The sequence below is a fragment of the Brachionichthys hirsutus genome, chromosome 7 (genome assembly GCF_040956055.1).
Source record: "Brachionichthys hirsutus isolate HB-005 chromosome 7, CSIRO-AGI_Bhir_v1, whole genome shotgun sequence".
NCBI classification, from domain to species: domain Eukaryota; kingdom Metazoa; phylum Chordata; class Actinopteri; order Lophiiformes; family Brachionichthyidae; genus Brachionichthys; species Brachionichthys hirsutus.
In genome coordinates, this window is record NC_090903.1 from 418,062 (window position 1) to 469,331 (window position 51,270).

At 47.4% G+C, this 51,270-nt stretch overlaps 1 protein-coding gene across 4 annotated transcripts; it reads left to right on the forward strand.

Moving 5' to 3' along the window:
* The first annotated feature begins 29,562 nt into the window (after positions 1-29,562).
* tmem254 (transmembrane protein 254) lies at positions 29,563-51,039 on the forward strand. 4 transcript variants are annotated; one of them, XM_068741270.1, is made up of 6 exons: positions 29,563-29,673; positions 33,019-33,122; positions 38,114-38,173; positions 42,665-42,764; positions 46,632-46,671; positions 48,525-48,579. In XM_068741270.1, exons 1-6 carry the CDS (start codon positions 29,587-29,589, stop codon positions 48,542-48,544), a joined length of 411 nt encoding a protein of 136 aa, XP_068597371.1. In that variant the 5' UTR covers positions 29,563-29,586; the 3' UTR covers positions 48,545-48,579. The 4 variants fall into 4 exon arrangements, with proteins under 4 accessions (XP_068597371.1, XP_068597374.1, XP_068597373.1 ...); XM_068741273.1 differs by lacking the exon at positions 46,632-46,671 and having other exon boundaries at positions 42,665-42,714; positions 48,525-48,570; XM_068741272.1 differs by lacking the exon at positions 46,632-46,671 and having other exon boundaries at positions 48,525-48,564.
* The last annotated feature ends 231 nt before the right edge of the window (positions 51,040-51,270 follow it).

Consider the following 51,270-nt stretch of genomic DNA (forward strand, 5'->3'; position numbering starts at 1 on the left):
GAGAGTCAACCCCGCACACAGATCTCTGAGTTAGTGGAGGTTGCTGGGTCAGTGCTTGTGGCTCTCACTATGCTCTCTCTCTTTTTCCTCAGATCTGAGAACTTGGTGATCCATACTTTCCTCTAGAGACGAATGTGAACCTGGTCTATTGGGACAACTCTTGGTGATGATTGGATGGAAGGGGTAGAATTAAGGGGCACAAATAAATCCATTGCACTTTCTTCTCAGAACACTGTGTTTTTGTCACTTTTTGTTTGTTCATGTTGTATGTTCACTGCGGTGTGCACAGCCCTCTACGGTGGTAAGCAGGTAATAAAATCAATAAAATAGGAATAGGCTAGGCTGCCAAGAGGGCAGGTGACGGTCACAATCACTATAAGAATAAAAATTGCATAGAACTCCTGCAGTGACTGACGTTATGTCCGTCACTGTGGAGCACGAATGCAGACAAGGTAAAAAAAAAAAACAACAAAAAAAAAAAAAAACATGTACTGTAATACATGCTACTGTGTGACTGTACTTGTACTCTAACATTCTATCTAATAAATATATTCATCATCATCATCAGCTGTTCCTGAGCCTTTACAACACTTTCTAACCTTTTGATGATGATCCAGATCACCATGGATGTATGTGTAAATCTAATGAGGGGAAGTCTGCACTCATTAAGTGTTTTAAAGAGTCTTGGAAGTTTTGGGGAAGTACGAAAGGAAACACTTGTTCTGTGAGAAGAGAGAAGTGGGAACAGATGGATGTTGGCCAAGAGAAATAAGAATGAATCAGCAATTACATTTTTGTTTTTGATATCTTTGCATAGAAATCCCCCTCCGTAAGCTGCCACCTTATCGTGGTGGAGGGGTTTGCGTGTCCCAATGATCCTAGGAGCTCAGTTGTCGGGGGCTTTGTGCCCCTGGTAAGGTCACCCATGATAAACAGGTCCTAGGGGAGGACCAGACAAAGGGTGGTTCAAGTACCCATTATGATGAACACAATAATTGGTCCTGGGCTTCCCTCGCCCAGACACGGGTCACCGGGGCCCCCTCCTGGAGCCAGGCCTGGGAGTGGGGCATGATGGCGAGCGCCTGGTGGCCGGGCCTTCACCCATAAGCAGACCTCCCCTCTTTGTATTAAATGTAAACGGTCGGTGGGGACATACATCCACTGTTTCTGGGACAGTCGCCTGATTTCAAGGTTTTGGAGCGATGTAGCCCAGGAACTGAGGAGGACTTTTCCTGTTAGGGTTACAAAGGATTCAGGACTTTTCATTTCAGGCTTGCCTTCAAAAACATTATCCCTGAGCAGATTTGATTTCAGACTTTGTGACAAACTCTTGTTTCTGGCCAGGAGATGCATTCTGAAACAGTGGAGAAGTGACAGACCTCCCACTGTTACACAACGGTACCAAGAAGCGTACAAAGGTCTGCCCTTAGAGAGGCTTACTGCACGTATGAAAGGGGACGACGGCCTGTTCCAGAGAACGTGGTCGGCCTTTCTGAAGTACTTGCCCTCAGCCTTTCTGAAGTACTTGCCCTCGGCCTTTCTGAAGTACTTGCCCCCGGCCTTTCTGAAGTACTTGCCCCCGGCCTTTCTGAAGTACTTGCCCCCGGCCTTTCTGAAGTACTTGCCCTCAGCCTTTCTGAAGTACTTGCCCCCGGCCTTTCTGAAGTACTTGCCCCCGTCCCTTCTGTGTTGTTCATCTTAAATCATCAGGAGACTTCTTAATGAACATATGAGCTCGCGCTGAAACTTTAATGTCCCCGTCTCTAATAAAGAGACTCCGTGCTCCTATCTGTGATCCTGCTGTGCCCCCTACTGGTCACATAGCATATCACCATTACATATCAAGACATCCCCTTTCCTTTAAAGAAGCATCAACATGTTTACAGTTCTTCTAGCAACTGGAACATTACTATTATTTTGACACACAATTTAACAAGTGCATATAATATCAAAAAGATCCACATTCATTCTATAGACCCATAACATGGTAACAAACTCTAGTCTGTAGACTTACAAATCCAGTTTAACAGGTTTCCTAACAGATCTTCGTAAAGCAGGTGCTGCTAAGGTGAGATCATTTGATTGTTCGCCTCCACCTGATGGCAGGTCAGTCACTGTGCCTGAAGTAGAGGCGTCTGTACCTCGTACATCATCAGAACCAGTCTCTGGGAAAAGTTCTTTTGTTTTCAGAAGAACTCCTAAGAATGTTTCCATCCTCAGTCCTCACTTCATACGACCTCGGTCCAACTTCCTGGAGAACAGTTGCCTTTCTGTTCCATGCATCCTGATCTTGAATCCTCACAACATCATCTTTTGCAAGTGGTGATAATAATGCTTCTGTTTCCTTTTCAAATCGTCCTCTTTTGCTCGTATCTCTCTGCTCTCTTTGATTTCTGCGTGGCAGGGCAAGGTCGTACGTAACTTACGATTCATCAACAGTTCTGCTGGAGATAGACCACACTCAAGGGGAGCAGACCTGTAGCTCATCAGAGCTAGATATGGATCTGATTTGCTTCTTCAGAAGCTGCTTGACGATATGCACTCCCTTTTCTGCTTTCCCATTGGCTGCTGCGTGCTGAGGACTGGAAGTCACCTGCTGAAAGCCATAGTGGATTGAGAACTGCTGCCATTCTCTGCAGTTATAACAAGGACCATTGTCACTAACTACAGTCTCCGGTATCCCATGTCTGGCGAAGATGGATTTGACATGTGTTATGACGTCGGTTGCGGTTGTGCTTGTGAGCAAAGCGATTTCAGGGTAGTTGGAGTAGTAATCAATCACCAACAAATAGTCTTTGCCATTGTAATGGAACAAATCTGTTCTCACTTTCTTCCAAGGGGCAGTAGGAAGATCTGGAATCAGCAGAGGCTCCCTTGCCTGCTTGCTCTGATGCTTTTGACAAGTTTCACATTTTCCAATCATGATTTCAATGTCTTGGTTGATGCCCGGCCAGGATACTGCGTCCCTGGCTCGTCTCTTGCACTATTCGACTCCCAAATGTCCTTCGTGTGTTCTCTGCAGAATGTCTCTTCTCATGCTATGAGGAATCAGGATCCTTTCGTCTCTCAGCAATAGTCCATTTGCTACACTGAGCTCTGATCTGATGTGGTAATACTTTGGACACGACCCTCTTGGCCAGCCAGTCTGCATGTGTGACTTCACTGTCTGTAGTTCTCTGTCTTTCACTGTCTCTTCACTTATTTGTTTAGACTTAGAATCAGACACTGGGTTAGGGTTAGGGTTAGGGTTAGGGTTAGGGTTAGGGTTAGGGTTAGGGTTAGGGTTAGGGTTAGGGCGTACACGCTCCTCAACCTCTTTTTCAGTCGAACTCGTGACACTCAGCTCTGGCGCTCTTGATAGTGCATCTGCTAACACTAAGGTGTACACATCAAATCAAAATCATACCTCTGTAGTTTCATGATGAGGCGCTGAATCCTTGGCGACATGTCATTCAAGTTCTTTTTGATGATGGACACCAGGGGGCGATGTTCTGTCTCAACTGTGAAGGAAGGAAGGCCATAAACATAACAGTGAAATATCTCCAGTCCATAAGCCAACCCAAGACACTCCTTCTCGATCTGAGCATATCTGGTCTCGGTCTTAGTCTTGGACCTGGAAGCGTATGCCACTGGTCTCGGTCTTAGTCTTGGACCTGGAGGCGTATGCCACTGGTCTCGGTCTTAGTCTTGGACCTGGAGGCGTATGCCACTGGTCTCGGTCTTAGTCTTGGACCTGGAGGCGTATGCCACTGGTCTCGGTCTTAGTCTTGGACCTGGAGGCGTATGCCACTGGTCTCGGTCTTAGTCTTGGACCTGGAAGCGTATGCCACTGGTCTCGGTCTTAGTCTTGGACCTGGAAGCGTATGCCACTGGTCTCGGTCTTAGTTTTGGACCTGGAAGCGTATGCCACTGGTCTCGGTCTTAGTCTTGGACCTGGAAGCGTATGCCACTGGTCTCGGTCTTAGTCTTGGACCTGGAAGCGTATGCCACTGGTCTCGGTCTTAGTCTTGGACCTGGAAGCGTATGCCACTGGTCTCGGTCTTAGTCTTGGACCTGGAAGCGTATGCCACTGGTCTCGGTCTTAGTCTTGGACCTGGAAGCGTATGCCACTGGTCTCGGTCTTAGTCTTGGACCTGGAAGCGTATGCCACTGGTCTCGGTCTTAGTCTTGGACCTGGAAGCGTATGCCACTGGTCTCGGTCTTAGTCTTGGGCCTGGAAGCGTATGCCACTGGTCTCGGTCTTAGTCTTGGACCTGGAAGCGTATGCCACTGGTCTCGGTCTTAGTCTTGGACCTGGAAGCGTATGCCACTGGTCTCGGTCTTAGTCTTGGACCTGGAAGCGTATGCCACTGGCTTCCAGTGCTCTTCTTCTGCTTGCAACAAGACGGCTCCGAGTCCATCTTTTGATGCATCTGTCGAGATCTTGAGTCTCTTTGTTGGATGCTAATAAGCTAGCCCTGGAGCAGTTGTGAGTTGTTCCTCATGTTTTCCACTCGCGCTCATGTCTGCTTGTCCACTTGAACTCTGTAGAGTCATGAAGTAGCTCTCTCAAGGCTGATGTCTAACTGACAGATTGGGAATAAACTTTCCAACGAAGTTGATCATCCCATGATCCTTAGAACACCTTTCTTGTCTGTGGGGCGTGGCATGCTGAGAATAGCTTTAATCTTTCTCTCATCTGGCTCAATGCCCCGAGCAGACAGCTTGTCCCCAAGAAATGTTATTTCCTGTCCACCAAATTGACATTTGACACGATTCAGTTTCAAACCATTTTCACGTATCCTTTGAAGTACTTTCAACAGCCTTTCATTAAGTTCTTGTAGAGTGGAGCCCCAAATGACCACATCATGTACATAACAGCGAACTCCCTCAAGTCCTTCTATTATATTGTCCATTGCACGATGAAAGATCTCCGATGCTGAGATTATTCCCGATGGAATCAAAAACCCGTTCCTCCCAAAAGGAGTGTTGAAGGTGCAGTATTTGGAGCTTTTCTCGTCCCGCTTTATTTGCCAGAATCCTTGAGCTGCATCCAGCTTTGAGAAATATTTGGCTCCTGCCATCTCACTTGCAATCTCCTCACGTTTGACGTTTTGGTTTAAGTCACCAGGGTCCATGCCATGGTTCCATGGTTCCTTGTTTCTGTTCTTTTTGTCCACACACCACAGAGTTCACCCACTCTGTTGGCTCCTCCCCTTTTGTTATGACCTGTAACTGACACATTCCCTCCAGTTCCTTTTTGAGGCGGTCTGAAGTGGTGCTGGAACTCTCCTTGGTGCATGAATCACTGGTGCTGCATCCTCTTTCAGCTGGACTTTGTACGTGTATGGTCGACGTCCCAAGCCTGGTACTGCTGTACAATAGAGCCAGCTGTTTGTGTGCCTGGTGAGACGCTGGTGCTGCAGACCCTCCACTAGCTTTAGCTTCTTGGAAGTAGCTCCACTAAGCAGCGACTCACGGCCCTCAGGTACGACGGTGAACAGTACATGATATTCTTTGTTCTTCACCGTCACCTTGAGTCTGCATTGACCTTTGCTTTCAATGGCTTTTCCATTATAGTCCTTTAGAAGCACTCTTCATGGCTTTTCTTTCATGGCACGAATTTCTGTCGAGCATATTAAGTTGACCTGTGCCCCCGTATCAATCCTTAGTGCTGCTAATGCTCCATTTACTGGGAGTGACACAATCCACGTGTCTTCACTGTCTGGGCATTTGTCATTTTCCTCCCTTTTATTGGAATCTGAGCATCACATGACACCAAACCCACAAAGAAGGTTTCACTCGGTCGGTTTCTTCAACGAGCCGAACTGATTTGGACTTGCTCTTTGATAAGCGCTGCTTGGCAAGGTGATTTTTTCCCTTGCATTTTGCACACGTCTTTCCGTGAGCAGGGCCCTGCCTGGGCTCATGCTTGCTACCACTGCGCTTGCATGTCACCATGTCTAGGTTTCTGTTCTGTGTCACGTTTCTTTTCATCTTGTTTTTGACGACAGACACATTTGACTCGTTGAACGTCTTTGCGTGCTGCTGGGCTAGCTCTGTAGCATGGCACAATCTCTCCGCCTCCTCTAACGTCAGCTCCGCCTCTCTCAGCAGCCTCTCCCTCGTCCGTTTATCATGAATGCCATACACGACCTGGTCACGGATCATAGAGTCCTTCAGTGTTCCAAACTCGCATGACTGAGCCTTTAGCTTCAAATCCGTGATAAAGCTATCAAAAGTCTCTTCCGGTAGCTGCACACGCGACCGACACACGCATCGCTCATATAGAGTGTTCTTCTGCGGTGAACAATGCGCGTCGACCTTTTCAATCACTTTATCGTACCTTTGTTTATCATCAGCATGTTCAAATTCAAACGTGCTGAAGACTTCTCCGGCTTGGACCAGCTACGGTAAGTAGTAACTTCGGTTCCAATCCCAAAGCGGCAAGGTACGGCTCCAACTGCTGCTTAAAAGATCGACAGTTGCCGTCCACATTAGCCGCAAGTTTCAGTCCCTCCGGTGGCCTCAAGGTCTCCATCTTGAATAAAGATACTTGCTCGAGTTGGTTTTCACTCCTGGTACCGAGTGTTGTTCATCTTAAATCATCAGGAGACTTCTTAATGAACAAATGAGCTCGTGCTGAAACTTTAACGTCGCAGTCGCGAATAAACAACCCCCGTGCTCCTATCTGTGATCCTGCCGTGCCCCCTACTGGTCACATAGCATATCACCATTACATATCAAGACGCCTTCGGGACACAGTAAATAAGGGGAGATATGCTCTAAACTGGTGTGATCCCACTAGATGATCTAATATCATCATCTACCTTTAGAACTGATTATTTTTGTTTTGTATTGACTTATTTCACTTCATGCATGTTGTTATTTATTTCTGTTATTTCCATATTTTAATTCTTAACTTTGTTTGATTTTTCTTTCTCCCCCCTTTTCTTTTCTTTTAGAGTGGAACGAGTGGATGGTGCGGGATTACAGAGTTGGGTTTTTGAGTGAGGACAGTATGGAGTTATACGAAGCAACATTATTTTGGATGGTTGTGTATATTTCTTTGTATTCACAAATATATAAAAAAACAGAGTGCTTGTTATTGTTTATGTTCTGTAACAAAAAATCAATAAAAATCTATGTACAAATGCAATCATCATGCAGGACCAAAGATAATCAATACAAAATCAAACACAAGTTATGGCATTTGTTCGAAACTCTTTTGTCAGAACAACCAACACATGTGGGCTGTTAAGAACACGTGTGACAGATGCAGCATCTTACGAAAACAAACAGATGCGGAGACAGATGCTGAGACAGATGTTGAGACAGATGTTGAGACAGATGCTGAGACAGATGTTGAGACAGATGCTGAGACAGATGTTGAGACAGATGCTGAGACAGATGCTGAAACAGATGCTGAGACAGATGCTGAGACAGATGCTGAGACAGATGCTGAGACAGATGCTGAGACAGATGCTGAGACAGATGCTGAGACAGATGCTGAGACAGATGCTGAGACAGATGCTGAGACAGATGCTGAGACAGATGCTGAGACAGATGCTGAGACAGATGCTGAGACAGATGCTGGTGTTTGAGCTGAAGCAGGGAAGCAAGTGCCACAGAGACAGAGAGCCGGAGGACATGGAAGAGAAAGCCTTCAGAGCAGGAAGACGAGGCAGGGTGAGAGACAGACAGAAGTTCTGGATGTTGGGAAAGAAATATCCTGCTTAATTTGTGTGTGTTTATTTTAATGTAAGATTGCCTTAAAAACATAAGATAATAACTTCAGATAATTTGCTATCTTTGTCCCTGGTTAGGCCTTAGAATACAGTGAAAATACATTTAATAAATAAATAACATGAATAAATAAATATAGTGAGGCAATGTAGACGTGTGTGTGTGTCACGCACGCAGTTTATATGCTGTGTCCATGTTTATTTACATATATTTGCTTCGTCTTTAATGGTAATAGTTAGTATTATTATATTTCAGTCAGTATCTTAACTCAAAAAAGAAATAAAGAAATAAAATAAAACAGAACAATGACTGAAAGGGAAACACTTATTAAAGCCAAAACCTGATTACAACTTGATTACGATTAAAAGCACCAAACGTACGGCATGAGCAACAATCAGCAAGATGATATACTTTTTATCTCAATTAATTCATTTTACTTATATTCACATTTCTTGAGTAGATTTTGCTCCAATCAATCAGTATAATGTAAAAAACAAACAAAAACAACAAACTGGGAAACAGACAGAGTTGAGATGTTGTTTAGTTTTAGTACTGCATAGTACTAAATAGTACTTGTCCTTAACGGCCCACGTTAGATTGAAACATCGTTGAGCAACCGGAGCGCATTTATTCAGCGTCTTCAAACTTCCCGTCCACATTCTCCTTTGTGGGTGCGTAGTTGGGAGCCGGGGGAACTTCTTCAGAAGTCCCAGTTGGCTCTACTTGACAAGGAGCTTTCACCAGACCTTCATCAGGTGCTGCATTCACACGAGCCTCTGCAGCGTCGTCGTATAAATCCTCAGTCTCTGCTTCCTTGTCACTCTTGGAAATTGTTGCAGGATCTTGGTGACCTTCTTTAGTGACCCAGCAGGGGGAGCAAGCGTGTAGAAGGTGAAGTGGGTTTGATTTGTCCGAGCACTGTAAAAGGTTTAAAGCCCACAGAGTGTATGTAACAAGCCCAAATACGATTCCATGACTTATCAGCACAACAGAGCAGCGGAGGCACCTGAGCCCGAGTATTAATACATGCAGTAACATCTGATGAGGACCTGCTGGGACCTGCTGGGGCCTCCAGACCTGCTACAGAGTGTGTATGTTAACACAAACACTTCTCTTGTCCTGGGCAGTGACTGTAGCTGGAGGAGAGCGTCCCTCCAGGAAAATGAAGGGTCCAGCATGTCCCAGGGCAGGCTCAGAGGGAGCTCGCCCAAAGACTCCATTTCACCGACATTATTAATGACGTTAGAATCAAGAAAGCAACTCGCATGGATTTAACACTTTGATTTGAAGAAGAATTAAAGCCGCAGGCGGCGTTGTAGGCCCTCGCCGGCCGACGCACGCCGCTTTTGTCCTGAGTGCTTAGATTTGAGCTGCATGAGTCGCCACACTTCAGTCTTTAACTGTAATGGGACATTTTGACCATCGTCATGGCAACAGCGTAAAAAATGCAGCCCGGGTGTCATTGACCTTTTTAACCGGCATGTGTGTGAGAATGTATGTGGCTAATTTGGGACGTTTCCATGCTAATCACGTATTGATTACAAGATCCTCATTCAAGGCCACCCATAATCTGCCCCCTCCTTCACATCAACAGCCCCGCCCGGTCTCTCAGGTCTGCCACCTCCATCAACCTCCTTCTGTCCTCCGTGGGGTGAGCCGTGGGGTGAGCTGTCGGGTGAACCGTGGGGTGAGCCGTGGGGTGAGCCGTGGGGTGAGCCGTGGGGTGAGCCGTGGGGTGAACCGTGGGCTGAGCCGTGGGGTAAGCCGTGGGGTGAGCCGTGGGGTGAGCCGTGGGGTGAGCCGTGGGGTGAGCCGTGGGGTGAACCGTGGGCTGAGCCGTGGGGTAAGCCGTGGGGTGAGCCGTGGGGTGAGCCGTGGGGTGAGCCGTGGGGTGAACCGTGGGGTGAGCCGTCGGGTGAACCGTGGGGTGAACCGTGGGGTGAGCTGTGGGGTGAGCTGTGGGGTTATATACGTGCAGGTTATATACGTGTAGGTTATATAAGTGCAGGTTATATACGTGTAGGTTATATAAGTGCAGGTTATATACGTGCAGGTTATATACGTGCAGGTTATATACGTGTAGGTTATATAAGTGCAGGTTATATACGTGCAGGTTATATACGTGTAGGTTATATAAGTGCAGGTTATATACGTGCAGGTTATATACGTGTAGGTTATATAAGTGCAGGTTATATACGTGCAGGTTATATACGTGCAGGTTATATACGTGTAGGTTATATAAGTGCAGGTTATATACGTGCAGGTTATATACGTGTAGGTTATATAAGTGCAGGTTATATACGTGCAGGTTATATACGTGTAGGTTATATACGTGTAGGTTATATACGTGCAGGTTATATACGTGCAGGTTATATACGTGTAGGTTATATACGTGCAGGTTATATACGTGCAGGTTATATACGTGCAGGTTATATACGTGTAGGTTATATACGTGTAGGTTATATACGTGTAGGTTATATACGTGCAGGTTATATACGTGCAGGTTATATACGTGTAGGTTATATACGTGCAGGTTATATACGTGCAGGTTATATACGTGCAGGTTATATACGTGCAGGTTATATACGTGCAGGTTATATAAGTGTAGGTTATATACGTGCAGGTTATATACGTGCAAGTTATATACGTGCAGGTTATATACGTGCAGGTTATATACGTGCAGGTTATATACGTGTAGGTTATATACGTGTAGGTTATATACATGCAGGTTATATACGTGTAGGTTATATACGTGCAGGTTATATACGTGCAGGTTATATACATGCAGGTTATATACGTGCAGGTTATATACGTGCAGGTTATATAAGTGTAGGTTATATACGTGCAGGTTATATACGTGCAGGTTATATACGTGCAGGTTATATACGTGCAGGTTATATACGTGTAGGTTATATACATGCAGGTTATATACGTGCAGGTTATATACGTGCAGGTTATATACGTGCAGGTTATATACGTGCAGGTTATATACGTGCAGGTTATATACGTGCAGGTTATATACGTGCAGGTTATATACGTGCAGGTTATATACGTGTAGGTTATATACGTGCAGGTTATATACGTGCAGGTTATATACGTGCAGGTTATATACGTGTAGGTTATATACGTGCAGGTTATATACGTGCAGGTTATATACGTGCAGGTTATATACGTGCAGGTTATATACGTGTAGGTTATATACGAGCAGGTTATATACGTGCAGGTTAGATACGTGCAGTCCATTTGTTATGTTTGCCATGCGTAGCTCGGGCTTCAACCAACAAAAACATCTTGAGCAGTTGTAAAATAGTTTGAATTACCTACATTTTTTAAGAGAATTCAAATACAGGTTTTTTTATTTATTTGTTATTGCGCTCTTTTAACAATTTTTAACCCATAACCCTCCCTGAGCTGCCACCTTATTGTGGTGGAGGGGTTTGCGTGTCCCGATGATCCTAGGAGCTCAGTTGTCCGGGGCTATATGCCCCTGGTAGGGTCACCCATGGCAAACAGGTCCTAGTGGAGGGACCAGACAAAGGGTGGCTCGAAAAACCCCAAATGATGAATAAAATAATTGGTCCTGGGCTTCCCTTGCCCGGACGCGGGTCACCGGGGCCCCCTCCTGGAGCCAGGCCTGGGGGTGGGGCACGATGGCGAGCGCCTGGTGGCCGGGTCTTCACCCATGGAGCCCGGTCGGGCATAGCCCGAAGAAGCTACGTGGGACCTTCCTCCCGTGGGCTCACCACCCATAGGAGGGACCAGAGGGGTCGGGTGCAATGTGAGCTGGGCGGCAGCCGAAGGCGGGGACCTTGGCGGTCCGACCCTCGGCTCCAGAAACTAGCTCTAGGGAGACGTGGAATGTCACCTCTCTGGCGGGGAAGGAGCCTGAGCTGGTGTGCGAGGTTGAGAAGTTCCGACTGGATATAGTTGGCCTCACCTCGACACACAGCAAGGGCTCCGGAACCACCCTTCTTGAGAAGGGTTGGACTCTCTTCCACTCTGGAGTTGCCACTGGTGAGAGGCGCCAGGCAGGGGTGGCAATACTTATTGCCCCCCGGCTCAGTGCCTGTATGTTGGAGTTTACTCCAATAAACGAGAGGGTAGCCTCCCTCCGCCTTCGGGTGGGGGGACGGAACCTGACTGTTGTTTGTGCCCATGGTCCAAACAGCAGTTCAGAGTATCCACCCTTTTTCGAGTCCCTGGAGGGGGTACTGGAGAGTGCTCCTTCTGGGGATTCCCTCGTTCTGTTGGGGGACTTCAACGCCCATGTTGGTAATGACAGTGAGACCTGGAGGGGTGTGATTGGGAGGAATGGCCCCCCTGATCGGAATCCGAGTGGTGTTTTGTTATTGGACTTCTGTGCTCGTCACAGATTGTCCATAACAAACACCATGTTCAAGCATAAGGGTGTCCATATGTGCACTTGGCACCAGGACACCCTAGGCCGCAGTTTGATGATCGACTTTGTAGTCGTCTCACCGGACTTGTGGACGCATATCTTGGACACTCGGGTGAAGAGAGGGGCGGAGCTGTCTCTCCGCCCCTCCGCCAACTATGTCCGGAGTTGACCATCACCTGGTGGTGAATCAACTCCGATGGTGGGGGAGGATGCCGGACAGACCTGGCAGGCCCAAACGTATTGTGAGGGTCTGTTGGGAACGTCTGGCAGAATCTCCTGTCAGAAGGAGTTTTAACTCCCACCTCCGGGAGAACTTCGACCATGTACCGGGGGAGGCAGGGGACATTGAGTCCGAGTGGACCATGTTTTGTGCCTCCATTGTTGAAGCGGCCGATCGGTGCTGTGGCCGTAAGGTGGTCGGTGCCTGTCGTGGCGGCAATCCCAAGACCTCTTGGTGGACACCGGTGGTGAGGGATGCCGTCAAGCTGAAGAAGGAGTCCTATCAGGCCCTTTTGGCCTGTAGGACTCCGGAGGCAGCTGACAGGTACCGACAAACCAAGCGGAGTGCAGCTACTGTGGTTGCTGAGGCGAAAACCCGGGCATGGGAGGAGTTCGGTGAGGCCATGGAAAACGACTTCCGGACGGCTTCGAAGAGGTTCTGGACCAACATCCGGCGTCTCAGGAGGGGGAAGCAGTGCACGGTTGTAACGAACAGGCTGTTCGTTCCGGGCCACTTACCTGCTCTTGTGTCCAGGGCGGGAGCGTTTGGCCAAAGGACTTCCCCGGGGAACAGACGCTGCTCAAAAGAGTTCCGGGTCAAACCAAGGGGGAAACTAGATGGGGGTGGCTGGGTGGTAATGGGATTGCCCAATTTAGAACAGGTGCTTAAATACTGGCAGACACCCGGCGTGTGGGGTTCGGCCGGAGGAGCGAGGACCCAGCGTCTGCGACGAATGCACCTGTTTGGGCGCTGGGGATGTGGTGAGGTCACGCCTTGGAGGAAATAAAGAGTGACGTGGACCATCTGAGGACTTTCTCTGCTCTTTTGTTTGTCTACTCGCCACCCACCGCTCATGCCGTCTTGCTAACAATTGGTGTCAGAAGTGGGATCGCGAGGGTATGAGAGCGCAATGAACACGAGAGGCGGCAAGAAGACGGAGGGGCCCGAGGAGGCGCTTGCGGTGACGTCGGGCCCGGGGGCGGAGACGAGCAGCCCTGACAGTAAATTGGAGGAGCTGACAGCGCTGGTTAAAACCCTGATTGAAAGCCAGAATGCGGAAGTCAAAAGAATGGACAAGGTGGTGTCTCTGCAGGAGCAACGGTGGGAGGCGTTGAAGGACGACGTTCAGCAGATCCAGCAGCAGGTTCGGCGGTCAGGGCGCGCCGAGAGAAGGGTGCGCATGGATGAAGATGAGGAGGACGGAGTGGCAGAGGAGCCTAGCGGCGGTGGGGGCTATGGCGGCCGACGGCAAAGGGAGCCCAAACTGCCGGTGCTGATGCCAGAGGATGATATTGAACATTTCCTCATCATGTTTGAACGGATGGCCCAAGTGTGTCGCTGGCCAGAAGAAGAGTGGGCAGTCCGCCTGGTGCCCCTGCTAACTGGGAAGGCACGTAGCGCCTTTGTAGGGATGGACAGGCATGACTCAGAGGATTATGACAAGGTGAAAGACGCTATCCTGTCCAAGTATGAAATAACAGCCGAGACCTATCGGAGACGCTTCAGGTCGCTGACAATTGAGCCGGATGAGACCCCGCGGGAGCTGTATGTGCGGTTGAAGGACTTGTTAACCCGGTGGCTCCAGCCGGGGGGGGGCGAGAGTGGGAGACATGATGGAGAAGCTCGTTATGGAGCAGTTTCTCCGCATGGTGAACCCCGAGCTCGAGGTATGGATCCGGGAGCGGGATCCGGCCACCGCGGATGGAGCAGCGCGTCTGGCGGAGGCTTTCCTGTCCGCACGGAGAGGGTCCACAACAGGCTACTTTGGACGGGAGCCGCGCAGCACCCAGCCAAGTCAGTCCTTTGGGGGTGATAGGTGTGGTCTGGGAAAAGGGGTTAGTACGGGTGAGTCATCACCATATGACCAGTTTCGTTCAAACCCCGCTAAGACACCCGGGGATAGAAACCAGACTCGGGACGTCAGATGTTATAACTGTGATAACTTAGGCCACATACAGCGGTTTTGTCCCATCTTAAAATCCAAACCCTCGTTAATGTGTGCAGTACCAAGACCAACTGTAGTACCGGCCGTGGCGGGGAGGGGGCGCACAACACCGGTGCTGGTGAATGGGACCAGAGGAGAAGCCCTGTTAGACTCGGGCTGTTTTCAGTCAGTGGTTCTTGCTAGGTTGGTCCCAGGGGAGAGGCGCTCGGGAGGCCAGATGCCCCTCACCTGTATTCATGGAGATGAGCACCTGTACCCAACCGCTGAGGTGTATTTGACCGTAGGGGGACAAACATACTTGTTGCAGGTAGCCCTAGCCGACAAATTACCATATGATGTTATACTGGGAAAGGATGTTCCAACCTTAATTGACCTCATATTCCAGAGTAGCACCGGGCGACAGAACGGTGAGGGTGTCTCGGTCTCGGACACAGCCGCAGGGGGGCGAGGCACCACAGTTAATGTTCTCACCAGGGCTCAAGCGGCTAAGGTGGCGTTTGAAGAGCTTCCCTTTTGGGAGGAGGAGCTGGAGTCCAAACCAGGGAAATCTAGGAAGCCCAAAACCCAGAAAAGGCAGGAGAAGTTCGCACATTCTGTGAGGGAGCACAAGGAGATGGACGAACCCCTCAGGCCCCTTGAATGCGATATCCCGTCGGACCTTGGTCCGCTGCAAAGACAGGACCCCTCTCTCAACTGTTGGTTTGATAAAGTGGGGGATCAGGGGGAAACCAACTGTCTGGAGGAAGCTAGATATGTGATTAATAAGGGGATGTTATATCAAGTTAAGGATCAGCGCGAAGCCCTGGCGTTACCCCACCAATTCCGGCAGCAGGTAATGGAACTGGGTCATTCCATTCCCTGGGCGGGGCACATGGCTTTCCAGAAAACGCTCCTTCGGATTGGACGTCGGTTTGTGTGGCCGGGTATGTATGCCCAGATCTCCGCCTTTTGCAAATCTTGTGAGAAATGTCAACTAACTGCAGGGAAAGGTGTCGCCCCGCCCAGCTGCTGCCGCTGCCAATAATCGGTACCCCATTTGAGAGGGTTGGCATGGACATTGTCGGTCCGCTTGAACGGAGCTCAAGCGGGAAGCGATTCATTTTAGTGGTTTGTGACTACGCTACCAGATATCCGGAAGCCTTCCCCCTGCGGTCAATTAAAGCCAAACAGATAGCGAATTGTCTGGTGCAGCTATTTTCCAGAGTTGGAGTCGTGAAGGAAGTTCTGACAGACTGTGGTACAAACTTCATGTCCAACTTGTTGAAGCAGGTCTATCAGTTGTTGGGGATTAAGGGGATTAGGACCACACCGTATCATCCCCAAACGGACGGGTTGGTAGAGCGCTATAACCAGACCCTGAAGCATATGCTGCGCAAGTTTGTCTCCCGCACAGGCGCTGACTGGGACCAGTGGCTGCCGTATCTGCTGTTTGCCTACCGGGAGGTCCCCCAATCATCTACCGGATTCTCGCCTTTTGAACTGCTGTACGGCCGCCAGGTGCGGGGACCCCTGGATCTCCTGAGGGACTACTGGGAGCGAACGGAGACTGAGGGTGACAACATCATAGCCTACGTCATTAAGATGAGGGAGCGGTTGGAGGCTATGGTGGCCCTGGCTGAGGAGAACCTGAAAGAGGTGCAGCAGCATCAAAAAACCTGGTACGACCAGAAGGCTAAAAATAGGATCTTCAGTCCGGGCCAGAAGGTACTGTTACTGTTGCCGACAAGTGAGAACAAACTGCTTGCTAAGTGGCACGGGCCGTATGACGTTACTAGACAGGTTGGGAAAGTAACGTATGAACTCCGTATGCCAGAGAGAAGAAAGAAACATCAGGTTTTTCATGTGAACCTGCTGAAGGAGTTTCATGTCCAGGCCGAGCCGGCGCCGCAGTTATTAGTCAGAGCGGTGCGGGATGAAGAGGTTACTGAGAAGTATTTCCCGACCAGTGCCGAGGAGGTGGCTGTGGTTGACCTCTCCCACCTCTCCCCCTCTCAGCAGGAATCGATTAAGCCATTGCTGGACCCCGCTCTTTTCAAGGAAACCCCGGGTTTCACTTCGTTGGTCCAGCATACGATACGGCTGAAGAGGGATGCCCCCGTTCGTCGGCAGAGTTACCGGATACCAGAGCGGTTGGTGCCGGTATTACGGACAGAAATCCAGCTGATGCTGGAACTGGGAGTCATTGAGGAGTCCAGTAGCGAGTGGTGTAGTCCTATCGTACTGGTCCCTAAGAAGGATGGCTCGTTGCGGTTTTGCATTGATTTCAGGTACCTGAATGCGGTTTCCAACTTTGATCCATATCCAATGCCACGTATTGACGATTTGCTGGAGAGAGTGGGAGGAGCGGTTTACATCACCACCTTGGACCTCAGCAAGGGTTATTGGCAACTGGCGCTGGCCCCGGAAGCAAGGGAGCTGTCAGCATTCAAGACACCATTTGGTATGTACCAATTCAAAGTCATGCCATTTGGTCTGCAGGGGGCACCGGCAACCTTCCAGCGCCTCATGGACCACCTTCTGCGAGATGTGTCTGATTTCTCGGCGGCCTATCTGGACGATGTGGTGGTGTACAGTAACTCCTGGGAACAACACCTGCACCACCTCCAGGAGGTTTTGCAGAGGATCAGGATGGCTGGTCTCACCATCAACCCCCGGAAGTGTGCGGTGGCCCATCGGGAAGTACGGTACCTTGGCTTTACCATCGGCTTTGGGAGGATCAAGCCACAGGTGGACAAGATGGAGGCCATTCGTTCATTCCCGGTCCCCACCACGAAAAAGGGGGTGAGAGGGTTTATTGGCCTGATTGGGTGGTACCGGAAGTTTGTGCCTAACTTTTCCGAAAGGGCGGTGGTGTTGACGGATTTGACCAGGAAGGCAGCTCCCAGTAGGGTGCGTTGGACTGAGGAGTGCGAGCGGGCCTTCCACGACCTGAAGGGGGCTATCTGTACGGGGCCGGTCCTGCGCAGTCCAGACTTCAGCCAGCCCTTTATCCTTCAGACGGACGCCTCTCGGAGTGGGCTGGGGGCCGTCCTGATCCAGGTGAAGGAGGGGGAGCGGAGACCGGTTGTCTTCCCCAGTCGGAGGCTGCTGGACCGTGAAACGAGGTACTCAACGGTTGAAAAGGAATGTTTGGCCGTAAAATGGGCCGTTGATGCTCTCAGGTACTACCTGCTTGGACGTCACTTCGAGTTGGAGACGGATCACCGCGCTCTGCAGTGGCTGCATAGGATGAAGGACGCTAACAACCGCATCACGGGATGGTACCTGTCCCTGCAGCCATATGACTTTGAGGTCCGGTACCGGCCGGGCAGGTTGAATGTGGTTGCGGACTGTCTCTCCAGAGGCTCGGAGGAGGGGGCCTTTGCCTTGGAGAGGGAGAGGGAAATGTAACGAACAGGCTGTTCGTTCCGGGCCACTTACCTGCTCTTGTGTCCAGGGCGGGAGCGTTTGGCCAAAGGACTTCCCCGGGGAACAGACGCTGCTCAAAAGAGTTCCGGGTCAAACCAAGGGGGAAACTAGATGGGGGTGGCTGGGTGGTAATGGGATTGCCCAATTTAGAACAGGTGCTTAAATACTGGCAGACACCCGGCGTGTGGGGTTCGGCCGGAGGAGCGAGGACCCAGCGTCTGCGACGAATGCACCTGTTTGGGCGCTGGGGATGTGGTGAGGTCACGCCTTGGAGGAAATAAAGAGTGACGTGGACCATCTGAGGACTTTCTCTGCTCTTTTGTTTGTCTACTCGCCACCCACCGCTCATGCCGTCTTGCTAACATGCCGTCTTGGTGGACACCGGTCGTGAGGGATGCCGTCAAGCTGAAGAAGGAGTCCTATCAGGCCCTTTTGGCCTGTAGGACTCCGGAGGCAGCTGACAGGTACCGACAAACCAAGCGGAGTGCAGCTACTGTGGTTGCTGAGGCGAAAACCCGGGCATGGGAGGAGTTCGGTGAGGCCATGGAAAACGACTTCCGGACGGCTTCGAAGAGGTTCTGGACCAACATCTGGCGTCTCAGGAGGGGGAAGCAGTGCACGGTCAACACTGTGTATGGTGGGGATGGTGCGCTGCTGACCTCGACTCGAGACGTCGTAGATTGGTGGAGGGACTACTTCGAAGACCTCCTCAATCCCACCGACATGCCTTCCAGTGAGGAAGCAGGGCCTGGGGACTCGGGGGTGAGCTCCTCTATCTTTAGGGCCGAGGTTGCCGAGGTAGTTAAAAAGCTCCTCGGTGGCAAGGCCCCGGGGGTGGATGAGATCCGCCCGGAGTCCCTTAAGGCTCTGGATGTTGTAGGGCTTTCATGGTTGACACAACTCTGCAACATTGCATGGACATCGGGGGCAGTGCCTCTGGATTTGCAGACCGGGGTGGTGGTCCCTCTTTATAAGAAGGGGGACCGGAGGGTGTGTTCCAACTACAGAGGGATCACACTCCTCAGCCTCCCTGGTAAGGTCTATTCAGGGGTACTGGAGAGAAGGGTCTGCCGGATAGTCGAACCTCGGATTCAGGAGGAGCAATGTGGTTTTCGTCCTGGCCGTGGAACTGTGGACCAGCTCTACACCCTCGGCAGGGTCCTTGAGGGTGCATGGGAGCGTGCCCAACCAGTCCACATGTGTTTTGTGGATTTGGAGAAGGCATTCGACCGTGTCCCTCGGGGAGTCCTGTGGGGGGTGCTCCGGGAGTATGGGGTGTCGGACCCCCTCATACGGGGTGCCCGCTCCCTATATGACCGGTGCCAGAGCTTGGTCCGCAAATTGCTGGCAATAAGTCGGACCTATTTCCAGTGCGGGTTGGACTCCGCCAGGGCTGCCCTTTGTCACCGATTCTGTTCGTAACTTACGGACAGAATTTCTAGGTGCAGCCAAGGCGTTAAGGGGGTTCGGTTTGGTGACCTTAGCATTGGGTCGCTGCTTTTTGCAGACGATGTGATCCTGTTGGCTTCATCAGGCCGTGCCCTCCAGCTCTCACTGGATCGGTTTGCAGCCGCATGTGAAGCGGCCGGGATGAGAATCAGCACCTCCAAATCCGAGGCCATGGTTCTCAGTCGGAAAAGGGTGGAGTGCGCCCTCCAGGTCGGGGAGGAGATCCTGCCCCAAGTGGAGGAGTTGAAGTACCTCGGGGTCTTGTTCACGAGTGAGGGAAAAATGGAGCGAGAGATCTACAGACGGATCGGTGCAGCGTCTGCAGTGATGCGGACTCTGCACAGATCCGTCATGGTGAAGAGAGAGCTGAGCCGAAAGGCGAAGCTCTCGATTTACTGGTCGATCTTCGTTCCTACCCTCACCTATGGTCACGAGCTTTGGGTAGTGACCGAAAGAACGAGATCCCGGGTACAAGCGGCTGAAATGAGCTTCCTCCGTAGGGTGGCTGGGCTCTCCCTTAGAGATCGGGTGAGAAGCTCAGTCATCCGGGAGGAGCTCGGAGTAGAGCCGCTGCTCCTCCGCGTTGAGAGGAGCCAGATGAGGTGGCTCGGGCATCTATTCAGGATGCCCCCTGAACGCCTCCCTGGTGAGGTGTTCAGGGCACGTCCCACCGGGAGGAGACCACGGGGAAGACCCAGGACACGCTGGAGAGACTATGTCTCTTGGCTGGCCTGGGAACGCCTCGGGATACCCCCGGAAGAGCTAGAAGAAGTGACCGGGGAGAGGGAAGTCTGGGCTTCCCTGCTTAGGTTGCTGCCCCCGCGACCCGGCCCCGGATAAGCGGAAGAAAATGGATGGATGGATGGATGGATATTGATAAATACTTACGAGATTTTTAAACAGCAATTTCTCCTGAAAAAAGGGGGCAAATAATTAGCAAATGAGGGGCATTGTCTGCCACATGAGACCTGCTAAGCTCGCCGGCTGAACTCCCACGAGCCTCGAAGCGACTCGCTGAATCAAGGATGCTACTACACCTACTACTGTACTACAAATACTGCTACGACACCTACTACTGTACTACAAATACTGCTACTACACCTACTACTGTACTACAAATACTGCGACCACACCTACTACTGTACTACAAATACTGCGACCACACCTACTACTGTACTACAAATACTGCTACGACACCTACTACTGTACTACAAATACTGCTACTACACCTATTACTGTACTACAAATACTGCTACTACACATACTACTATGCAACAAATACTGCTACTACACCTACTACTGTACTACAAATACTGCTACTACACCTACTACTGTACTACAAATACTGCTACGACACCTACTACTGAACTACAAATACTGCTACGACACCTACTACTGAACTACAAATACTGCTACGACACCTACTACTGAACTACAAATACTGCTACTACTGTAATTCCGGCTTATCCTGGGAGGGATTGCCACAGTTACTATTTAATAACATTTATTGTGCTCCATTTCTGGTGAGGTGTTAAATATAATAAACAACAATATTTTTTGTTATTAATATTCTCTGCGTGCCGGTTGTGACACGCGTGTCTTAGGTTCCCGAGCCCTGATCTACAGCTTGGCTGACTGGTCTCTCTGACCTCGTCTCCAAAACGTCTAACCTTCACTGTCCCTCTTATTGTCTCATTTTTAATCCTGTCCAACCTGGTCCCTCCCAAGGAGAACCTCAGCATCTTCATCTCCTCCACTTCTAGCTCCGCCTCCTGTCTTTAGCTCAGAGCCACTATCTCTAAGCCGTCCATCATGTCTGTCCTCACCACTGTCTCTAAGCCGTCCATCATGGCTGTCCTCACCACTGTCTCTAAGCCGTCCATCATGTCTGTCCTCACCACTGTCTCTAAGTAAGTCGTCCATCATGGCTGTCCTCACCACTGTCTCTAAGCCGTCCATCATGGCTGTCCTCACCACTGTCTCTAAGCCGTCCATCATGGCTGTCCTCACCACTGTCTCTAAGCCGTCCATCATGGCTGTCCTCACCACTGTCTCTAAGCCGTCCATCATGGCTGTCCTCACCACTGTCTCTAAGCCGTCCATCATGGCTGTCCTCACCACTGTCTCTAAGCCGTCCATCATGTCTGTCCTCACCACTGTCTCTAAGTCGTCCATCACGGCTGTCCTCACCACTGTCTCTAAGCCGTCCATCATGGCTGTCCTCACCACTGTCTCTAAGCCGTCCATCATGTCTGTCCTCACCACTGTCTCTAAGTCGTCCATCATGTCTGTCCTCACCACTGTCTCTAAGCCGTCCATCATGGCTGTCCTCACCACTGTGATGATGATGATGAATATATTTATTAGATAGAATGTTAGAGTACAAGTACAGTCACACAGTAGCATGTATTACAGTACAAGTACAGTCATACAGTAGCATGTATTACAGTACAAATAACGTCAAACATCCTGTCTAAGAGGAGCATTTCAAAAAAGCCCTTGCGGGCTTGTTTCCGTTGAAAGTCCTTCGTACATAAATCATCCACAAAAAACAATACAAATAAAAATAAATCCAATATTAAATTACACAATTGATGCAACGTAACATTAGAAAGACAAAAATAAAATGTTATTACACCGCCAGTGCAAACTAACAATTAATCTAAAATAAATTACACCACTGATGCGAAATGACAATAAATAACTTACATAAATTACAATAAATTACTAAAGCAATTAATACGTGCAACATAGGTGGACAAAAAAAAGGAGGGGGGGTTTGACCCGGAGAGAGTCGTGATGACTATCTCCGTTTCTGTCCCCCTAAAAGGTGTATTTTTAGGGCCTTTTTGAAGGAGGCCAAAGAGGTGCCTGTTTTGAGGGCAGGAGTCAAACAGTTCCACCCTTAGGGGGCAGTATTGTAGAAAGATGATTTACCCATGTTAGTCCTATAGGAGGGGGTAATCAGGTTGTTGTTTGAGCTCCCTCTAGTGTTGTGGCTGTGGGTGTCACTAAATCTGTGGAGGTGTTCCGTCAGGTATGCAGGGATTGAGGGGACTGAGGGCAGAGCTGCATTGACTATTTTAAATGCCAATCCCATTTTGAGTTGTTTAACCCTGTCTTCTACCCTGAGCCATTTTAGGCTAGCAAAATGTCCAGGAAGAAGGTGGGTCATGGGCCCCAGATTGAGGAGTAGCCGAATCAGTTTGTTTTGGGAGGTTTGGAGCCTGGTTTTCAGGGACATTTTGATGTTTGAATACCAGGAGGTGCTAGCATAGTCAAAGAGGGGCTGAACGAGGCTCCAGCAAGCGTCCAGAGACAAAAGCAGACATTCTGCCTAAAAATCTTGTTCTCTGATTGACTTTTTTGATCACCTTAGTTGCCATACTATCGCCAGACAGGTATTTGTCAAGAACACAGCCCAAATAGGTAATCTCTTCTTTGCTGGAGATTACTGTATTATCGACTGTGACCTTGAAATCATTAACATTTATCTCACGCAGAGAGTGTTTAGACCCAAAAATAATAGATTCGGTTTTACCAAGATGTAGTGACAGTTTGTTATCGGTAAGCCAAGTACGGATTCTGGTGACCTCAGAGCTGAGAGCTTCCTCAACCTGCACTTTGTCCTCTCCCGAAATCAGGAGTGCTGAGTCATCAGCAAACAGGAACAATTTGCAGTTACAGGCAGCATTCATGTCGTTAATGTATAGGAGGAACAGTAACGGTCCTAGAATGCTGCCTTGAGGAACCCCACAGCTCACCGGGAGGGACGAGGACAAGGTTCCGTTTATGTCCACCATTTGTTCTCGTCCCTCAAGGTACGATTTCATCCAGTTTGTTGATGTGCTATCAAAACCACTCATCGACCATCTCGACTGTCTCTAAGCCGTCCATCATGTCTGTCCTCACCACTGTCTCTAAGCCGTCCATCATGGCTGTCCTCACCACTGTCTCTAAGCCGTCCATCATGGCTGTCCTCACCACTGTCTCTAAGCCGTCCATCATGGCTGTCCTCACCACTGTCTCTAAGCCGTCCATCATGATGTCCTCACCACTGTCTCTAAGCCGTCCATCATGGCTGTCCTCACCACTGTCTCTAAGTCGTCCATCATGGCTGTCCTCACCACTGTCTCTAAGCCGTCCATCATGGCTGTCCTCACCACTGTCTCTAAGCCGTCCATCATGGCTGAGGTCACATCCTGTCCTCCTGGTCTCCTGGACACATCAACCGTTTTTCTCCTCATCATAACCTTTCTCACTTATAATTGCTTTTATAATCTTATATTACAACTGGGTTGAAACTGACTCAAACAACACGTCCTCTTCGTCTTCCTCCTCGTCTTCCTCTTTCCTGCATTTTTCCGGCTCAAAGGAGACCGTTCCCGTGAGGCTACGATGAGGCTGCGTTTGACCCGAACAACAAAGGCAGAAACGTTCACCAGATTATTTTGTAGTTTTATAGCAGTTTTATTTATTTTATTTTGTTTAAATTGAAGTTCCTGTCAAAAGGTCGATGCAATAAACACATTTATACTTATTTATTTCTACTTTCATGCATTTAAAAGCTAAAACTGGTCGGTGCTGACTAATACTAGATACTAGTACTAGAAGGTTCACGCCCTTCTGGGTTCTTTTCACGGAGCACGTTTCGTTCCCTTTCTGACTCCCAGCGACAGAATAACTTTGTCTCATCTTGATCCTTGAGAAATTCATCACAGCCAAAAAAGAAAACTATTTCATGCTTTTAAATGCTTTATTTATATAAAAGTGCAGATAGTTAAATATTTGTAATCAATAAGGCAAAATACAATCGGCAAAGAAACTAGCAGACGTCCTCGTTTCCTCAGTAGCTTAGTAGATGTCCAGTCTGTCTCCTCCAAGCCAAGCCTCATCCAGCTCCCCCAGAATTTCCTGGAGGGACAGCTCGGGTAGCGGAGCATGCTGGACGAGGGGGGGCTTTTCAGACTCCCCGCAACTTCCCAGAATCGCCCCTCTCCAAGAATCCTCCAGCTGCATGTTTTGATCCTGTAGTTGTGGACCGGTTTCAGTACCGGCATGCCAGTAGCCTGAGCCAGTGTCTGGGGCAGAAGGGTTGGGGTGCTGTTCTTTTGCCCCTGGGCACATGAGAGCTGCCTGTCGGATGATGAAATCGGAGTTTCTCATCTCCAGGAGAGACTTTTGGAACATGTGGCTTTCTTGCAGTGGCCACAAGCTCATTGAGGGCGGGGTGGAGCCGCGCCCTTGAAGCCTGTGTTTCGGGGGTCCATACATGGAGCCATAGTAGCCATGCACCTTATTGGTGGAGTAGGCTGGAGGACACTGCCCATAGTAGCACGACCTTTCCATCTCCTCTGGCTGAGCGCCCCCCTGTGGTTCCCCCTTGTCGACATCGTGGGCGGGGCTGCCGGACTGCCACGGGCTTTTCTTGGCTCCCTTGCACTTCAGAGTGCGAGCTCTCCTGTTCTGGAACCACACCTGCAGCAGCAAAGGAAGGCGCTCGTTGGAAGCTACTGATGTCCTACAGCTTAGCCATCATGAGATAGAGGAAGGGATTGATCTGATCGATCAGAATGATTGCAGTATCTGCAGTTCTATGCAGGAGACATCTGTAAACATTCATATGATGAGAAACTGCCTTCGGACACAACGAGGGGGCGCCGCAGTCACCCAGCGTCTGTGTGCTGGTGGGAAAAGTGCACTCGAATATATTTATCACGCGATCAGCTTCAAACCTGGAAGTCAGGCGCTTCGGCTTCTGTCCCCAGACACGAGGAGGCGGACTCACTTGGATGCGTGACTCAGGCAAGCCCGTGGCTCGGGACAGACTCTCCCTGAGGCTGATTCCAGGGTACGGATCCGTCTCGAAGGTGCCTCGCAGGAGCTCCACGTGCTCTTTGGAAAAGCTGGTCCTCTTCCTGCGACTCGTGCTGCGAGACGAGGCTCCACTGGAGACCGGAGGTCCGAGTTCATCTGGGAGGAGAGAGGAGGGTCCGTATCAGCAGGATCCAGAACATCTGCTTCGGTTAGATTGTATCAAACTGAAGCTTCACTCATTCATTCACTCATTCATTCGCTCATTTGTTCACTCATTCATTCACTCATTCATTCGCTCATTCATTCACTCATTCATTCACTCATTCATTCACTCATTCATTTGCTCATTCATTCATTCACTCATTCATTCGCTCATTCATTCGCTCATTCATTCACTCATTCATTCACTCATTCATTCACTCATTCATTCGCTCATTCATTCGCTCATTCGTTCACTCATTCATTCACTCATTCATTCGCTCATTCATTCACTCATTCATTCACTCATTCATTTGCTCATTCATTCACTCATTCATTCACTCATTCATTCGCTCATTCATTCACTCATTCATTCGCTCATTCATTCACTCATTCATTCGCTCATTCATTTACTCATTCATTCACTCATTCATTCACTCATCCATTCGCTCATTCATTCGCTCATTCATTCACTCATTCATTCATTCATTCGCTCATTCATTCACTCATTCATTCACTCATTCATTCACTCATCTTCCTCACCGCTTTGTCCGTTACTGGAGCCGATCCCAGCAGTCAGTTCAGAATACACAACAGTATAATTAACCCCTTGTTGCTCTTGTTTGCATATTCCTAAAACTAGAAAAGCACTCAGAGAGCACAGACCTCCCCCAAGCAGCTCGTTCCCCTCCTAACTGGATCTACACCGTCCACACAGTGATCTGGATCAGCACCAGAAGGTTCTAGATGGTTCTGGTATCTTTATACAGCAACATGAAAAGTCAAAGTGAATCAGAGCTGATGTTTATTTTTAACTGATTCTTGAATCCATAAATGGTTTTAATGTTAAAATGTAATATTTGTTCCTGACCTCATTCTGGATCAGAACCAGAAGACGTGTTGAATGACGGTTCATATCGGACCCCTTCATGACTCTGATTCTTGGTGACTGAATTTAATGCAGATTTTACAAGATAGGATTTTTAGAAAAAGCCTCGACTATAAGTAAATGGGAAAATCCAGATTTTCTTTTTTTTTTTTAATCCAGGCAGGAATCCGGATCGCTCTCAAAACTTAATGGATCTAAGTTAGACCGAGACCATCTTCAGACTTATTTTCATCACAATCAATCCAGCAGTTTTTCTGAAATCCTGCTAACAAAGAAACAAATGCCTTCAAAAACAAACCGTCCTCGGCGGAGTTAGTAATAATAATAATAAAAATAATACGATATACAGTCGAGCATGTCATTCAAGAAAATTAGGATTTGTGTTATAAACCATTCATTTATCTGAAAGAATTTAAATCACATAGCTTCTCACTGCCCCCCCGACCGTGCTCCTAATATTGGACCTCGGAGGTTCTTGTACATGCACAGTGTACAAGAACCTCGAATCTGTGTGGCGTGTCCTCTCTGGTACTCTAACAGGCCTCGCATTGCCCCGTGGGGCATTAAAACCACCCCCTCTTCACCCAGGTCTCATTCATCTCTCTCATTTATCATGATTATCATCACAGTTACAGGATCAGGCAAAAACAGAACAATCATGGCTGCAGAGTAAAAGGTTTCACTGCAAAGATTGTTCTGTTCTTAAAAGCTAAGTAAATCAATAATCCCTTTGATTTACTTCATCTCTCTTTTAAAAGGTGAACTTATATTGTAAGTAACATAAAGTTTTTTTTTACCTTTGCTCGAGTCTCTCCACATCGTTCCGGCTTCAGGAGGAGCTGAGAGAGCGTCTTTTATGCTGCTCACCTGAGACGGTGTCCAGCAGGGTGGGAGTTGCTCTCTGTGGATGGGGGGGGGGGGGGGTACCTGCTGGACTCTGACCAGGGGAGCCCAGTTCTCCCCCAATCCACAGCAGAGTGACGGCAAGGTCATGGTGCATAAGACACACTTTAGGGCCGACAGAAGAAAGTCGCTCTATGATTTATGATTTATGATTTAACAGCTAACAAAAGATGATAAAGATGTCAGTGTTATATAAAGTGAAACCTAAGCTGTAATATCTAGAACCAGCAAACTTTCCTTTTTGTCTGATAAGCAAATTCTTTTTTTTATGTTACAGCATTTTTTCCCTTTAGACACTTTTTGTTTTAATGTCATTATTATGAGATTAAAATGTATTAATGAGATCCTGCTAAGTAAATGAATTGCTGGAAAACTACAAGAATGTTAGAGCTGTTTAATTAATTAATAATAAATAGTATAGTTTGATTCAAGAAACTATTTAACAGCTCTTTATAAGTACGGAGGCTGCTTGTTGATTTTTCAGTATTACTGTTGAAGTTCTCATCTCATCCATCCATCATCCATCCATCATCCATCCATCATCCATCACCCATCTTTGACCGCTTCCACAACCCGCACATCTTGTGTCTTCATTTAACTTGAGATTAATTTGTTTTCTCTAAGTAAGGCAGTCCATGTGTTCGCAATCATCTTAGTAAGGATTACTAAAAGTACTATTTTATAAATGTATATTCTTCTAAACATACGTATGTTACAGGGTGTCTACTTTTATGACAGGCTGGTGTTAGCATTGGCTATCGTGCTTATTGATTTGCCAAAATGTTTGATCCGAGATTTGAAAAAAATATCGTTTGTATTTATTTCCAAACTGGAATCAACAAGAGGTAACATTTTCTTGTTGTGTGGACAATATACTTTATGAGGATGAAGCAATTTTATCCTCAACAGTATTTATTTTTTGTATTTTATTTACTTTTATCAGCGCTTTAAAATGTTTGCGGGACGGAATCAACCTGGAGGCCTTGGCTACGTTGCGTTACAGCTAGCATCCATATTTCAGCTGGGCTAATTATAAGAACAACTTGATTATTTAATCAATCAATCATCAAGACAGAAAAATTCATTCTCACTCAAATTGATAATAGAATGAGCAGCGACAGATTTGACAAGCAATCGTAGAGTTTGTGTCTTTGTCTTTGTCTTTGTCTTTGTCTCTGCAGAAAGAGCTCTGATCTCTACTGCAGTGTAATCATAAATAATAAAATAAAATAATAACAACGTGTTTGCTTTTTATGCTTCTTCATTTATTGTACGTATAGAAATACAAAGCTTAATAAAGAAATAACATTTTTCCCAGTATTCAAGATACACAAACCCTCAACATATTATGTTAATACTACAATTCGTACTCTTTTTGTGTTTGTTTTGCTTTTCAATCCCAGGCAGATTTAGAGACGCTGGCTAATTGTTCCGTGCTGCACATCGGACTCGCTGATCAATGGAGCGCTCGCTAAGTTGGTATCGCCCAGGCACGACCATTCTCTTTGTTGATCATGTGACCTTTAACCCTGCAGGTAAATCTCTTATTGTCTGACTTGCTACTTGAATGAGATGTGTTTGATTTGCATGGCGTCCATCAAGCAGCTTTGACCTTTGACCTCTTCATTTCATTTGGTTATTTATCAGCATCCTCTCTGATGCTAACATTTAATGCTAACTGAGATGGGCTCAGACGGGTCACATGCAGAGCGAGTTTATCTGATCCGTCTCAAAGTCCCAGCAACACATCAAAGGCTCCGAAACGTTCTCATCATTTCATTTATGTACTAAACGGGTTATTATTTGTACATGTACTACTGGACATCCGATGAGCTGAATAAAACACTCAGAGGACACCGTTCAGTGGTTTACATACAATGATCGATTGATTATAGATACCGAGGGCGTAGGGTGGGGGGGGGGGGTATTTTAGCCAAGGCAGAATCACATCAAGTGTTTGTTAACTTTGATATTGCCCCTACGCATATTTGAAAAAGCTAATTGTCATCCAATCATCTTATCTCTTTGTGTAAATGATAAAGTTTAATCCCTTAAACAGGGAACCTGCTGCCGTAGTAGCAAAGGTATGTCTGGACTTTGACCAGAATCTTTTTAATCAGTGGAGGAAGACGTTGGGCCTGAATTGAACATACAAATACTACTCATTTATTTCCTCCAAACGTAGTAGTTGCAACATTAAGAGGTGAGACTACTGATTCTGCTATTCTATATTAGTATGCGATGTTGTTGTTACTCATTTTGTTTGTTACTTTGTAACATGAGCGCTGCTATTTCATGATTAATGATCGGATAAATCAAGCATCTTTAATCTCTGCTACCAAATTAGCCACTTTGAATTCTGACGGGGAAAAGTCACAGAAGCAATTTTATTAGAACCAAGATCAATTCAAATGCTGGTTTGGTAACCATGGTGATGACGGACTCACCCGGTGACACGCAGGAGGAGCCCACAATATTCTATTAGTATGGTATTCTTATATTTGTATTTTAAATATGCACATTATTATTTTGTATCATCCTCGCACGGACCGACACGCGGATCCGCGCCGTTTGTCGTTGTTCTCACACGGTCACATTTGACAGCGGGACCACAACACGAGCGAAGCGGCGCGATGGCGGAAGGAGAACCGGCCCAGTATTTTAGGAGAACCAGCCTGTTCTGGATGCTCAGCGTGACGTTCGGAGTCGCTCATCTCACTGTGAGTCCACTACAGGCCACTACAGTCCACTACAGTCCACTACAGGACAGAGTCACGGAAATGTTCGTGTGCGGGACGCCGCCGTGACGAAGCCTCATTTCGCTGCGTGATGGCGGCTCGTTAACGGGGTCGGGTCGGGGTCGGGTCGGGATCGGGTCGGGATCGGGTCGGGATCGGGTCGGGATCGGGTCGGGATCCGTTCGGGATCCGTTCGGGATCCGTTCGGTGCACAGACGTGAAGCGGTTCTTTAAAGTCCAACGGACTCGTAAAGTGTAATAAGCTAATCAATCAGTCTTATTACCAAAACGTTCATGTTGTTAACCTTTATTGTATGAGAACATGAGAACATGAGAACATGAGAACATGAGAACATGAGAAGGGTCATTCTAGGAGACGAGTGCCATTTGAGTCCACGCAGTTTGATGAAGTGTATAAGGCACAAAAAACTACCAAAATGTGTTTCTACAGCTTAAACGTTGTAATTTAATTGTTCTTGTTAACATGATATATGAGTAAATACTATATTTTTTGAGCATGACATACTATTTTTAATCATTGTCCTGAGAACATGGCCATTTTCACATGTCCGTATTGACCAACGTCAATTTGCATCCACAATATCACCAAATACATTTCAGATTTTTATCAAACTTTTATTATTTCCACGAGTATGTGTACCACTAATTCCATAAAATATATTTATTCAAAATAAAAACATTATTTTTGTTAAAAATAACACTATTTGTGTGCGTCCCTCAGTTTGTCTTACCACCCCGTCAGTTTTGTCTCTAAATAACTGACTGTTGCTTTAAGTGACATCACAAAGAGGAAGTGACATCATTTGAACCTCTAGAGCAGCCAGGAGCAAAGAAAGCAAGTTCTGACATTCCTTTCCATTCCTTTTTTGTTGTTTTTTCATGTTAGATGAGGTCCGTCAAGCTCAACCCAACCACCCCGTCACGCAATATTGAGAGGGAAAACAGATTTTAATAAAATAATGTACACTATTAATGTAGAGAAAATGACATTATCAATTGAAAGTATCCTCACTGAGGTCAGGAAATTGACCACATGGAGAACAAAGGCCATTTTAGGATGAACTGTACCACCCCGTCATGGTTTATTGTGACGGGGTGGTTCTTCTTCAACTCACTCACAGAATTCTGTCCAAATTATGTAATAATGTAGTTTCAACACATAATAAAAGTCTTAAAGGTCCAATATTATGGAAAAACTCACTTTCCCATGTTTCTACTCTATTCTGGTGATTTTGGGTCCTTATCAACCCAGAACAGGTAAATAAACCATCAAGCCAATCCTTCGTAGTTTGTGTAGGTCTAATCAGCTCCTGAAACACGTCTGGAAGAAATTACGCCCGCTGTGACATCACAAGGGGCAAATGTGCACTCGATGTGCGTGCACATGTGTGCACATGTGTGCGTACGTCCCCGTGTCTGTGTTCTGCCCGTCCACGCTCCGCTGTCCTGCAGCATCTGAGACAGAAAAGAGGGACGCTGTCCTGCAGCATCTGTTTGAGACAGAAACGAGGGACGCTGTCCTGCAGCATGTTAGAGACAGAAATGAGGGACGCTGTCCTGCAGCATCTGTGTGAGACAGAAATGAGGGACGCTGTCCTGCAGCATCTGTTTGAGACAGAAACGAGGGACGCTGTCCTGCAGCATCTGTGTGAGACAGAAATGAGGGACGCTGTCCTGCAGCATCTGTGTGAGACAGAAACGAGGGACGCTGTCCTGCAGCATCTGTCTGAGACAGAAATGAGGGACGCTGTCCTGCAGCATCTGTTAGAGACAGGAATGAGGGACGCTGTCCTGCAGCATCTGTTAGAGACAGGAATGAGGGACGCTGTCCTGCAGCATCTGTTAGAGACAGGAATGAGGGACGCTGTCCTGCAGCATCTGTTAGAGACAGGAATGAGGGACGCTGTCCTGCAGCATCTGTTAGAGACAGGAATGAGGGACGCTGTCCTGCAGCATCTGTTTGAGACAGGAATGAGGGACGCTGTCCTGCAGAATCTGTTAGAGACAGAAATGAGGGACGCTGTCCTGCAGCATCTGTTTGAGACAGGAATGAGGGACGCTGTCCTGCAGAATCTGTTAGAGACAGAAATGAGGGACGCTGTCCTGCAGCATCTGTTTGAGACAGGAATGAGGGACGCTGTCCTGCAGCATCTGTTTGAGACAGGAATGAGGGACGCTGTCCTGCAGCATCTGTTTGAGACAGAAATGAGGGACGCTGTCCTGCAGCATCTGTTTGAGACAGGAATGAGGGACGCTGTCCTGCAGCATCAGAAATGAGGGACGCTGTCCTGCACACACTGAACCACCCCGTCACAGAATCATCTTGTTAAAAAAAAATGGAAATAGACTGAAATGGTTCAGAAATTAATGTTGAATAACATTCTTGTTTTGTGGACTAATGAAGGGACTATGTTTAATTCAAATTTTTAAGTCGATCTATATTGTTTTTGTAAAAACAATGACAACGTTGACGTGAAATTCATTTTTCACAGATAATGATCATAAAAATGAAAAAAACTGATTAAATAACACACTGTCTATTGATTGTTTCCAAAAGAGGACATTTTACGAGCAGTAAAACATTAGATTTGTTTTTTTTTTTAATGTACCATAACTCAAATAGTGTACATATTGTCCGTGACGGGGTGGTACAAAAATGGCTACAAGGTGTAAATCAAATGGATATTATTAATAATGACTTTATGCCTGAGGTGGGAAAATATGTTTTCTTGGAGGATTAACATGTCCTTCATGTTGTGGGTTTTGAAAAAAGGAGTTTGCTCTGCATGAAAATTTCACAAATTGCAAAGTGGAAATGGCACCCGTTTCGGAGAATGACCCAGAACATAGAATGTGTCATTAAAATAAAAACGACGAGCAGAAAGTGGACCTTCATCAATCGGGGGTTCAGAATATTGGGCCTCAACGAAACCGAAACTGGTTCAATTCAGAATGTACCTGGAGACAAAGTACCAGACCCGTCACCACGGCGATGCCTCCAGACCTGCATCTCTCTTGCTTTCAGTGAGCTCACAAGATGGCTGCCGCTTTTATCGGCCACACGGGAACTCCCACTTCAAGCGACCTCCCGGACACGATGCAGTCGGCTCGTATTGTTGATTCTTTCAAGTTACCCGAGATTGAAGGAAGAACCAATCACACTTTAGGGATCCATGGCGTGTGTGGCAGATGAGCCTCCTGAACAAAACACATTCTAAAGGCCTCATCCGGTCATTCATCAGGTCAGGCTTTCAAACAGGCTCGGATTGAATAACACAGATTGAATCCAATGTCGTTGTTTTGCAGTGCATCGTGTTTGCCCCAGGACAGATCCCATTCCACTACTTTGGGCCGTACGGCAGCTTCTGCCGGTACCTTGTGGATCACCATGCAGGCAGTTTGTACAAAGGGTAAGTTCCTTTGAAAGCCCGTCGGCCATTTGTCCTTCAGAGCGGACTTCCAATGCTTCAACTCAAAGAATCGACACGTTCTTGATAACGTATTTCATCATGGAGAGAAAAGAAGCTTTCTGTGAGTACATTCTACATTTCACAACGTAAAATACACACCAGGGGGGATACACAACCAATAGCCATTAAAGAAGTACTATTGCAGCACGGTGGCCCAGCGGTTAGCGCTGTTGCTGGGTAAGACAGCTAAACGCCCCCTTTCTAATCAGTCTGATCGGTCAAAGTTCAAAGATAACCCTTCGACGAAGAAGATGGCGAAAAGAAAAAAAGATGACGAGTATCGTACATTTCAGGACGAACGGAAAGAATTCACCTTTGTGGAGAGAGCATCCTCTCTGCCCCCCCGCTGCCCCCCGTGGGGTCGGACTGTCGGCCTTTGTGGAGAGAGCATCCTCTCTGCCCCCCCGCTGCCCCCCGTGGGGTTGGACTGTTGTGTGTTTTTGGTCCCGGGGTGCAGAACGTCCCTGTGCCACGCCCCGTCTCTGATCCTTGCCCGTGCTGACCGCAGCTGTTCGTGTTCCCAGGTCGTGTGTCGTGTTTGTTGTCGTGAGTAACTTGTTCACTTGTGGCTGGATCTTATGCCCCGCCCCTTACGTCTATCCTAGGTGTAAGGGGCGGGGCTATTGCTTTTGCAACGCAGAAGACGACAAGTTGCCTCGGCATCCAACTTTGCCATGCTGTTGAGGACGACCAACACACCCATGCACACACACACCGACACTCGACAGCACACACACACACCCCGACACTAAACAACACGCACACACACACACAGACGCGTAGCCCTCGTCGAGGCCATTCCGAAAATGTATTTTGTGTAAAAATCGCATACTCAGAAAAAAAGTTATATTGTTTTTGCAAAAATTCTTTATTAGGCCCGAGCGCCTATCCTAGGCGTAAGGGGCTATTGCTTTTGCAACGCAGAAGACGACAAGTTGACGAGCGCAGCCCAGCACGCCACAGCAAACAGGAAGGACTAGATACCCCCAGTCTGCTGCCCCAGCACACCACAGCAAACAGGATGGACTAGATACCCGCAGTCTGCTGCCCCAGCACACCACAGCAAACAGGATGGACTAGATACCCTCAGTCTGCTGCCCCAGCACACCACAGCAAACAGGATGGACTAGATACCCTCAGCCTGCTGCCCCAACACACCACAGGAAACAGGATGGACTAGATACCCCCAGTCTGCTAACCCAGCACACAGGATGGACTAGATACCCTCAGTCTGCTGCTCCAGCACATCCTGGACTTCCGTAAACGAGCCCAGACCCGGCTCCACTGACCATCATGGGGGGCTGCGTGGAGGGGGTCCCCTCATTCAGGTTCCTGGGGTCCACATCACCGACGACCTGTCCTGGTCTGCTTACACCACGGCGGTGGTGAAGAAGGCCCAGCAGCGACTCCACTTCCTGAGGGTGCTCAGGAGGAACCACCTGGAGGAGAAGCTGCTGGTGGCCTTCTACAGAGCCCCCTGGAGAGCATCCTGGGTACTGCATCACGGTGTGGTACTGCATCACGGTGTGGTACTGCATCACGGTGTAGTACTGCATCACGGTGTGGTACTGCATCACGGTGTGGTACTGCATCACGGTGTGGTACTGCATCATGGTGTGGTACTGCATCACGGTGTAGTACTGCATCACGGTGTGGTACTGCATCACGGTGTGGTACTGCATCACGGTGTGGTACTGCATCACGGTGTGGTACTGCATCACGGTGTGGTACTGCATCACGGTGTGGTACTGCATCACGGTGTGGTACGCCGCAGCGGAGAGGAAAACCCTGCAGAGAGTGATCAACACAGCCCAGAAGATTACCGGCTGCTCTCTGCCCCCCCTGGACTGTATCTCCGGCTGCTCTCTGCCCCCCCCTGGACTGTATCACCGGCTGCTCTCTGCCCCCCCCCTGGACTGTATCACCGGCTGCTCTCTGCCCCCCCTGGACTGTATCACCGGCTGCTCTCTGCCCCCCCCTGGACTGTATCACCGGCTGCTCTCTGCCTCCCCCTGGACTGTATCACCGGCTGCTCTCTGCCCCCCCCTGGACTGTATCACCGGCTGCTCTCTACCCCCCCCTGGACTGTATCACCGGCTGTTCTCTGCCCCCCCCTGGACTGTATCACCAGCTGCCCTCTGCCCCCCCTGGACTGTATCACCGGCTGCTCTCTGCCCCCCCTGGACTGTATCACCGGCTGCTCTCTGCCCCCCCTGGACTGTATCTCCGGCTGCTCTCTGCCCCCCCTGGACTGTATCACCAGCTGCCCTCTGCCCCCCCTGGACTGTATCACCGGCTGCTCTCTGCCCCCCCTGGACTGTATCTCCGGCTCTCGCTACCTCAGCAGAGCTACAAACATTGTCAGAGACTCCTCCCACCCTGGACACACCTTGTTCAACCTGTTGCTCTCAGGGTGGCGCTACAGGCTGAACAAGAGCAGGACCAACAGACTCAGAGACAGTTTTATACCGAGAGCCATCAGCGCTCTGAACACCGATCAGGACTAAACAGGACAACTACTCACCATGTGCAATAACAAATGTATACTATTATTCATTGTCCCAACCGCTTAATCCGCTATCGGGTCGCGGGCCAAGCTGGAGCCAAGCCCAGCAGCCAATGGGCGAGAGGCAGGGGACACCCTGGACAAGCCGCCAGTTCATCGCAGTGCAACACTGAGACGTACAACCACCCACACACACACACACCTACGGGCAATTTAGTGTAACCAATCCACCTGAGCTGCATGTTTTTGGTGGTGGGAGGAAGCCGGAGAACCCGGAGAGAACCCGGAGAGAACCCACGCAGAAACGGGGAGAACATGCAAACTCCTCACAGAATGGCCACAAGTTGGAGACGAACCTGCGACCATCTCGCTGTGAGCTAACCGTGCTTACCACTGCGCCACCGAGTACTATACTATTACTACCGTATTTTTTGGACTTCTGACTTAAAGCTCCTATTCACGGAGATATCAAGTGGCTGGAGTATTTTGGTTAAGCCTCCAGGGATGATGGCAGGTATGGAGTTGAAAACTTTTAATTTATTTTTTAACTGTGGTGTGATGTGCGCTCTCATGCTATCCATCACAAGCAGAGCTTTGCGTGCTCTAAAGAAGCCATCCGGTCGCTTATTGTAGCACTTTGTAAGCCACAAGTTCATCATTTCTTGATCAATCCACCCTTTCTCGTTCACGGCGACTTCAACTGAGGAGGATTGGATTTTTGGCATGGTTTTTCGTTTGAAAATGACCATCGGTGGCAGTTTTGATCCGTCTCCACAACATGCCAGCACCACTGTGAAGTGTGATCTCTCATGACCAGTTGTAACGATATTCACACTTTTTTGCCCTTTCTCTGCAACACTTCGGCCCATGGGGATGTCAAAAGTGAGGGGGACCTCGTCCATGTTAATAATATGATCCGGTGTCACGTTGTGATCACTTACATGCTTTTCAATGAACGCGCGGAAACTGTCAACCTTGGCTTGGAAGTCCGCTGGCAGTTTTTGGGACAGTGTCGTCCTTGCTCTGATAGAGAGGCGTTTGCGCTGCATGAAGCGGTAACACAAAGAAGGTCCTCCCGCAAAGCCGTTTATATTCACCTCCTTGGCAACCACTTGGGCGCGGAGACGCAACTGCACCGTTGACAAACCTCTCCCAGCAGCACGTTGTTCAAGCACCCATGCGTGAACTCGTTCCTCCAACTGCGGCCACCTAGCTTGTTGCCCGCGATTAGCTTTCTTTGTTTTCTTCATTTCAGTAAGCGTAACCTCCGCTTTTCGCCAGTCCCTTACAAGTTTTTCGCTCACTCCAAACTTTCTTTCTGCTGCTCGATTGCCGTTTTCGGCTCCATATTTCACTATCTGAAGCTTGTAAGCCGCGGAATATGACTTTCTTTTCGGCGCCATTTTCAATCAGCCCTTCTAATTTGTGTTTTTAGATAACAGGTATGACAGATAAATATGAACCTCCAGAAACTGCGACAGATTCTGACGGGTCACAGAGTTCCCTGTAACACCTGTTATAGAAATGTGTAGGCTACTGTCTCTGCGCTCACAGATTTTGTAAAAAAAAACATATATAAGTCGCTCCGATTTATAAGTCGCACCCCCGACCAAACTATGAAAAAAACCGCGACTTATAATCCGGAAAATACGGTATATGCAAAATACTGATCAATCTCTCTGCATGCACTGTTTGATCACTTTAAATTTGTGGCGTTTTATTCTTCATATTACTTGAATGTTATGTTGTTACTAAACACCAGACGGAGCAGCGCTCCTAATGTCATTGTGTAGCCCAGACATGGGCAAACCCAGGCCCGGGGGCCATATGCGGCCCGTTGGTCTTTTTAATCCGGCCCGCCAAACTTGTCCAAATAATATCATTAAATAAAATTGTATAATAATTAAACCTCATTCATTTGACCTTTTCCCTGTAATGCTACCTGTAAAAGGCCAAATCCTTCAATGCAATAGCTTTCATGTGTCATTTATATTAGCTCACACAAACACTCCATCCATCTGTTCTTGGTCCGGCACCTCTGTCAAATTTTAGAACCTATTGTGGCCCGCGAGTCAAAAAGTTTGCCCACCCCTGGTGTAGCCACTATGCAAGGACAATAAAGGCTTTCTGTTCTGTTCTATTTATTTCCTGCCTGCTATGACAGCAGCTGACCACTAGATGTCACTGGTTGGGTCTTTATTTGAGGCTTTGAAGCTTCAAATCTTTGTTCAGTACAATCAGGAAGATCCTCAAAAGCTTCACAAGACTTCATCCGTCCATCTCTAATATGTACTATATATATATGTATATCTTGCCTTTAGGCAAACAACCCAACAAATACTGGCTTTACCAGGGCCTAGGTAGGAGGATTCTTCTGTCCTCTGAATGATACTACATTGAAGACTGATTTAATTCTTTGTTGTAGGTGGTGGGCTTGCCTTGCTGTCCATGTGGTTGAGGCCTTTGTTGCATTGAAGGTCTGCAGGTAAGAATGAAAATTTAATTATTATGTAACCTTTATTTAATCAGCCGAGACACATGAACAAATTATTTTTCACAACTGCTGCTTTTCGAAAGACAAAACTTCTTAAAGTAGAGGTGGAAAATGGATTCCAAATAAATTTAGTTTAAAATAAAAACAAGCAAAACAGAATGAGCACAAAAAGGCATCAAGCATTGAGCAGCGGGAGAAACATGACGTGTTTCTTGATCTGGGATTTAAAGGGTGGGACTGAAAGAATCCAGTTTGACACCTTTTTGTCATTACCGTATTGGCCCGAATATAACACGGTGTTTTTTGCACTGAAATTAGGCTGAAAAAGTCGGGTCTTGTTATATTCTGGGTCTAGACATTATACCCGTTCTGAACGCTAGATGGCGCCAGATATCGTTACAACGAATGGTGAACTGAACTCCCCAGGCTAAAGCAAACGCCTATCATTATTTTATTGCGATGTTTTTCCTTATTCATATGTTGTGAGATGTGTCTGTGTGTGTGTGTGTGTGTGTGTGCGCGCGCGTCCAGCTGGGGCGTGTCCCGCCGGAGCGAGCGAGTGTGTGAGAGAGAAAGAGAGAGAGCAACTAGGAGACAGAGATATGCGAGCAATAGGAGGAAACGGAGTTTTGTTTAACAGTGCAAGTAAAATAAAGCAGCTTCAGTGATTCAGCACGTCTGGCCGGCGTCCATCTTGTGTTGCTGCGCTTCAGCCTTCGTCCCCAGCGTGGTCTGGAAGTTAACCCCGGAGGCGCTGGAGAACAACGATCCCCCCAGTTAGACTTCACTTTGATGGTTCATGCAGTTATTGCAATTTTGTTGTTTTATCACAGTAGATTGGTTTATTTACATTTTAAAAACCAGAAGCCATTCATTTACAAATGTGATTGCACTTTAGTTCACATATTTAAATGTTCAGACATTAAGATGTGATACAGTTTTTGCATGATTTGAATGTGGAAAAATAACATGCTTTTTCTCTCGAATTTATTGTTATAATCATTTGTTTCAGATGTACTGGAATTATTTTCTGTATAAAAATTGAAATTGGTGTTCAAAAAGTATTTTCTCAAACTTGAGTCTTGAAAAAGAGGGGGTCCTACTATATCCGGGGTCGTGTTATATCCGGGCCAATACGGTAACTTGCGTTCCTCTATGGGTTTCGCTCTGAAGCTTTTACATTTTTTAAGTGGGTGAGGCGTCTTATGTATTGGACAAAGCTTGTCAGGGCTCTGCATTGGCTTACTTGAACTGTTATAACCTGAACTAGTGTGTGTGGGGATGTCTGTTTTGTTTACATTATGACTTGCCTGTTATTGCCTTGGAAGCTCTTCTCTTTTTTAAAGCTTGTGCTGGCAGGAGGCGTGATGATGAAGCTTGGGTCATTTCTTATTTTGGCTTGCTGTCTAACAAAGCTTGAAAAGATGCTGAAAGGGGGAAAGGCCACTTTGTGTTCCTCCTTGTACCTTGCTCCTGTCGAAGAGGGAGGAGCTCAGTGTGTCATGATGGTAAGCCACCAGTGCTGCCTAATGACAGCATATTGATTATATTGATTACTGCATCGATTAGTTATAAGCTTTGTTAAAAAGGAAAGTCTTTAGTCTACTCTTGAACATAGAGATGGTGTCTGTCTCACGAACCAATCAGGGAGCTGATTCCACAATAAAGGAGCTTGATAACTGAAAGCTCCGCCCCCCAGTCTGCTCTTGGAAATTTTTGGAACCATGAGCAGGCCAGCATTTTGGGACCGCAGGGTTCTAGTGGGGCAATACGGGATAATCATCTCTGTAAGGTAAGGAGGGGCCTGGCCAGTGAGGGCTTTAAAAGTAAGTAGAAGGATTTTATATTCAATCCGTTCCCTAACAGGAAGCAGAGACGCCAGAACAGGGGAAATGTGTTCTCTCAGTCTGGTTCCTGTTAGAACATGAGCTGCTGCATTCTGGATTAGCTGGAGATGTTTAATAGACCTTTTTGGGCAGCCGGACAGTAAGGAGTCGCAGTAGTCCAGTCTGGAAGTCACAAAAGCATGGACTATTTGTTCTGCATCTTTTCGGGTTAGTAGGTGCCTGACCTTTGAAATATTCCGAAGGTGAAAGAACGCAGTCCTTGAAACGTGCTTTATCTGGGACTGAAATGACAGGTCCTGATCAAAGATTACCCCCAGATTCTTGGCAGTGGTGCTGGTGGACACTGAGATGCCATCTAGTTCAACTACAACACTAGAACAAACATTTCTGAGATGCTTTGGCCCAAGAACCAGAACCTCAGTTTTATTTAGATTTAATAACAGGAAGTTCTCGGTCATCCAGGAGTTAATGTCCTTAAGGCACGTCTGAAGTCTAACCGACTGATCGACTTTGTCTGGCTGAACTGACAGGTATAATTGTGTATCGTCTGCATAGCAGTGGAAATTTGTGCTGTGTTTCTGAATAATGTTACCTTAGGGAAGCATATACAGCGTGAACAGAATAGGTCCAAGCACTGAACCCTGTGGAACTCCATATTTAGCTTCAGTGTACGTAGAAGATTCATCATGAACACGTACAAACTGAAATCTATCAGATAAATATGATCTAAACCAGTTCAATGCAGATCCTCTAACACCAACAGATTGTTCCAGCCTCTGTAACAGAATCTGATGATCTATTGTGTCAAAGGCTGCACTGAGATCTAATAAAATAAGCACGGAGACAAGTCCATTATCAGACGCTATTAAAGGTCATTGGTGACTTTAACTAATGCTGTCTCTGTGCTATGATGAGCTCTGAAACACGACTGGAAAACCTCAAATAACTGATTGTCTTGTCAGAATTCACACAGCTGACTGGAAACTGCTTTCTCTAGAAGCTTTGACAGGAATGGAAGGTTTGAAATTGGCCGATAGTTAGCCGAGACATCAGGATCCAATGTTGGTTTTTTGAGAAGCGGTTTAATGACTGCTGTTTTAAAGACTTGGGTACATAGCCTGTGAGTAAAGATAGATTAATTGTATTTAGCAAAGCAATACTGATTGAGGGGAAGACTTCTTTAAGCAGCCTAGTTGGGACCGGGTCTAGGAGACAAGTGCACGGTTTAGAGGTACATTCATGTACAACTGACGCGGTTGGACCGGATGTGATCGCGCGAGACCTCCCGTGTGATTTCTGGATAATATACATGACGGCTTTCTGCTACTAATATAATATTAGACATCACCATCGCATCATTCGCCCTTTTCGATTACTTTCATAAATTGACGGATTGGATTATCGCTCGGCGTGGAGAACCTCGAGGTATTTATCGACGAGTATTACTCCAGCTGCTGCGCCATGGCGGAATCCGCGTCGGGCGATAATCCCTCCAAGAAAAGAAAGGCCGACTCGGCAACTGATACGGAGGATCTCAGCAACGAAGATACTCCGACTAACGTACTGGACTCCATTAATAAAAAACTGGACGTTGAAGATCTGAAGGCTAGCTTGGAGCTCGCGTATGGTATGATGGCTGAGCTTCAGCGCGAGAACATCGAGCTACGCTCCTCCGTTGCGACTGTGTCAGTCGAAATGGAGAAGATTAAAACAGAAAATAAGACGCTCAAAGAGACAGTCCTGGACATTCAGTCGCGCAGTATGCAAGACAATTTAATATTCTCAGGCATCTCAGAGAGCGCCGCGGACAACCCAGAGTCCTTAATTAAAAACTTTATGACGACGTCACTGAAAATTCCCCCGGAGACGGTAAGTACAATCTCCTTTCACCGCGTCCACCGCCTCGGAGCCCGTAGAGGCGATAGGCCCCGTCCTATTATCGCCAAATTTGAACACTTTAAACATAAAGTGCTGCTAAAGAGCAAAGGACGGGAGCTTAAAGGAACCTCTTTCGGGATGAATGACCAGTTCCCGAGAGAGATCAACGAGCGGCGAAAGGTACTGTATCCGATCATGAAGCAGAATAGGCAGAAGGGCAAACGAGCTACGCTGGTTGTGGATAAACTATATATCGACAACCAGCTGTACCGAGACCCTGCCCCCCCCCTGGCTATTCTGAGTCAGAAACACCTGTAATTATTCCATCCAGCCAAGAATTAGAGGCATTTTCATGTGGATGAGGATTATACTTTAACATAATGCATCATCAATATGTGTATGTGTAGGTGTAGTTATGTTTTGGTGTATATGTAGATGTTTATGTATGTATATGTATGTATATATGTGTATGTCCGTATATATATATATATGTGAAATAGAGAAACAAATGATCCAAAACTCACTGGGCTATTAGGAATGAATGTATTCCTCTTGTCCCAACTCTCCCCTCAGATCCTCTCCCCCCCCCTCACTTCTCCCCCCCCCCCCCTCACTTCTCCCCCCCCCTCTCACTCACCCCTCCCCTCTTCCCACACACACACCCTCTATGTCTATCACTTGTTTGTTATACTTGTTTATGTATCAGTGTTCTTGATTCTGCTGTGCACACATTTAAGACTCTTTATATCCCTCTCAGGTATCCAACCATCCAACACCTCGACTTTAACGCATCACATGCAGAGAATAGTAAGCAGCTCACAGAGATACACACATTTAGACCTGACTGCTCACCATCGGTATGTCTAACTTCATTTTGGTATCTTGGAATGTGTGTGGCGCTCGCTCTCAGGCAAAAAGAATCAACATCTTAGAGCATCTCTCAAAATTAAAAGCAGACATTTGTCTCCTACAAGAAACCCATTTACAAAAGTCAGAAGAGAAATTACTCACAGACACAAACTTCAGTCAAGTTTTTTCTGCCTGCTATAACAGCAGACAAAGAGGAGTCTCTATATTAATACACAAGAGACTACTCTTCACGTTAAACAACACTGTAACGGATCCAGAGGGCCGATACATTATTATTCAATAAATTATACTCAATAGTGAATCTGTACGCTCCTAATAGTGATGATTCGGCCTTCTTCCACACATTGTTCTCTCAGCTACTCGAGCTAACAGCAGACTCAACTATCATCATCGGCGGGGACTTCAACACAGTTCTACATCCATCAGTAGATCGCTCCAGTACTACAGTACACAATCAGCCAAAGTACTACTGGAGTATATGGATGACTTTGGCCTTGGCGACGGCTGGAGATGAAAGAATCCAATGAAGAGGGAATACACGTTCTTTTCTTCTGTGCACCGTTCATTCTCAAGAATTGATTATTTTCTCACAAATAATTCTGTGATTGAGAATATTTCTGCTAAAATTAATCCAATAATTATCAGCGATCATGCTCCGGTCACGCTCACCTTACAAATCGCAGTGACCTTTGAACCCCCGTCGACGTGGCGCTTTAACACCTCTTTGCTTAAAGATGCAGAATTTGATAGGGTCATAAGAAGAGAGTGGGCAGACTATCTGGAAACAAATGACTCTCCAAACTCATCTCCGTCTTTACTCTGGGAAGCAGGGAAAGCTGTAATCAGAGGTAAAATTATATCATATGCCTCTTACAAAAAAAAACAGGAACAGAAAATGGAAAAGGAATTAGAGGAGAAAATTAAACTATTAACCGATGCTTACGCAGCGAACTCAAGCAATCAAATGTGGACTGAACTACAAAACACAAAACTAAAACTAGATGATATATTATCAAAGAAAACAGAGTTCATATTACAACAACTGAGATACAACGACTTTGAATATAATAACAAATCAGGCAAGTTTCTGGCGAATCAACTCCAACGTAACAGAGAAAGATCTCTCATAACAGCAATGAAAGGGTTAAATGGTGAGTGCACGCAATCACCAGAAGAAATCAATCAGATATTTTACACGTTTTACCACAACTTGTATTCAGCAGCTAATAAACCCAACCCGGAGGATATTGAGGCATTTCTCAGTAATCTGAATATGCCTCAACTATCAACAGAGTATAAGAACATTCTGGAAGCTCCGCTGTCTATAAATGAACTCCACAGCGCCCCCTAGATAGTATGCCTAACGGCAAAGCACCAGGCCCGGACGGCTTCCCGGCTGAATTTATGAAGCATTTCTGGACCATGTTAGCGCCGTTATTCTTCAGATCAGTGACAGAAATGAAAAACAATGGTCATATACGACCCCACATGAATACAGCAGCAATTAAACTTCTACTGAAGCCGGACAAAGACCCCACCCTCCCTTCAAGCTACCGACCTCTATCATTAATCAACGCCGACATCAAAATGATAGCAAAGGCACTCGCATCCAGGCTGGAGACAGTGATCCCGTCTGTAATTCACAGCAACCAAACAGGATTCATTAAAGGTCGACATTCCACCAACAATATTAGAAGACTGCTGAATCTGATCAGTATGTCGCAGCAACTTGGAAAAAAGGCAGTGGTTGTATCGCTGGACGCAGAAAAAGCCTTTGATAAAGTTAGCTGGTCCTTCCTCTTTGCCGTCCTACACAAGCTTGGGTTTGGAGAGTCATTTATTCACTGGGTGTCAGTATTATATAACTCTCCCAAAGCGACCGTAACCACCAACGGGATTACCTCACAGAGCTTCACCTTGCAGAGAGGTACCAGGCAGGGCTGCCCACTCTCTCCTTTATTATTTGCAATATTTATTGAACCTCTAGCAGCAGCAGTGCGGCAAAATACCAGGATTAAGGGAATCAGCGTGCGGTGTCAGAACACAAAATCAATTTATATGCTGATGACATCCTGCTTTATTTACAAGAACCCTCGGATTCGCTGCAGGAAGTATTCAAGTTGATAGCTAAATTTTCACAACTTTCAGACTATTCCATCAATTGGACAAAATCAACATTACTTTCCATTACAGAAAAGTCATGGGACCCTGCAGACCAGGACCCAAACTACTCCTTTCCTACGGGCAATTTAAAATACCTCGGCATAAATATTTCACCTAAACTGTCTGAGTTAACCCGATTAAACTTCACCCCACTTCTGGATAAAATCAGCAGTGATCTGAAGCGTTGGAATAACCTCCCGATATCCCTTTTGGGAAGAATAGCCACCATCAAAATGAAAATTTTACCACAAATAAATTATATATTTTCAATGATTCCGTTTAAACCAACTTCCAACTGCTTCCAATCGTTGGATTCAGACATCACTAAATTCTACTGGAAAAATAAAAAAGCAAGAATTAGTCGATCTACCCTTCAGAGGAGTAAATCTAAAGGAGGCCTGGAAGCCCCAAATTTTATGAATTATTACTTGGCTAACCAGCTACAATATCTTGTACTATGGATGCACCCGAATAGAGACTCTAATTACTGGTTAGAATTGGAACAGAAGGACTGCGAGGATATTCGACTCGCAGATCTCCCCTTTATCACAACAACCATTAAACGGCATAACTGTTTTAAAAACCCGATGATTTCTTCCACCTTGTCCGCCTGGTGGAAAGCGTTAGAAGTTACAAATTCTAAACTGGAACCCTGCATGTTCTCTCCAATCTGGAATAACCCTGACTTTCAGGCTAGCAATCAACCTTTCCATGTAGGTATGTGGGAACAGAAGGGAATCTCTCAACTCCATCATCTCTTTCATGACAATACGTTTATGTCATCTACAAAATTGTTCCAAAAATATGAACTCGGAAGCGGAAATTTCCTTTACTATCTTCAGGTAAAGAATACAATTAAGAAAAGAATTCCAACGCTCCGGGGCCCGCCTCAGCCACCTGTATTTGTTATGGAAGTCACAAAGATTTCCCCGACAGTTAAAAAGACCCTTTCTAAGATTTATAAACTCCTCTCAAGCACAGATACGTTACTTCTTCCCATCTCAAAATGGGAGACGGATCTGTCACTAACCTTAGATCATGACTTTTGGACACAAATCTGTGAAAATGTATTTAAAATGACAAAACACAGAAATCTTCAACTCATCCAGTATAAGATCCTTCATAGAACGCACATTACTCAATATATGATGAAGAAAATGGGCTTCTCCGAATCTGACATCTGTTCTCAATGCTCCCAAAATACTGCTGACACTTATTTCCATGCCCTATGGTTGTGCTCACCCGTCCAGGACTTCTGGGTCGCAGTATCACATAGACTGTCGTCCATCTTGGATTGTACGTTCCCTTTATCTCCGATCACGTGTCGACTCGGTGACTTAGCAGAAATCGTTATTTCACAGAAACAAACGCACCCCACACTCGCAGCCCTCGCCATCGCCAAGGAAACGATCCTCGTTAACTGGAAAAATAAACAGTCTTTAAACATCAATCATTGGTTGAACCTCCTCATAGAACACATATCAATGGAGAAAATCTCTGCTTCCAAAAAAATAAATAAAAAACATTTGAAATATTTTACAGAAAGTTGGTCTCCTTTTATTAAATCATTAAATATAAATATTGTAACCTGATTCTGCCTGCTAGCGAAAGCCACCACAACGATGTAAATGATAATGCTGCTTACATTTTTTTTTTTTTGCATGACTCATCTTGTTTCTGTTTTCATTTAGGAACCCGGTTTCTGTCTCCAGGACCGAGTGGACCTCAGAAGTACATCACCTCCCAGCCATTCTAACTTTCTATGTTTCAGCTCCAGTCTCCAGCTCAATGTTCTTCACACAAGGATGGTTGATCTCCGGGGCTGTTGCATGCTGGGCTAACTCTTCAGGGGCTGTCCCCGTGGCTTGATATGTGCAACCCGGCTCCTCTGGTCTCTGCTGGGTGGCGCATGCTTCTCGGGCGGCTGCCGGTGTCCCGCTAGGTTGCCATGCGGGGGTGCTGGCCTATGCGTTCGGGATGGCACTGAGCTGGCGCAGTCTGTCACTCCTCTGCTGGTAGTAGCGGCCCGGGTCCGGCTGGTGACCTGGCGTGGCCATGGCCCCCTCACCTCCCCTCCCTCCTCCCTGACCTCTCTCCTCCACCCTCCCCGTCCCCCGCTCGCCCTCTTCTCCTTGGTCTCGTCTCCTGTCCTGCCTCCCCCTCACCCCTCTCCCCTCTCCTTCGCCTCCCTTCCTCTCCCCTCGTGGTTTCCCCCTTCCCCTCTCTCCCCGCCTCTCCTCTTCCGGCATCCTGCCTCCCGCCGGGGCCTCGCGGCTCCCTTCTTCCTGGGGGCTTGATTATGGGGGATGGGTGGGATGCGTCGGGGGCGGCGCTCGATCCAGGCCCTGTGCATGGTTGGGCCCTCTGACACCTGTGTGTGGGATGGGTGAGGCTGGGGACTATGGTCGGGCTCCCTCCTCCCCCCGCCTGGTTGGCTGGGGCCTCATGTGCTGTGCCTCTTAACTCACCACCTTAGCACAACACATTTGTAAATATACACATAGGGTACATGCACCTGGGGGCCTGGTGCTGGGGGGCGTTCACCGAGCGTCCCTCTGCAACCCCCCCCCCCCCCATTTTAATGCACCACATGGGGTCACGTGGGTGCAGGCGGGGAGATAAGGGGGAGGGCGCAGGGCAGGAGTGCGCCGTTGCCCTCCTCCGCATCCCCCGTCTGGCCCCAGCTGCCCCAAATTTTAACGCACTACATACATGTGTATATAGCACCTGGGTGTCCACACATTCACGGTGTTGGGAGGGTTCCCCAGTCTGGGATCTGGGGAGCCATATAGACAGGGTATGGGGGGGGGTCACAATTTATTTATTTTTGGCCTTGGCGCGGCATGTGGGGCCTTAGCGGGCTGGGCTTGGGGTGGGACGGTGGTCCGGCCTCTTGCTCCCTCCTCTCCATCCCAGGGAATAATAGTCTCCCCCCAAATGGCTGTATAGGGTCGGATAGGGCTGAAGCCCCTGCACTGTCTACTCCCATTCCCCAGACGCTGGTTCGCTGGGTTGGGGGGTTGCCCGAGCTCGGCGGTGGGTTGGGTGGTGGGGGGGTGCGGTGGGGGCGGGGGGGGGTGGGGATGGGGCGCGTTGGTGGAGGGTGGGGGGGGCTGGGCCGTGGGGGGGCTGGGGGACTGGGGGGGTGTGTGTGTGGGATGGGTGGAGGGTGCTGGGAGGGGGGCGGGTGGTTGTGGGGGGCGTGGTGTTGGGTGCTGGTGGGGCGCCAGGCCGGCCCGCTGTGCCCTGTGCCACTGCGCTGGCCTAGGTTTCGTCGGCTGTGTCGGTGTAGGTCGCCCCCGGGCCCTGGACTGGTTCTTCTGCGTGTGGCTCTGGGGGGGCCCCGGGGGTCGTTCTTGGGTTGCTGTGGCTGCTTGGGGTGATCTGGGGGCTTATGTTGCCATTGTTGGGTCCGGGATGGCTGCCCCGTTCTTAGGTGGAGGTTTCACGCATGCCAGATCCACCACTCCAGCACCTATCAAAACTCGATCTGAGAGTTAACTCCGCCCACAGATCTCTGAGTCAGTGGAGGTTGCTGGTTCAGTGTTTGTGGCTCTCACTATGCTCTCTCTCTTTTTCCTCAGATCTCCTGAGAACTTGGTGATCCAGACTTTCCTCTAGAGGCTGATGTGAACCTGGTGTATTGGGACAACTCTTGGTGATGATTGGATGGAAGGGGTAGAATTAAGGAGCACAAATAAATCCATTGTACTCTCTTCTCAGAACACTGTGTATTTGTCACTTTGTGTTTGTCCATGTTGTATGTTCACTGCGGTGTGCACAGCCCTCTACGGCGGTAAGCAGGTAATAAAATCAATAAAATAGGAATAGGCTAGTCTGCCAAGAGGGCAGGTGACGGTCACAATCACTATAAGAATAAAAAGCATCGAACTCTAACAGAGACTGACGTTATGTACGTCACTGTGGAGCACGAATGCAGACAAGGTAAAAAAATATATATAAAAAAAAAAAGAATAGGTCCAAGCACTGAACCCTGTGGAACTCCATATTTAACTTCAGTGTACGTAGAAGATTTATCATGAACACGTACAAACTGAAATCTATCAGATAAATATGATCTAAACCAGTTCAATGCAGATCCTCTAACACCAACAGATTGTTCCAGCCTCTGTAACAGAATCTGATGATCTATTGTGTCAAAGGCTGCACTGAGATCTAATAAAATAAGCACGGAGACAAGTCCATTATCAGACGCTATTAAAGGTCATTGGTGACTTTAACTAATGCTGTCTCTGTGCTATGATGAGCTCTGAAACACGACTGAAAAACCTCAAATAACTGATTGTCTTGTAAGAATTCACACAGCTGACTGGAAACTGCTTTCTCTAGAAGCTTTGACAGGAATGGAAGGTTTGAAATTGGCCGATAGTTAGCCGAGACATCAGGATCCAATGTTGGTTTTTTGAGAAGCGGTTTAATGACTGCTGTTTTAAAAGACTTGGGTACATAGCCTGTGAGTAAAGATAGATTAATTATATTTAGCAAAGCAATACTAATGAGGGGAAGACTTCTTTAAGTAGCTTAGTTGGGACCGGGTCTAGGAGACAAGTGCACGGTTTAGATGAGGCAATAGCTGCCCTCATTTGCTGCAGGTTAATCCAAGTAACTATCAAGAGTAACAGCCGTATCTCTACTTCCATCACTCAGGGAGGGGTCAATGCCACACGAAGGCAGACGCTGATGAATGACGTCCTTATATAGATTCGATTTTGGTACTGAAGAAGTTCATGAAATCTTCATGAACTGCTCGGGAGCAGCCGGGAGACGGTTTGCGGCTTGCTCCGCACCGCTAAGGGAGGGCTGGCTAGCTATCGAAGCTACTGGATTTGCTTCTATGGTGCGGAACCGGGTCGCTAAATAATTTAGCCTCGTCTCCAACATAGCAAATAAACTACACCTCTTACACGTTTCGCTGTCAGTAAAGGAGGCAGAGGAGAAGCTAAACATTTGAGGCAGAGGGAGAAGCCATCCCTAGCTAGCTAGCGGTGCTAAAAGCTATTCAATAGTTAACTTATTAAACCAAAGGAAAACTACCCAGAAAAGTTGTGAAAATTGGTGGAGCTAATCCGCTATCAATGAATATGACAAGCAGTGATTAAAGTTATGTGAGAAAAGAGCAGAAAAAGTGAATGATGTTGTAATAACATTTATTTACAACAAAAGCAAACTGTACAACATCAACGTTTGGCAAAAAAAATGAACTTCTTTTTGCTGTTACAGCTAGAGCCAATCACGTGTGTGGGTGTGTGTGCGTGCGTGTGTGCTGGGAATCGATATTCGGCGTGTTGACGCATATCGGTCTTTTTTATTCATCCGACGGCCGATAAGAGATCAACGTAAAACTGTCTTATTTTGGCTCTGATGCAGCGACGCCGCTCTGTCTGGAGTCTGTCCACCATCTGATTGGTTCCACACAGAGCCATGCCACGGGTAAATGAGCCAATCAGCAGCAAGCTGTCCATGCGCAGCGCTGATGGAGAGACACGGAAAGCTATTTAGTTTATTGTCATGTTTGTCCATAGGAATTGAGATTTGCAGTTTTTGTGACATGGGAATAAGAATAGTAAGTAGTGGGTTCGAGTCCCAGCCCAGACCAAATGAGGAATGTGTGCTGGTGGCCGGAGAGGGGCCACTGCCGAGGTGCCCTTGAGCATGGCGGCGCTTTCGCCCTATGCATATACATGCATGATGTGTGTGGTTGCTTCAAGGGGCCCTTGCACTAGAGGGTAAATGGAATTTCCTTGCGTGTTTGCAGTGTAAAAAGTGTGAAACCATAATGACAATAAAAGCTAATCTTCGTAAGAATGAATGAACTTGGCCTGTCTTTCTGTTTCTGTGTCCTCCTGCAGGAACAAAGGTATCAGCAACATGACCACTCGCTGCCTGTGGTTTGTCCAGACCTTCTTGTTTGGGTTTGCTTCCCTCGGGCTGCTCTTCAGGTACCACCCAAAGCGTCCCAAACGTCACTGATGCTAGCAGGAGAAGCCTTTGCAACAACGCTGCATTAGCTTCACATTTACATTTGCAGTGTTTGACTCTCTTATGCTGTGTCTTTCAAAATAAAAAAAACTGAAGTGAGCACTCCCCATTTTCTTGATTTACATGACTTCATGCATTTTAGTAAAGCTAATTGCTGTTTACATGTGTTTTTGTCACTCAATTCATGTAGATTGTGCCAATGTATGCAGGGCATGTTATTTTTGTTTGCTACTTTAAACATGGCAGTAGCAATATGCTAGTGCCATAGTATAATACAGGGGTCGGGAAGCTTTCTGGCTGAGAGCCATAGGTTCCTCACCCCTGGTATAA

Excerpts from the sequence above, each read along its gene's own strand:
- tmem254 (XM_068741270.1), top strand. The coding sequence starts at position 29,587 with ATGGCGGAAGGAGAACCGGCCCAGTATTTTAGGAGAACCAGCCTGTTC. Across the intron at positions 29,674-33,018 it reads TCGGAGTCGCTCATCTCACT|TGCATCGTGTTTGCCCCAGG; the intron begins GTGAGTCCACTA and ends GTTGTTTTGCAG. Across the intron at positions 42,765-46,631 it reads GACCTGACTGCTCACCATCG|GAACCCGGTTTCTGTCTCCA; the intron begins GTATGTCTAACT and ends GTTTTCATTTAG.